General features: G+C 38.9%; 2 protein-coding genes across 2 annotated transcripts; one reads left to right on the forward strand and one right to left on the reverse strand.

Moving 5' to 3' along the window:
* Window positions 1-35,408: 35,408 nt before the first annotated feature.
* On the reverse strand, window positions 35,409-36,791 carry LOC131937107 (loricrin-like). The gene is made up of 2 exons (XM_059294301.1): window positions 36,752-36,791; window positions 35,409-36,706 (listed from the first exon to the last, which is right to left on the reverse strand). Exons 1-2 carry the CDS (start codon window positions 36,789-36,791, stop codon window positions 35,409-35,411), a joined length of 1,338 nt encoding a protein of 445 aa, XP_059150284.1.
* A 15,745-nt stretch (window positions 36,792-52,536) lies between these two features.
* On the forward strand, window positions 52,537-60,672 carry LOC131937108 (putative amine oxidase [copper-containing]). The gene is made up of 13 exons (XM_059294302.1): window positions 52,537-52,621; window positions 52,793-52,972; window positions 53,485-53,677; window positions 54,432-54,581; window positions 54,927-55,028; window positions 55,250-55,407; window positions 55,773-55,861; window positions 56,414-56,595; window positions 56,967-57,102; window positions 57,171-57,240; window positions 57,894-58,101; window positions 59,876-60,081; window positions 60,561-60,672. Exons 2-13 carry the CDS (start codon window positions 52,797-52,799, stop codon window positions 60,670-60,672), a joined length of 1,782 nt encoding a protein of 593 aa, XP_059150285.1. The 5' UTR covers window positions 52,537-52,621; window positions 52,793-52,796.
* The last annotated feature ends 4,552 nt before the right edge of the window (window positions 60,673-65,224 follow it).

The raw sequence follows: 65,224 nt of genomic DNA on the forward strand, positions 1-65,224 counted from the left end.
GTAATAGAAGTACAGTACATACGCTAACCTTACCACTACAACAAATTGTAATAGAAGTACAGTACATACGCTAACCTTACCTCTACAACAAATTGTAATAGAAGTACAGTACATACGCTAACCTCTCCTCTACAACAAACTGTAATAGAAGTACAGTACATACGCTAACCTCACCTCTACAACAAATTGTAATAGAAGTACAGTACATACGCTAACCTTACCACTACAACAAATTGTAATAGAAGTACAGTACATACGCTAACCTCACCTCTACAACAAATTGTAATAGAAGTACAGTACATACGCTAACCTTACCACTACAACAAATTGTAATAGAAGTACAGTACATACGCTAACCTTACCACTACAACAAATTGTAATAGAAGTACAGTACATACGCTAACCTTACCTCTACAACAAATTGTAATAGAAGTACAGTACATACGCTAACCTTACCACTACAACAAATTGTAATAGAAGTACAGTACATACGCTAACCTTACCTCTACAACAAATTGTAATAGAAGTACAGTACATACGCTAACCTTACCACTACAACAAATTGTAATAGAAGTACAGTACATACGCTAACCTTACCTCTACAACAAATTGTAATAGAAGTACAGTACATACGCTAACCTTACCTACGAGAAAAATGGCCCGTTGAGGAAGGATACACCGGGCGCTAGGCTGATAGTGCTGTCTCTTTTCTCTAAACTAAAACCACCCCCCCACCCCCCCCCCCCCACACCCCCCACCCACCCCACACCCCCACACACACCACCCCCCACCCACACACACACCACCCCCACCCCCGCCACACCCCCCCCACCCCCCACACCCCAAAAAACATGTATACCGTCCCATTCAACGAAATATAATTATATACTTTTTCCAGTGTCCGCCCCCTCCCCGAAAATTCTACCCCCGCCCCCGAAAATTTCAAGTACCCCCACCCCTCTCCGGGAGGAAAAAGTCTAAACTAAAACCACCCCACCCCCCACACACACCACCACCCCCCTCCACCCCCCACACACACCACCCCCACCCCCCCACACACCCCCCCCCCCCCCCAAAAAAAACATGTCTACCGTCCCATTCAACGAAATATAATTATATACTTTTTCCAGTGTCCGCCCCCTCCCCGAAAATTCTACCCCCGCCCCCGAAAATTTCAAGTACCCCCACCCCTCTCCGGGGAGGAAAAAGTCTGAAAGAAACACTGAAACCAACCCCCCCCCCCCCACACACCACCCCCACCCCCCCACCCCCACACACCACCACCCCCCCCACACACACACACACCACCACCCCCCCCACCCCTCCACACCCCCCCCCCCCCCAAAAAAAAACATGTCTACCGTCCCATTGCAAGAAAACCACTTTTTAGATTAGACACATTAATTAGGCTGTAATTTTATTATAGAGTATCGATGAGGAAATTTCTTTTGAGTTGGGGAGGGGGGGGGGGGGGCTCAGACGTTCTTACGCGGAGGGTGGGGCTTCGCCCCTACCCGAAGAATTGTATGCAAGAAACTCTTCACGCAAACCATTTAGATTAGACAACATTTCCTTTTTTTCAATGTTTACGCGATAATCAATGACGTCATATAAATGTGTGCACTCTCTGGTTTGAGATTATGTTCTACTCTACGCTAAATGTGTCGACGTCATATTTCGTTTTTCGAATTACTGTGCATGTTTTTATTTTCCTTGTGTTTTCTCTAGAGCGTTCTTGTTAGACAGATAGATAGATAGATAGATAGATAGATAGATAGATAGATAGATAGACAGACAGCGAAACTATTATTATAGATACAACAAATTGTAATAGAAGTACAGTACATGCGCTAACCTTACATCTACAACAAATTGTAATAGAAGTACAGTACATACGCTAACCTTACCACTACAACAAATTGTAATAGAAGTACAGTACATACGCTAACCTTACCACTACAACAAATTGTAATAGAAGTACAGTACATACGCTAACCTTACCTCTACAACAAATTGTAATAGAAGTACAGTACATACGCTAACCTTACCACTACAACAAATTGTAATAGAAGTACAGTACATACGCTAACCTTACCTCTACAACAAATTGTAATAGAAGTACAGTACATACGCTAACCTTACCACTACAACAAATTGTAATAGAAGTACAGTACATACGCTAACCTTACCTCTACAACAAATTGTAATAGAAGTACAGTACATACGCTAACCTTACCACTACAACAAATTGTAATAGAAGTACAGTACATACGCTAACCTTACCACTACAACAAATTGTAATAGAAGTACAGTACATACGCTAACCTCACCTCTACAACAAATTGTAATAGAAGTACAGTACATACGCTAACCTTACATCTACAACAAACTGTAATAGAAGTAGAGTACATACGCTAACCTTACCTCTACAACAAATTGTAATAGAAGTACAGTACATACGCTAACCTTACCACTACAACAAATTGTAATAGAAGTACAGTACATACGCTAACCTCACCTCTACAACAAATTGTAATAGAAGTACAGTACATACGCTAACCTTACCTCTACAACAAATTGTAATAGAAGTACAGTACATACGCTAACCTTACCACTACAACAAATTGTAATAGAAGTACAGTACATACGCTAACCTTACCACTACAACAAATTGTAATAGAAGTAGAGTACATACGCTAACCTTACCTCTACAACAAATTGTAATAGAAGTACAGTACATACGCTAACCTTACCACTACAACAAATTGTAATAGAAGTACAGTACATACGCTAACCTCACCTCTACAACAAATTGTAATAGAAGTAGAGTACATACGCTAACCTTACCTCTACAACAAATTGTAATAGAAGTACAGTACATACGCTAACCTTACATCTACAACAAACTGTAATAGAAGTAGAGTACATACGCTAACCTTACCTCTACAACAAATTGTAATAGAAGTAGAGTACATACGCTAACCTTACCTCTACAACAAATTGTAATAGAAGTACAGTACATACGCTAACCTTACCTCTACAACAAATTGTAATAGAAGTAGAGTACATACGCTAACCTTACCTCTACAACAAATTGTAATAGAAGTACAGTACATACGCTAACCTCACCTCTACAACAAATTGTAATAGAAGTACAGTACATACGCTAACCTTACATCTACAACAAACTGTAATAGAAGTAGAGTACATACGCTAACCTTACCACTACAACAAATTGTAATAGAAGTAGAGTACATACGCTAACCTTACCACTACAACAAATTGTAATAGAAGTACAGTACATACGCTAACCTCACCTCTACAACAAATTGTAATAGAAGTACAGTACATACGCTAACCTTACCACTACAACAAATTGTAATAGAAGTACAGTACATACGCTAACCTTACCTCTACAACAAATTGTAATAGAAGTACAGTACATACGCTAACCTCTCCTCTACAACAAACTGTAATAGAAGTACAGTACATACGCTAACCTCACCTCTACAACAAATTGTAATAGAAGTACAGTACATACGCTAACCTTACCACTACAACAAATTGTAATAGAAGTACAGTACATACGCTAACCTTACCTCTACAACAAATTGTAATAGAAGTACAGTACATACGCTAACCTTACCACTACAACAAATTGTAATAGAAGTACAGTACATACGCTAACCTTACCTCTACAACAAATTGTAATAGAAGTACAGTACATACGCTAACCTTACCACTACAACAAATTGTAATAGAAGTACAGTACATACGCTAACCTTACCTCTACAACAAATTGTAATAGAAGTACAGTACATACGCTAACCTTACCTACGAGAAAAATGGCCCGTTGAGGAAGGATACACCGGGCGCTAGGCTGATAGTGCTGTCTCTTTTCTCTAAACTAAAACCACCCCCCACCCCCCCCCCCCCACACCCCCCACCCACCCCACACCCCCACACACACCACCCCCCACCCACACACACACCACCCCCACCCCCGCCACACACCCCCCCCCCCCCACCCCCCACACCCCAAAAAACATGTATACCGTCCCATTCAACGAAATATAATTATATACTTTTTCCAGTGTCCGCCCCCTCCCCGAAAATTCTACCCCCGCCCCCGAAAATTTCAAGTACCCCCACCCCTCTCCGGGAGGAAAAAGTCTAAACTAAAACCACCCCACCCCCCACACACACCACCACCCCCCTCCACCCCCCACACACAACACCCCCACCCCCCCACACACCCCCCCCCCCCAAAAAAAAACATGTCTACCGTCCCATTCAACGAAATATAATTATATACTTTTTCCAGTGTCCGCCCCCTCCCCGAAAATTCTACCCCCGCCCCCGAAAATTTCAAGTACCCCCACCCCTCTCCGGGGAGGAAAAAGTCTGAAAGAAACACTGAAACCAACCCCCCCCCCCCACACACCACCCCCACCCCCCCACCCCCACACACCACCACCCCCCCCCACACACACACACACCACCACCCCCCCCACCCCTCCACACCCCCCCCCCCCCCCCCAAAAAAAAACATGTCTACCGTCCCATTGCAAGAAAACCACTTTTTAGATTAGACACATTAATTAGGCTGTAATTTTATTATAGAGTATCGATGAGGAAATTTCTTTTGAGTTGGGGAGGGGGGGGGGGGCTCAGACGTTCTTACGCGGAGGGTGGGGCTTCGCCCCTACCCGAAGAATTGTATGCAAGAAACTCTTCACGCAAACCATTTAGATTAGACAACATTTCCTTTTTTTCAATGTTTACGCGATAATCAATGACGTCATATAAATGTGTGCACTCTCTGGTTTGAGATTATGTTCTACTCTACGCTAAATGTGTCGACGTCATATTTCGTTTTTCGAATTACTGTGCATGTTTTTATTTTCCTTGTGTTTTCTCTAGAGCGTTCTTGTTAGACAGATAGATAGATAGATAGATAGATAGATAGATAGATAGACAGACAGCGAAACTATTATTATAGATACAACAAATTGTAATAGAAGTACAGTACATACGCTAACCTTACATCTACAACAAATTGTAATAGAAGTACAGTACATACGCTAACCTTACCACTACAACAAATTGTAATAGAAGTACAGTACATACGCTAACCTTACCACTACAACAAATTGTAATAGAAGTACAGTACATACGCTAACCTTACCTCTACAACAAATTGTAATAGAAGTACAGTACATACGCTAACCTTACCACTACAACAAATTGTAATAGAAGTACAGTACATACGCTAACCTTACCTCTACAACAAATTGTAATAGAAGTACAGTACATACGCTACCCTTACCACTACAACAAATTGTAATAGAAGTACAGTACATACGCTAACCTTACCTCTACAACAAATTGTAATAGAAGTACAGTACATACGCTAACCTTACCACTACAACAAATTGTAATAGAAGTACAGTACATACGCTAACCTTACCACTACAACAAATTGTAATAGAAGTACAGTACATACGCTAACCTCACCTCTACAACAAATTGTAATAGAAGTACAGTACATACGCTAACCTTACATCTACAACAAACTGTAATAGAAGTAGAGTACATACGCTAACCTTACCTCTACAACAAATTGTAATAGAAGTACAGTACATACGCTAACCTTACCACTACAACAAATTGTAATAGAAGTACAGTACATACGCTAACCTCACCTCTACAACAAATTGTAATAGAAGTAGAGTATATACGCTAACCTTACCTCTACAACAAATTGTAATAGAAGTAGAGTACATACGCTAACCTTACCTCTACAACAAATTGTAATAGAAGTACAGTACATACGCTAACCTTACATCTACAACAAACTGTAATAGAAGTAGAGTACATACGCTAACCTTACCTCTACAACAAATTGTAATAGAAGTAGAGTACATACGCTAACCTTACCTCTACAACAAATTGTAATAGAAGTACAGTACATACGCTAACCTTACCTCTACAACAAATTGTAATAGAAGTACAGTACATACGCTAACCTTACCACTACAACAAATTGTAATAGAAGTACAGTACATACGCTAACCTCACCTCTACAACAAATTGTAATAGAAGTACAGTACATACGCTAACCTTACCACTACAACAAATTGTAATAGAAGTACAGTACATACGCTAACCTTACCTCTACAACAAATTGTAATAGAAGTACAGTACATACGCTAACCTTACCACTACAACAAATTGTAATAGAAGTACAGTACATACGCTAACCTTACCTCTACAACAAATTGTAATAGAAGTACAGTACATACGCTAACCTTACCTCTACAACAAATTGTAATAGAAGTACAGTACATACGCTAACCTTACCTCTACAACAAATTGTAATAGAAGTACAGTACATACGCTAACCTTACCTCTACAACAAATTGTAATAGAAGTACAGTACATACGCTAACCTCTCCTCTACAACAAACTGTAATAGAAGTACAGTACATACGCTAACCTCACCTCTACAACAAATTGTAATAGAAGTACAGTACATACGCTAACCTTACCACTACAACAAATTGTAATAGAAGTACAGTACATACGCTAACCTTACCTCTACAACAAATTGTAATAGAAGTACAGTACATACGCTAACCTTACCACTACAACAAATTGTAATAGAAGTACAGTACATACGCTAACCTTACCTCTACAACAAATTGTAATAGAAGTACAGTACATACGCTAACCTTACCACTACAACAAATTGTAATAGAAGTACAGTACATACGCTAACCTTACCTCTACAACAAATTGTAATAGAAGTACAGTACATACGCTAACCTTACCTACGAGAAAAATGGCCCGTTGAGGAAGGATACACCGGGCGCTAGGCTGATAGTGCTGTCTCTTTTCTCTAAACTAAAACCACCCCCCACCCCCCCCCCCCACACCCCCCACCCACCCCACACCCCCACACACACCACCCCCCACCCACACACACACCACCCCCACCCCCGCCACACACCCCCCCCCCCACCCCCCACACCCCAAAAAACATGTATACCGTCCCATTCAACGAAATATAATTATATACTTTTTCCAGTGTCCGCCCCCTCCCCGAAAATTCTACCCCCGCCCCCGAAAATTTCAAGTACCCCCACCCCTCTCCGGGAGGAAAAAGTCTAAACTAAAACCACCCCACCCCCCACACACACCACCACCCCCCTCCACCCCCCACACACAACACCCCCACCCCCCCACACACCCCCCCCCCCCCAAAAAAAAACATGTCTACCGTCCCATTCAACGAAATATAATTATATACTTTTTCCAGTGTCCGCCCCCTCCCCGAAAATTCTACCCCCGCCCCCGAAAATTTCAAGTACCCCCACCCCTCTCCGGGGAGGAAAAAGTCTGAAAGAAACACTGAAACCAACCCCCCCCCCCCCCCACACACCACCCCCACCCCCCCACCCCCACACACCACCACCCCCCCCCCACACACACACACACCACCACCCCCCCCACCCCTCCACACACCCCCCCCCCCCCCCCAAAAAAAACATGTCTACCGTCCCATTGCAAGAAAACCACTTTTTAGATTAGACACATTAATTAGGCTGTAATTTTATTATAGAGTATCGATGAGGAAATTTCTTTTGAGTTGGGGAGGGGGGGGGGGCTCAGACGTTCTTACGCGGAGGGTGGGGCTTCGCCCCTACCCGAAGAATTGTATGCAAGAAACTCTTCACGCAAACCATTTAGATTAGACAACATTTCCTTTTTTTCAATGTTTACGCGATAATCAATGACGTCATATAAATGTGTGCACTCTCTGGTTTGAGATTATGTTCTACTCTACGCTAAATGTGTCGACGTCATATTTCGTTTTTCGAATTACTGTGCATGTTTTTATTTTCCTTGTGTTTTCTCTAGAGCGTTCTTGTTAGACAGATAGATAGATAGATAGATAGATAGATAGATAGATAGATAGACAGACAGCGAAACTATTATTATAGATACAACAAATTGTAATAGAAGTACAGTACATACGCTAACCTTACATCTACAACAAATTGTAATAGAAGTACAGTACATACGCTAACCTTACCACTACAACAAATTGTAATAGAAGTACAGTACATACGCTAACCTTACCACTACAACAAATTGTAATAGAAGTACAGTACATACGCTAACCTTACCTCTACAACAAATTGTAATAGAAGTACAGTACATACGCTAACCTTACCACTACAACAAATTGTAATAGAAGTACAGTACATACGCTAACCTTACCTCTACAACAAATTGTAATAGAAGTACAGTACATACGCTACCCTTACCACTACAACAAATTGTAATAGAAGTACAGTACATACGCTAACCTTACCTCTACAACAAATTGTAATAGAAGTACAGTACATACGCTAACCTTACCACTACAACAAATTGTAATAGAAGTACAGTACATACGCTAACCTTACCACTACAACAAATTGTAATAGAAGTACAGTACATACGCTAACCTCACCTCTACAACAAATTGTAATAGAAGTACAGTACATACGCTAACCTTACATCTACAACAAACTGTAATAGAAGTAGAGTACATACGCTAACCTTACCTCTACAACAAATTGTAATAGAAGTACAGTACATACGCTAACCTTACCACTACAACAAATTGTAATAGAAGTACAGTACATACGCTAACCTCACCTCTACAACAAATTGTAATAGAAGTAGAGTACATACGCTAACCTTACCTCTACAACAAATTGTAATAGAAGTAGAGTACATACGCTAACCTTACCTCTACAACAAATTGTAATAGAAGTACAGTACATACGCTAACCTTACATCTACAACAAACTGTAATAGAAGTAGAGTACATACGCTAACCTTACCTCTACAACAAATTGTAATAGAAGTAGAGTACATACGCTAACCTTACCTCTACAACAAATTGTAATAGAAGTACAGTACATACGCTAACCTTACCTCTACAACAAATTGTAATAGAAGTACAGTACATACGCTAACCTTACCACTACAACAAATTGTAATAGAAGTACAGTACATACGCTAACCTCACCTCTACAACAAATTGTAATAGAAGTACAGTACATACGCTAACCTTACCACTACAACAAATTGTAATAGAAGTACAGTACATACGCTAACCTTACCTCTACAACAAATTGTAATAGAAGTACAGTACATACGCTAACCTTACCACTACAACAAATTGTAATAGAAGTACAGTACATACGCTAACCTTACCTCTACAACAAATTGTAATAGAAGTACAGTACATACGCTAACCTTACCACTACAACAAATTGTAATAGAAGTACAGTACATACGCTAACCTTACCTCTACAACAAATTGTAATAGAAGTACAGTACATACGCTAACCTTACCTATACAACAAATTGTAATAGAAGTACAGTACATACGCTAACCTTACATCTACAACAAATTGTAATAGAAGTACAGTACATACGCTAACCTTACCACTACAACAAATTGTAATAGAAGTACAGTACATACGCTAACCTTACCACTACAACAAATTGTAATAGAAGTACAGTACATACGCTAACCTTACCTCTACAACAAATTGTAATAGAAGTACAGTACATACGCTAACCTTACCACTACAACAAATTGTAATAGAAGTACAGTACATACGCTAACCTTACCTCTACAACAAATTGTAATAGAAGTACAGTACATACGCTAACCTTACCACTACAACAAATTGTAATAGAAGTACAGTACATACGCTAACCTTACCTCTACAACAAATTGTAATAGAAGTACAGTACATACGCTAACCTTACCACTACAACAAATTGTAATAGAAGTACAGTACATACGCTAACCTTACCACTACAACAAATTGTAATAGAAGTATAGTACATACGCTAACCTCACCTCTACAACAAATTGTAATAGAAGTACAGTACATACGCTAACCTTACATCTACAACAAATTGTAATAGAAGTACAGTACATACGCTAACCTTACCTCTACAACAAATTGTAATAGAAGTACAGTACATACGCTAACCTTACCACTACAACAAATTGTAATAGAAGTACAGTACATACGCTAACCTTACCACTACAACAAATTGTAATAGAAGTACAGTACATACGCTAACCTCACCTCTACAACAAATTGTAATAGAAGTACAGTACATACGCTAACCTTACATCTACAACAAACTGTAATAGAAGTAGAGTACATACGCTAACCTTACCTCTACAACAAATTGTAATAGAAGTACAGTACATACGCTAACCTTACCACTACAACAAATTGTAATAGAAGTACAGTACATACGCTAACCTCACCTCTACAACAAATTGTAATAGAAGTAGAGTATATACGCTAACCTTACCTCTACAACAAATTGTAATAGAAGTAGAGTACATACGCTAACCTTACCTCTACAACAAATTGTAATAGAAGTACAGTACATACGCTAACCTTACATCTACAACAAACTGTAATAGAAGTAGAGTACATACGCTAACCTTACCTCTACAACAAATTGTAATAGAAGTAGAGTACATACGCTAACCTTACCTCTACAACAAATTGTAATAGAAGTACAGTACATACGCTAACCTTACCTCTACAACAAATTGTAATAGAAGTACAGTACATACGCTAACCTTACCACTACAACAAATTGTAATAGAAGTACAGTACATACGCTAACCTCACCTCTACAACAAATTGTAATAGAAGTACAGTACATACGCTAACCTTACCACTACAACAAATTGTAATAGAAGTACAGTACATACGCTAACCTTACCTCTACAACAAATTGTAATAGAAGTACAGTACATACGCTAACCTTACCACTACAACAAATTGTAATAGAAGTACAGTACATACGCTAACCTTACCTCTACAACAAATTGTAATAGAAGTACAGTACATACGCTAACCTTACCTCTACAACAAATTGTAATAGAAGTACAGTACATACGCTAACCTTACCTCTACAACAAATTGTAATAGAAGTACAGTACATACGCTAACCTTACCTCTACAACAAATTGTAATAGAAGTACAGTACATACGCTAACCTCTCCTCTACAACAAACTGTAATAGAAGTACAGTACATACGCTAACCTCACCTCTACAACAAATTGTAATAGAAGTACAGTACATACGCTAACCTTACCACTACAACAAATTGTAATAGAAGTACAGTACATACGCTAACCTTACCTCTACAACAAATTGTAATAGAAGTACAGTACATACGCTAACCTTACCACTACAACAAATTGTAATAGAAGTACAGTACATACGCTAACCTTACCTCTACAACAAATTGTAATAGAAGTACAGTACATACGCTAACCTTACCACTACAACAAATTGTAATAGAAGTACAGTACATACGCTAACCTTACCTCTACAACAAATTGTAATAGAAGTACAGTACATACGCTAACCTTACCTACGAGAAAAATGGCCCGTTGAGGAAGGATACACCGGGCGCTAGGCTGATAGTGCTGTCTCTTTTCTCTAAACTAAAACCACCCCCCACCCCCCCCCCCCCCCCCACACCCCCCACCCACCCCACACCCCCACACACACCACCCCCCACCCACACACACACCACCCCCACCCCCGCCACACACCCCCCCCCCCCACCCCCCACACCCCAAAAAACATGTATACCGTCCCATTCAACGAAATATAATTATATACTTTTTCCAGTGTCCGCCCCCTCCCCGAAAATTCTACCCCCGCCCCCGAAAATTTCAAGTACCCCCCACCCCTCTCCGGGAGGAAAAAGTCTAAACTAAAACCACCCCACCCCCCACACACACCACCACCCCCCCTCCACCCCCCACACACAACACCCCCACCCCCCCACACACCCCCCCCCCCCAAAAAAAAACATGTCTACCGTCCCATTCAACGAAATATAATTATATACTTTTTCCAGTGTCCGCCCCCTCCCCGAAAATTCTACCCCCGCCCCCGAAAATTTCAAGTACCCCCACCCCTCTCCGGGGAGGAAAAAGTCTGAAAGAAACACTGAAACCAACCCCCCCCCCCCCCACACACCACCCCCACCCCCCCACCCCCACACACCACCACCCCCCCCCCCACACACACACACACCACCACCCCCCCCCACCCCTCCACACCCCCCCCCCCCCCCCCCAAAAAAAACATGTCTACCGTCCCATTGCAAGAAAACCACTTTTTAGATTAGACACATTAATTAGGCTGTAATTTTATTATAGAGTATCGATGAGGAAATTTCTTTTGAGTTGGGGAGGGGGGGGGGGCTCAGACGTTCTTACGCGGAGGGTGGGGCTTCGCCCCTACCCGAAGAATTGTATGCAAGAAACTCTTCACGCAAACCATTTAGATTAGACAACATTTCCTTTTTTTCAATGTTTACGCGATAATCAATGACGTCATATAAATGTGTGCACTCTCTGGTTTGAGATTATGTTCTACTCTACGCTAAATGTGTCGACGTCATATTTCGTTTTTCGAATTACTGTGCATGTTTTTATTTTCCTTGTGTTTTCTCTAGAGCGTTCTTGTTAGACAGATAGATAGATAGATAGATAGATAGATAGATAGATAGATAGATAGACAGACAGCGAAACTATTATTATAGATACAACAAATTGTAATAGAAGTACAGTACATACGCTAACCTTACATCTACAACAAATTGTAATAGAAGTACAGTACATACGCTAACCTTACCACTACAACAAATTGTAATAGAAGTACAGTACATACGCTAACCTTACCACTACAACAAATTGTAATAGAAGTACAGTACATACGCTAACCTTACCTCTACAACAAATTGTAATAGAAGTACAGTACATACGCTAACCTTACCACTACAACAAATTGTAATAGAAGTACAGTACATACGCTAACCTTACCTCTACAACAAATTGTAATAGAAGTACAGTACATACGCTACCCTTACCACTACAACAAATTGTAATAGAAGTACAGTACATACGCTAACCTTACCTCTACAACAAATTGTAATAGAAGTACAGTACATACGCTAACCTTACCACTACAACAAATTGTAATAGAAGTACAGTACATACGCTAACCTTACCACTACAACAAATTGTAATAGAAGTACAGTACATACGCTAACCTCACCTCTACAACAAATTGTAATAGAAGTACAGTACATACGCTAACCTTACATCTACAACAAACTGTAATAGAAGTAGAGTACATACGCTAACCTTACCTCTACAACAAATTGTAATAGAAGTACAGTACATACGCTAACCTTACCACTACAACAAATTGTAATAGAAGTACAGTACATACGCTAACCTCACCTCTACAACAAATTGTAATAGAAGTAGAGTACATACGCTAACCTTACCTCTACAACAAATTGTAATAGAAGTAGAGTACATACGCTAACCTTACCTCTACAACAAATTGTAATAGAAGTACAGTACATACGCTAACCTTACATCTACAACAAACTGTAATAGAAGTAGAGTACATACGCTAACCTTACCTCTACAACAAATTGTAATAGAAGTAGAGTACATACGCTAACCTTACCTCTACAACAAATTGTAATAGAAGTACAGTACATACGCTAACCTTACCTCTACAACAAATTGTAATAGAAGTACAGTACATACGCTAACCTTACCACTACAACAAATTGTAATAGAAGTACAGTACATACGCTAACCTCACCTCTACAACAAATTGTAATAGAAGTACAGTACATACGCTAACCTTACCACTACAACAAATTGTAATAGAAGTACAGTACATACGCTAACCTTACCTCTACAACAAATTGTAATAGAAGTACAGTACATACGCTAACCTTACCACTACAACAAATTGTAATAGAAGTACAGTACATACGCTAACCTTACCTCTACAACAAATTGTAATAGAAGTACAGTACATACGCTAACCTTACCACTACAACAAATTGTAATAGAAGTACAGTACATACGCTAACCTTACCTCTACAACAAATTGTAATAGAAGTACAGTACATACGCTAACCTTACCTATACAACAAATTGTAATAGAAGTACAGTACATACGCTAACCTTACATCTACAACAAATTGTAATAGAAGTACAGTACATACGCTAACCTTACCACTACAACAAATTGTAATAGAAGTACAGTACATACGCTAACCTTACCACTACAACAAATTGTAATAGAAGTACAGTACATACGCTAACCTTACCTCTACAACAAATTGTAATAGAAGTACAGTACATACGCTAACCTTACCACTACAACAAATTGTAATAGAAGTACAGTACATACGCTAACCTTACCTCTACAACAAATTGTAATAGAAGTACAGTACATACGCTAACCTTACCACTACAACAAATTGTAATAGAAGTACAGTACATACGCTAACCTTACCTCTACAACAAATTGTAATAGAAGTACAGTACATACGCTAACCTTACCACTACAACAAATTGTAATAGAAGTACAGTACATACGCTAACCTTACCACTACAACAAATTGTAATAGAAGTATAGTACATACGCTAACCTCACCTCTACAACAAATTGTAATAGAAGTACAGTACATACGCTAACCTTACATCTACAACAAACTGTAATAGAAGTAGAGTACATACGCTAACCTTACCTCTACAACAAATTGTAATAGAAGTACAGTACATACGCTAACCTTACCACTACAACAAATTGTAATAGAAGTACAGTACATACGCTAACCTCACCTCTACAACAAATTGTAATAGAAGTAGAGTACATACGCTAACCTTACCTCTACAACAAATTGTAATAGAAGTAGAGTACATACGCTAACCTTACCTCTACAACAAATTGTAGTAGAAGTACAGTACATACGCTAACCTTACATCTACAACAAACTGTAATAGAAGTAGAGTACATACGCTAACCTTACCTCTACAACAAATTGTAATAGAAGTACAGTACATACGCTAACCTTACCTCTACAACAAATTGTAATAGAAGTACAGTACATACGCTAACCTTACCTCTACAACAAATTGTAATAGAAGTAGAGTACATACGCTAACCTTACCTCTACAAGAAATTGTAATAGAAGTACAGTACATACGCTAACCTCACCTCTACAACAAATTGTAATAGAAGTACAGTACATACGCTAACCTTACCTCTACAACAAATTGTAATAGAAGTACAGTACATACGCTAACCTTACCTCTACAACAAATTGTAATAGAAGTAGAGTACATACGCTAACCTTACCTCTACAAGAAATTTTAATAGAAGTACAGTACATACGCTAACCTCACCTCTACAACAAATTGTAATAGAAGTACAGTACATACGCTAACCTTACCTCTACAACAAATTGTAATAGAAGTACAGTACATACGCTAACCTTACCTCTACAACAAATTTTAATAGAAGTACAGTACACACGCTAACCTCACCTCTACAACAAATTGTAATAGAAGTACAGTACATACGCTAACCTTACCTCTACAACAAATTGTAATAGAAGTACAGTACATACGCTAACCTCTCCTCTACAACAAACTGTAATAGAAGTACAGTACATACGCTAACCTCACCTCTACAACAAATTGTAATAGAAGTACAGTACATACGCTAACCTCTCCTCTACAACAAACTGTAATAGAAGTACAGTACATACGCTAACCTCACCTCTACAACAAACTGTAATAGAAGTAGAGTACATACGCTAACCTTACCTCTACAAGAAATTGTAATAGAAGTAGAGTACATACGCTAACCTTACCTCTACAAGAAATTGTAATAGAAGTACAGTACATACGCTAACCTCACCTCTACAACAAATTGTAATAGAAGTACAGTACATACGCTAACCTTACCTCTACAACAAATTGTAATAGAAGTACAGTACATACGCTAACCTTACCACTACAACTAATTGTAATAGAAGTACAGTACATACGCTAACCTTACCTCTACAATAGTTGACTGACGTGGTGAAGTTAAATGCGTAAGGTGACAGTCTGACACAAACCCTGACGTCGCCACTCTGTTGGAGGGTGAAGTTTTCCGCTGTGTTACACGGCTGGTTGATGATGTAGGTGTTCACGTGACTGATGGCTACGGGTGAGGATGCAGGCCACGCCCCTGCAGTTGAAAACAACATCTAATCATATAATTACCATGATAATTAAATTGAAAATTAATTAACACCGCATAAAATAGACAGAAGATTGAAATATATTTGGCTGTCAAATTTCACCTACACTTTTTTTACAAGCTTTTAGTTAACTTGCTTCCTCCGTCGTCAGTCTGTTATCATTGATCGAAACGTGCAAGCGAAATTTCGGGTACTTATAACTAACATATTCGTTTCACATTTGGCACAATGCAATATAACTCAATATTTTACTTAATTCGACGCCTAATTATATTTTATAAATTAATTAAAATTGTATGAAATTAGTAGGCAGTCTTCTACTATTCTTCCCGCACTATTATTCGTGAATTAGCATGATCATTTGGTGCGCAATTGTTTTTAGTCATGCAACTCTACGTAATAAAAAAGTTTATCGTACTTAAAATGAATCACGAGTAATCTTGCCTTAACTTTCTCGAATATTCTCATATAACACTACTGGGATGGCAACTCATTTTCCATTTTTAATTAATTTTTAAATAGAATATAATATCGTAGTACTTTATAAATTCATTTTCCCTTTTTTTTTTTGTTTGTTTTTTTGGAAAATCGGAAATATCCTAAATTTCCACATTCGGTCAACGGAAATTACTCAAAATTTGACAGAAGGCATTTAGATCTTTTAAGTATGTGTGCAATTTCGTTTACCTGAAACAGTACTTTATAAAAACAAATCCACAATTAGTAAAAGTTCTACTTCTGGTTATTGGAAATCGCTGAAAAATTGATACAGAACTACACATTTAATTTAATAGATATATAAAATTTCATCAACCTTGCTGTAACGGTACTCAAGTTATCGTGTCACACATACACACATAAACACATACACACACGGATAGAGGTGCAAAGCCCAGCTTATGATTATGAGTAAATTTTGATAAATCTGGATTTAGAATTTTTGCCTGATTTAAATTACTCACCTATACTCCGTATATAATGAACTACTGAGAAGTAAAACTGTAAAAACTCTCGAAATTTCATTTGATTTTTTGTGCACGGTTACAATACTTTCTCTATATTCTGTATATGGTAAAAATTGCATAGAAAACGTTTTAATAACAAGCTTCTTTGTAATAATACACTAAAAAAAGAAAATAATTGATTTTCTTTAAATCAATATTAATACCATACTATTTAAATTGCTATAAAGGAAAGCATAGGCCTCTTCCTTAAAATTAGTAAAGGTATTCAATAGATAATATTGTGACCCACACTTTCTGTTATTTAATTAGTAGTGCAAGAAAGTAAATGGTTATAATGGAAAACAATTGTCGTGATGTTCATTGTTTTACTATCACTGACCACTCCGCTTGAAAAAAAAGGTTGAAGGCGGGTTTGTTAAATATCTGAATTGATAAAGTAATATATGCCATATTTAAAAAAATGTTTTTTTATAAAATTAGTATGATTAATAGACATTTCAAGCCTTTTTAAGTTGTAAAAAAAAAACCAGATTCCTATATAATAATTAAGGCATGAAATAGTAAATTAAAGAAAAAATAAATTATTAATTGTGTTATTTAGTGGCCTAGTGTCTAAATTTAGATCTAGATCTAGAATCAATTAAGAATTTACCCGCAGTCCAAAAATTGCTTAAGACTAGTTTATCGATTAGGCTAGATACATTTATCGTATTCTCGAATTAGATGATCTGTGAAGCTAAAAATCAAAGAGGTATATCAAATATTTAAGGACTTGATTAGTATAATAAAGAAACTCAATTATTTATTGTGTTTTTATACTTGTTTTTCTTTTTAAATATTTAATTTTGGTTTAGCCTAAAACCTTGTTCATCTAGTTCATCGGTATAAAATGCGTTTTATTTGGATAAATTCCTGTTAGTTTCAAGTGACGTCACTATAAGTCGCTGTGACAATTTTTAATTTTCTTGAAAATAAAGCTTTTGTTGTGAAGTTGTGTTTATACAAATGACTATATTTATAAATTAATTATTGTCTTCAAATAAATGTGTGTATAAAATTTAGGGACAAAAGAAGACTTTTCTCTACAAAAGTCCGTATTTTACAGTCCCACACTCAATGCAGATGCTCTTATCTAACGGAACGGAAAAACAGTAAAAGAAAAAAAATGAATAAAAAATAAATAAAAAACAAAAACAGGCCTACAAACTTATAAGTTTCAGTATATAAACTTTATTACCTAGACTGCACGTGTTGAGAAGATCGATAAAAACAAAACTAAAACAAGAATTGTTTTTAAGGACACAAAGTCTGGCACAGGTGAAGAGATCAACTCCAGCAAGTTCAACACCAAGTGGGACAAACTTCAGGTACGGGTTATTCAACAAAACGAACTGGGTCAATGTTCCCGATGTAGCAGACAGGCAACCTGTCATTAAGAATCAGTAGTTCAATCCATTGATCGTTTATTTTTATGGTACGTTTGTCAACAAATGCAAACATTTAAATCAAGTTGACAGTAAGAGCGGAAAACCTACCTGTTATAAAACTGAATATTTGAATCCATGTTAATGTGTAGTGCAGGTTTAAAGACATCCTGTAATGTATGAAGATGAACCAAATGTTAACTTTATCTTATCAACAATCCGACTATCCTGAAAAATAAATTTAAAGAACGATTTATAATTGTGAAAGTTTGCATTTATAAGATAAACACTAGAAGCAGATGATGTAGTTATACACTCTATTTTTTCGTGTTGGTAGACAGCTGTTCTGGAGAATAGAGAGTTGAGTTGCTAAATGCGCTGCACACTTTTTAATATGAGATGGTAGTCACATTTGGGTTTGTCACACTTAGATGTGACATAATTTTATAATGTTAGCCAGTTATTAAAATAAAATATTTGAGTGTTTAATAAATCGTAACGTGAAGTCCACCACAACTTCTTGTACTCACCTGCAAACCTCAACCACAAACGCCTCAACCATCTCACAACCATCTCACACCTCAACCATCTCACACCTCAACCATCTCACACCTCAACCATCTCACACCTCAACCACTTCACACCTCAACCATCTCACACCTCAACCATCTCACACCGCAACCATCTCACACCTCAACCATCACACACCTCAACCATCTAACACCTCAACCATCTCACAACCATCTCACACCTCAACCATCTCACACCTCAACCATCTAACACCTCAACCATCTCACAACCATCTCACACCTCAACCACCTCACACCTCAACCATCTCACACTTCAACCATCTCACACCTCAACCATCTAACATCTCAACCATCTCACACCACAACCATCTCACACCTCAACCATCTCACAACCATCTCACACCTCAACCATCTCACACCTCAACCACCTCACACCTCAACCATCACACACCTCAACCATCTCACATCTCAACCATCTCACATCTCAACCATCTCACACCACAACCATCTCACACCTCAACCATCTCACAACCATCTCACACCTCAACCATCTCACACTTCAACCATCTCACACCTCAACCATCTCACACTTCAACCACCTCACACATCAACCTTCTCACACTTCAACCATCTCACACTTCAACCATCTCACACCTCAACCATCTCACACCTCAACCATCACACACCTCAACCATCTCACACCTCAACCATCTCACACCTCAACCATCTCACACCGCAACCATCTCACACCTCAACCATCTCACACCTCAACCATCTCACACCTCAACTATCTCACACCTCAACCATCACACACCTCAACCATCTCACACCGCAACCATCTCACACCTCAACCATCTCACACCTCAACCATCTCACACCTCAACCATCTTACAACCATCTCACACCTCAACCATCACACACCTCAACCATCTCACACCTCAACCATCTCACACCTCAACCATCTCATACCTCAACCATCTCACACCTCAACCATCTTACATCTCAACCATCTCACACTTCAACCATCTCACACCTCAACCATCTCACACCTCAACCACCTCACACATCAACCATCTCACACCTCAACCATCTCACACCTCAACCATCTCACACCTCAACCATCTGACACCTCAACCATCTCACACCTCAACCATCTCACACCTCAACCATCTCACACCTCAACCATCTCACACCTCAACCATCTCACACCTCAACCATCTCACACCTCAAACCTCAACCATCTCACACCTCAACCATCTCACATATCAACCATCTCACACAACCTCTTGTACATACCTGCACACCTCAGCCAATTCACATAAGCAATGACTTCAGCATTTGACGCTCATCAGAACAGCACACTAATGTTCTCAGTTGTCTCAACTAGATGTTGGTGTAGATAAAATAAAATAAAAAACCCCACATAAACCAAGTCTTCTCACTGATATTTATTGATTCCGAGGATAAAAAGTACATTTATTCTGTACAGATACCAATCTATATTGCTTTTTTGACAATACAATTAAGGGTAGAGGAATTTTTAATATCTATTTTGTTTAAAAACGTGTGTACTATAAAAATCAATACTGATGAAATATTAAGGAAAATATAGTATTGATTTAACACTAAGCTTTCCACGTGATACCCAAAACTGTTTATAATAGAATGACATAACGTGGAGTTTTAAAGGAGAAACTACGCAAACTAAAATATTTCTGTTAACTTTATTTATTACTGTTAACTTTGTTAATGTTATCTTCAATACTGTTAACTTTGTTGCTGTTAACTTTGTTACTGTAAATAGACGCGTGTGAATTCATATCTAAAACATTCACAAATATAACAGGTTATTTCTAAGTATGCTATACACTATAAGTCATGTTTAATAACGTACTAAAGAAAAAACAGAATGGTGTACCGGTTAAGAGATGATTGCTAGGTTGAAGTTCAAAAGCTGGATCAAAAGATCACATTTTTAAAACTACAAAAATGAGAGATTCACGGCTAGATGATTGGTTCATAACCAAACTGACACAGAAACTGTAGATATAAGACACTATTTATTCCTTCAAAAGTCTGATAATAATTTCTAAAACTGTGCTCGTACAAACCAATTATTCGATTTAAATATAAATGTTTAGGCCAATGTTTATGTGAAGCAAAAATTTGCTTCGATGTAATACGTGCAACATACACATGCATGAAGAAGGTCACACGACTAGAAAAAAATTCTGTTGAAGGCTGGCACAGAAAGTTCCAGTCCAATATGGCACGTCGCTATCACCATATATGGAGATGGATTGACTTTACAAAAAACAAATAAATAATTGTGAAACAGATACATTCAGGACATTACTATAAAAACAATAATGAAAGTAACGGCTAAATTTTACCTATCTTTCAATGTTTAAATCAACAGAAGAGGGTATTGGTGAGAAAGTGCTCACGTTCTTGTTAAAATGCCTAGCAATTAAATCTTTCCTTTAATATTCTATACAGATATTTTTCTTAGTTCTGTTTTAATTTTTTTTACCTCTTCACTTGTGTCTTGACTTTAAATAAACCAAAATGGGGGGGGGGGGGGGGGGGTTGGTGTCCTGGGGTTTAGTGTCATGTGGTTGAACTGAGTTTAGATTCATGTTAGTGGTTTCCGTCCAGGTTTTAGTTGAACTGACACCATTAGAAGCCTAGCATCAGATGAACTAACAACCTTAAAGTACACTACTGATAGGAATAGAGGCGCAAACAAATTCGATTAATAAAAAGTTGAGACTAAATAATAAAATAGACGCCATTCAGAATCCCCACAATAAAACAACAGCAAGGAACACAACACAATCTATTTAACAATTCCACTATTCTCCAGTACAAGGCTGAAAGTCTCTCTCGCACTGATCAATGGCCACGTTCAAAAAAGATTTGGATCTCTTGGTTTGGCTATTCTCATTGGTTGACTGATGAAATACTACAGCACTAATCATATCATAATCTCATATTTCTTTCATTGTTTGTTTTGATGGTGATCAAAAATGCTTGCTACAATCAGAATACAAACATTGATCGTAAGGAGTCGGCTGTTGTTTTAGTAGCGACTTGAGTAATTCTATCTTGGCTGAGCAACTTTTGTCACTTGACAGTGCCGATTGATTTAGATGTTGGCGTTTGTCCACACTACCAACGAGACATACCAAGGCTTGCTGTAAGTCCCACACTACCAACTAGACACGCCAAGGCAATCTTTAAGTCCCTCGGCGACGGCCCAGGTGTCAGGGGAGCCACGGGGCTCTTGGAGCTACCTGTTACACTACTGCACAGGTGATGGGTGCAACCCTTGGTTAGATGCAGTCATCGAATGTAGTAGCTAGACTTAACTGGGGTGTAGTGTGAACTTTTAAACGACTGTAGGGGGCCAAACTGCTCATATGTGATACGTTCCACATTACACGGCCGCCGATGGATTCAACAAGTAACCACCCCCTCCCCCTCACCCCTGTGCAGTGTACCACTGTATGTGTCCAGCTCACGCGTCGGATAACCTTTTGGTTTAGGGACCGAACATTGAAAAATGACGTCATGCTTTTAAAACGACTTACAAAAAGCTAGACCCTCACCCTTAAATGACGTCATTAATTAAAATTAATTTACTATAAATTATAATCTTCAATTGATTCGTTTACTAATGAGTAGTGTTTCTGAATAATATTAAAATAATCTGCCCTTCCTTGTTTTGTGGATTCATCAAATACTATGTAAATTAATGTCTGCTGACTAGTGTTGGACAGTGCCTGAGAAAATGTGCTGAAGTGGTGAATGTAAGTTTAGTATATAAGTTTATTATCACATTTCTTGTAAAAACAAAAAATAAGGAATCGTACGTTAACCGAAATTACTAGTACTTTATTCATTTTAATTATATGTAGGATACAGGATAGTATAGGATAAAAGTTCTACCAACATCACAAACACATTTTACATTGAAAAATGTACAATGGATTTTGGCCCCCTAACCAATGCCGAAAAGAATTACTGTACAATTTCGTACATTATGAAGGCCGTCTACATATCTAACGGCTTCAGGAGCTATAGACTTTATTTTTCTTCAATGAATTTTGCCGGCAATAGCGTGTGTTTGATGGTAGGAGAAAGTGAACTTGCCCTTGACAACGGTATAAAAACTGAAATACAATTATAAATAACGTTTTTGTTATATATAAATACATTTGAAGACATTTTTCGAACCCCCTATATGTCTCAACCCCCTGCCCCACCCGTCCTAGTAAACTTTGGAGGATCGGTCGAACAGTTACGTGTCCCCTATTTGGCTATCAAAGGGGAACAACGAGTCACAGAAATTATTAAAATTTGAAGTTTTGCCTATATTTTACTCTACAGTTTGTGAAGTGGATTTTAATGTTTGCGGAAGAGCGTGGTATAGTTAATGTAAAATAGAAATAATAGTACCGCAGCTATAGTATACATTTTTTTACAAATCAAACATCGAGGCAAAAATGCACGAACTTAAAATGTTAAAAACTATAAATTATGTCGGCTGTGGGCCCCGTAAACGGCCTGCCTCCATTCCCCCCCCCCCCCCCGCACTGCGGGGTCTGGTGGCATGGATATTTTTTGTACAACATAACGAGCTGAACATTCTCTTCTCAATACAATTTATAACACACATGTCACTTAGACATTTTAAATTTTGACAACATAACAACATAACTCATAGAATGAACTCATGGGTTTGTTAAACGAAGCAACTCATACTCCGAGTAATGTTAGGAAACTGATGTTTTAGCCGCGAAAGAGAATAATTTGATTTAAAATGATAAAACACGTATACTGCAATAAATATTAAGAGCAATCAAGCAAATGGTATGCAACATCCTACACAAACAGCTTTTATTGAAGAACGATTACATCAGGGAATATATACTAAACACAGTATACCATATGCACATAGCACTTTCATCACCATTAAATAGTCTCATTTCAACACATTACTAAATATGCACATCTCCTTATGATTACAACATCTCCACATAAGCACACATTTACAACATCCTACATATGGGCCATCTCACACAGGTATCTGGTCCATCTCACACAGGTATCTGGGTCATCTCACACAGGTATCTGGGTCATCTCACACAGGTATCTGGTCCATCTCACACAGGTATCTGGGCCATCTCACACAGGTATCTGGGTCATCTCACACAGGTATCTGGGTCATCTCACACAGGTATCTGGGCCATCTCACACAGGTATCTGGGCCATCTCACACAGGTATCTGGTCCATCTCACACAGGTATCTGGGCCATCTCACACAGGTATCTGGTCCATCTCACACAGGTATCTGGGCCATCTCACACAGGTATCTGGGCCATCTCACACAGGTATCTGGGCCATCTCACACAGGTATCTGGTCCATCTCACACAGGTATCTGGTCCATCTCACACAGGTATCTGGGTCATCTCACACAGGTATCTGGCCCATCTCACACAGGTATCTGTGCCATCTCACACAGGTATCTGTGCCATCACACACAAGTATCTGGCCCATCTCACACAGGTATCTGGGCCATCTCACACAGGTATCAGGTCCATCACACAGGTATCTGGGCCATCTCACACAGGTATCTGGGCCATCTCACACAGGTATCTGTGCCATCTCACACAGGTATCTGTGCCATCACACACAAGTATCTGGCCCATCTCACACAGGTATCTGGGCCATCTCACACAGGTATCAGGTCCATCACACAGGTATCTGGGCCATCTCACACAGGTATCTGGCCCATCTCACACAGGTATCAGGTCCATCACACAGGTATCTGGACCATCTCACACAGGTAATTGGGCCATCTCACACAGGTATCAGGTCCATCACACAGGTATCTGGACCATCTCACACAATTATCTGGGCCATCTCACACAGGTATCTGGTCCATCTCACACAGGTATCTGGGCCATCTCACACAATTATCTGTGACATGTCACACATTTATCTGGGTCATCTCACACAGGTATCTGGGTCATCTCACACAGGTATCTGGGCCATCTCACACATCTCACACAGGTATCTGGCCCATCTCACACAGGTATCTGTGCCATCTCACACAGGTATCTGTGCCATCACACACAAGTATCTGGCCCATCTCACACAGGTATCAGGTCCATCACACAGGTATCTGGACCATCTCACACAATTATCTGGGCCATCTCACACAGGTATCTGGTCCATCTCACACAGGTATCTGGGCCATCACACACAAGTATCTGGCCCATCTCACACAGGTATCTGGTCCATCTCACACAGGTATCTGGGCCATCTCACAAAGGTATCTGGGCCATCTCACACAGGTATCTGGGCCATCTCACACAGGTATCTGGGCCATCTCACACAGGTATCTGTGCCATCTCACACAGGTATCTGGGCCATCTCACACATCTCACACAGGTATCTGGGCCATCTCACAAAGGTATCTGGGCCATCTCACAAAGGTATCTGGGCCATCTCACACAGGTATCTGGGCCATCTCACACAGGTATCTGGGCCATCTCACACATCTCACACAGGTATCTGGCCCATCTCACACAGGTATCTGTGCCATCTCACACAGGTATCTGTGCCATCACACACAAGTATCTGGCCCATCTCACACAGGTATCAGGTCCATCACACAGGTATCTGGACCATCTCACACAATTATCTGGGCCATCTCACACAGGTATCTGGTCCATCTCACACAGGTATCTGGGCCATCACACACAAGTATCTGGCCCATCTCACACAGGTATCTGGTCCATCTCACACAGGTATCTGGGCCATCTCACAAAGGTATCTGGGCCATCTCACACAGGTATCTGGGCCATCTCACACAGGTATCTGGGCCATCTCACACAGGTATCTGTGCCATCTCACACAGGTATCTGGGCCATCTCACACATCTCACACAGGTATCTGGGCCATCTCACAAAGGTATCTGGGCCATCTCACAAAATTATCTGGGCCATCTCACACAGGTATCTGGGCCATCTCACACAGGTATCTGGGCCATCTCACACATCTCACACAGGTATCTGGGCATCTCACACAGGTATCTGGGCCATCTCACACAGGTATCTGTACGGAGTCAAACAGCGAGCGTCAATGAGAGGTCTAGTTTTTTGAGCAAACACAGCACAGTTCTCACTGGTTCCACCCCCGGGCTCACCTGAAAGTCACGTGTACATTGTTAGTGCTGCGTTTCAACAAGGGACAGCTAGCAGAGGTAGACAGAAATAGAACAAAATAAATTTAACATTTTATCAGAATTTTTCCTTAACCTTGCATTTTATAAAATCATTTTTAAAAATATTTAAATATATTGCTGCAAAATTTTGTTATATTTGTTTAAGTAGCATTGTCATTCAAATAACATTTAGTCTTAAATAGATTGCTTTGAATGTAACGTTTTATGCCTCAGAATACTTATCCTGAATTATTTTGTTATTAAAATATACCATTTGTGTATTTTGTCTGGTATTTATGTCAATATGAAAGAGACAGATATTTCTGTACTATTTTTGAACATGCTCACCTTAAATATAGTAAATCGAGTAAACCAAGGAGAAACATGTGGACTCACCAGCGTTGAAAATCTCCAGCCTCCAGCTGTAGGGTAGAACAGAGCTATCATCCACCCATCTGAACTCGTCTTCCTTCTGCATGTCGTCCAGTCCAACCCAGAAATTGTATGTTTTAGCCACGGTCTTCATGATGGTAACTTTATCTGGCGTCTTTAGCGTGTAGAGGCTAGCTCCAAATGCTGCAGTTGTTAAAGTGTGAGACAAACTAGAAACATGGCGGTTTGATATGATTTACCTTTACAACTTTATAAACTGACAATACTTTTACAACTTTATAAACAGACATTACCTTTACAACTTTATAAACTGGCATTACCTTTACAACTTTATAAACTGCCATTACCTTTAAAACTTTACAAACTGCCATTACCTTTACAAACTTCCCTGGCGTCCGTGTAGTTTAATGTGTCAGGTGACATCCTGACACAAACCCTGACGTCGCCACTCTGTTGGAGGGTGAAGTTTGCCGCAGTGTTACACGGTTGGGAGCTCCTGTAGGTGTTCACGTGACTTATGGCTACAGGTGATGGCACTGGCCAGGACCCTGTAAATGAGCAGGTAATTAACTGATTATATTGAATTAAGATAATGGTCAACACAGCAAATGGCTTGCTTAGAACACAAAACATGTTTTTCAAGCTCAAAATTTCTGTGTGTCTGTCATTAGGTGTTCCATGACATTTATACGTTTATTTGTATTATAAAGTTATTGCAATGTGCATAAGAAATAACTGCTAATTATCAATAATCTATATTTTCAGATGGTGATTTACAATTTAGAAATTAATTATCTCTTTTTATCTTTAGAAATATAAATGAAGAAACATTCTCTACCTAGACTGCAGGTGTTGAGGTGTTCGTTGAAAACAAAACTAAAACACGATTTTTTTCTCATGACACATTGTCTGGCACAGGTGAAGAGATCAACTCCAGCAAGTTCCACACCAAGTGGGACAAACTTCAGGTACGGGTTGGTCAACAATTGAAACTGGGTCACATTTCCATCAACTCCTAACCGGCTAGCTGTCGTAAACAATCGATAGATCAATTAGTTTAATTGATTTATTTTCTTTCGTCTTTGGCTTGTCACCAAGATAAATGACACTAAGTGACCCTGATGCTAATAATAGAAAGCTTACCTGTTATGAAAGTGAATATTTGAATACAAGTAAGTGTGTTGTATAGTTTTAATGACATCTTTGTAAATGCACGTGCAATATTCTTTATTTTCAATGTATCAATATTCATAATTCCCCTGGAACATGTATTGAAGACTTTTTTAGTTTTACATTTTGTTGTAGATAACAGTTAAAGTTTAATTATTTCAAATGTATGCTTGATATAAAATCAATGTCAATTTACTAGATATTTCTGATATTATACATACCATGACATTCCATCAAGAAAAGAGATCGATTAAACCTACAAAATACATATCGACTCGATACTAAATCAAACTATTGTTATTGAAGTCGTAAAATGTTTAGCTTCAAACAAAATATTAAAATTGTTAGCAAGGTATGTGAAGTGATATCATCCTAATTTAAAAATATATCGCCATCTAATATAACTAGCTCCTATCCTAAGGTAGAATCTACCGTCATCTAGTATATTTACCTCCAATCCTAAGGTAGAATCTACCGTCATCTAGTATATTTACCTCCAATCCTAAGGTAGAATCTACCGTCGTCTAGTATATTTACCTCCAATCCTAAGGTAGAATCTACCGTCATCTAGTATATTTATCTCCAATCCTAATGTTGCTCTCATCACTAGTGTCTAAGGCAGCTGGTTTAGGAAAACACCATCAATGAGTTGTAGCACCAAAATGATTGTGTCCTCAATACCTTGCCCACCTTCTTATTGCCCACCAACTTATTGCCCACCAACAAGAGGCCCACACGTATTAGAATCTAATCCTATACATTTATAATGCATAGTTTTCTCAAACTACAAAGTAAATTTAACGACTTTATACCAAATGTTGATTCTTTCCTGATGATTTTTATCAATTTTGTTTTTGATACTGTTATCGTTTGAGTAATTTAATCCTTTTTAGAAAACTAACACCATAGATATTCAACACTGATTAAAATCTTGTTAATGTATGGCTTCCAGGCACCAACCTCACCCTGCCCCCAAGCGAAACCGGAATCGTTATTTGGGGAATGCTTACAAAAATAGGACCTACACTTTAGTGGCGGATTAAAACAGATATATATTGAGTGAGGTTGTGTGTAATTAATGGCTGAGATCTTCAAGAATGTCACACATTTGTCTGTTTGTTTGTTTCACTTGCGTTACCACCTCTTCAATGTGTCCACCTCACAAATTTGTGCAAGTGTTTATTAAAGCAAGACACTAGTTAGTAGATGATCCAGGCTTGTTATCCAATTCAACCTGCAAGCAGGTCTTTGCCGCCTCTACCGGGAGTAAAGTCAGCTTAAGAATGACAAGGTATCATTACCCTGTAATAAAGATATGTCCATAATTATGATGGATATACACGTTTTTCTTCATCTTAATATTTAAGCCTCTCGTCCCTACAGTTTATGGCCGCCCTGAAGTCATGTGACCAAATGTTTACCCATAAAGTGGCCAATGGATTTCTTCTGACAAAACATGTCATTTATAGCAAGACTCATGATAAAGTGGGTAATGGATTTCTTCTGACAAAACGTGTCATTTATAACAAGACTCATGAAGGTGTAAAATATCGACTGTCAAAACTTTGATTTGGTTAGTGTGAACCGTTACACTACTTCCTCTACGGTCCGTTATCGAACAAGTCATACGTTTGGCAGTATTTGAAAAATGAAACATCACATTCCCAACACAAACAACTTTTGAGAAGGTGTAGATTTTTTTTAATACAGTGTTAATTGCTAGATATTTATACACAGAATTATTCTTTAGTTTGATGCACATGGTAAAATACAATTATTGTGTACCACCCCACTTAAGGCTAACGAAGTAAAACAACATCACTCAGCTAAAACTTCTGTTGTTCACTGATTACAGTGATAATATGTAAGGTATAGGATGACTCCAACGTTTCTATCAGTAAATCTATCTAAGTTTAATCTCTTACATAAATGTTTTATATGTAACAAGACTCACTACTGGAACAATAGCATATAAACAATGGGTATAAACATCAGGACATTTGATATGGGTTGACAGAATAATTAGATCATTCAGCCTTGATCTAAGGGCTATTTGTCGTATTGCCCTTTGTTTGCGTCATCTTTTGTCTTTAGATTTGATTGCGTGTGCTTTTTGTCTTTGATATATACTTATGCCATCTTTTGTCTTTAACGTTTTGTGTGTGTGCTTTTTTTCTTTGATAGATTTGTAATGCATCTTTTGTCTTCAACGTTGTTTGTGTGTATGTTAGCTTTTGTCTCTGATAGTTTTCTGTGTACGTTAGCTTTCGTCTTTGATACGTATTTATGAAAGTTAATTTAATTAATATACGATATATTTTTACCCTAACTGTTTTCAATGTTTGGTATTTTGTGATGTGTCCGATTTTGTCGAGTTGATGTTGTTTAAGCGGTATTAAGGATTTTACATATGTGCACACTGTAGCTATAGATAGTCTATCGAAATTAGCTAGATAGTTATTATAACTAGCAACGATATGCATGAAACAAAGGATGTTGTTAATGGTGTTAATGTATTGGGTGTTGTGGAAATTGTTATTGGTGTTAATGTATTGTGGTGTTGCGGATTATGTTAATGTTGATGTATGGGGTGTTGTATATTTTACTCTAAGCGTCTCTACCCAAGAACTAGCCTACACTGAACTTAGCCACAAAAAGTTTTGAGAAACGTGCTAGACAAAGATCGGTTAAATACAAGACAAAAATAAAAATGTATTTCACTTGACTGCGATTTAATTGGACATTGTCGCCATCTCACACAGGAAATGGCAGTGATCGGAGCAGAGACCATCGTTCAGAGCGTTGTTGGCGGGGGAGACACCACCACAGTTCTCGTTTCCATTGGAGTTGTTAGGCTCACCTGTAGTGGGAGTACAGGTAAATACAGTATCACAGGAGGTAACATAATACAGGTAAATACAATATCACTAGAGGTAACGTAATACAGGTAAATACAATATCACAAGAGGTGACATAATACAGGTAAATACAATATCACTAGAGGTAACGTAATACAGGTAAATACAATATCACAAGAGGTAACAATATAGGTAAATACAATATCAAAGTGGTAACACGATACAGGTAAATACAATATCCCAAGGGGTAAGAAAATACAGGTAAATAAATTATCACAGGAGGTAACATGATACAGGTAAATACAGTATCACAGGAGGTAACATGATACAGGTAAATACAGTATCACAGGCGGTAACATAATACAGGTAAATACAGTATCACAGGAGGTAACATGATACAGGTAAATAAATTATCACAGGAGGTGACATAATACAGGTAAATACAGTATCACAGGAGGTAACATAATACAGGTAAATACATTCAGCTGATCTGATGTTCTAACTAGAGAAGGGTAGAGCTGGTCATAAGAAATATCGATTTACGAATTCTCGTTTTAAATCTATGTAAACAATACCAAGTTTTTAGTAATTATTTTTTTCAAAGGTATATACGGTGTAGGTAATTGTTAACTACAAAGTTATGCAAATATGTTGTAGGTAATCGTTAGCTAAAATATATGTAAATATGTTGTAAGAACGTTACAAATCTAGCTGGTGTACACCACCATCAATCAAATGTTTGGGGTGTGATTAAAATATTCCACCTCCCCCCCACATCCCAATATATACACAAGTCTGTCAATAGCAACGTTAGTTTGTCCACCAACCTAAAGCAAAGATCACCCGCCTCCAGCTGTCTGAGACAATGCTTGCGTCATCCACCCACTGAAAAACGTCTTCAGTCACCAGGTCATTTAAGCCCATCCAGAAATATGTTTTATATTGTAAACTGACAGCCTTCATGATGGCCAACTTTTCGCTTGTCTTAGCCGTATACATGTTCCCTCCTAATGCTGCAAGAGTGAGTAGAGCACCAACTCTTTTTACACATTACATTATATATATATATATATATATATATATAATTTATTTTTTATAATGTTTTTTTTAAAATTTAATCGCTATAATATTTTATTTACAAACTGAGATTACCTTTACAACTTTATAAACTGAGATTACCTTTACAAACTTCCCTGGCGTCCGTGTAGTTTAAAGTATCAGCTGACATTCTGACACAAACCCTGACGTCGCCACTCTGTTGGAGGGTGAAGTTTGCCGCAGTGTTACACGGTTGGGTGCTCCTGTAGGTGTTCACGTGACTGATGGCTACAGGTGAGGACGTGGGCCAGGCGCCTACAGGAGAGATGACTTAGTAAATTATTCAACATGATTAGTGACATGAACGCACCTACTTTGTCTTCATTTAATTATTGTGTAAATTTTACATCTACTTCCTTATAATAAATATCATACCTAGACTGCAGGTGTTGAGGTGTTCGTTGAAAACAAAACTAAAACAAGAATTGTTTCTCATGAGACATTGTCTGGCACAGGTGAAGCGACCAATTCCAGCAAGTTCCACACCAAGTGGGACAAACTTCAGGTACGGGTTGGTCAACAAGACGAACCGTGACGTCACCACCGATGTTGTTAGTGTGGCTGTGCCTAGTGCAAATGATTTGACCAAAGATACTTTTGTTTGCATAAATTCAATGAATGTTTCACTTTAGTTTAAAAAGGAACACCTAACTAATTTTAAGTATAGACTAACCTGCCTGTACCAGAAGTGTTGCTAGGATACAGTGGCACATGTAGATCAAATCCTTCAGCATCTTTGTAGGTTGTGATGTAGGTTGTGCTGTAGGTTGTGATGTAGGTTGTGATGTAGGTTGTGATGTAGGTTGTGATGTAGGTTGTGACGTAGGTTGTGATGTAGGTTGTTGTTGTGTGGCCTATATTTTATCTCATCGATCAAGTTGAAATGCGATGTTTTTTTTTTCAAAATTCTTCACGTGCTCTTTATTGAAGTCTAGCTGAAAATATTTGAGCTCGAGATGGCCTTTTATAAAGTTATTTCTTTAATAGGCAGAACGTCCTGAGTAATGAAAACATGAGAACAAAAAATCATTCTAAAGCACGGGTTCCCAACCTGGGGGTCGCGACCCCCCTGGGGGTCGCGAAGGTCTTTCTGGGGGGTCGCCAACTGGTATACTAAACTTTAGTAATTTGAAACAAAACATAAATATTTAGAAGAATTTTTGAAATTCGACTTCATTAACATCACTGGAAATGTAATAGAGAAGAAACAAATCGCACTGTACAAAGTTGTTCTCAGTCACGAATCTATGAAATCTTTACCGGAATACACCAAAAAAGATATGGAGTTCTTTCGTTGATAAGAAGCTAGTTGCAAACGCCAGAAACTTGATCGAACAGGAAGTTTTCACCAGCATTAGTGCAAGCATCAAATAAAGTCGCGATAGAAAATGCCAAGCAAAAAAAATATATAAAAAAATAGGAGAAAATCTCATCAAACGCTGCATGTACGTAAATGTTAAATAACACATTTTTATTGAAATTAAGCTTTTACCGTTGTTTGCTTTTCAAGTTGATAAATCAACAAACGTGAGTTCGTGTTGCAGTTGCTGGTCTGTGTCTATATTCATGCGGATGATAGCAAAGAAGTGTTGCTATTTTGTGAAGATAGCATGGAGAAAATAAATACCTTTTTTAAAAACTGGATGATTAAAATGAGTTAGAACGGCTGCGGGGGTTTGTACAGATGGTGCGCCATCTATGTTTAGCTCAAAATCGGGCTTTCAGAAAACAGAAAAGATTTAGCTCCCTAACCACTGCCCTATCCAATCGACATCAATAGTCCATTACTAGTATAAGTCGTAAATTATATAAAATCTGGAGCCTTCAAAGAACTGAGCAAAAACGTTAATATAGATCACGAGGTTCTGCTCTTCTACACTACAGTACGCTGACTGTCAAACGAAATGTTGTAAATTGTGTTTTTGAATTGAAATCTGAAATCAAATTGTTCTTGGGAGTGCAAAGGAAAGAAGACTTTTTGGTATACTTAAAACGACATAGAGTGGTTGGAGAGAGTATCATACCTAGCAGATGTGTTCGAACATCAAGATAAGCTTAACCTGAAGCTTCAGGGAAAATGAACGTATATTATAACTTTCCTTGATAATCTCGGGGCATTTTTATCAAAGCTGCAAAATCGGTAAAGAAACCAAATCGTGGAAATATTGTAAATTTGAGAAACTCTGCTGTGTGGTAGATGAATCTGATTGTGAGATAATTAAAATTTTGAAAGAAGCGATTTCTGGGCATCTTGAATCTCTTGAAAACGAACTGCATGGCTATTTCTCTGAGCTAAAAAAAGAAGAATCTGCATTTACGCATAACCCATTCTCTTCTTCCCTTGATGTTGCCAGCATTCCCGATGAATTACAAGATGAATTCTTTGATTTGCAGAATGATTTCGAGCAAGATGAAAAACTGCAGGCACAATTTTGGTGTAGTCTTCGCCATTCATACCCAAACGTAAAATTGATTGACTTTTCGAGAATATATTTTCAACACTATTCTTCGATTAAAAACAAAATTAAGATAATTATAACGACATAGGTTGGCTTTAACAAAATATTTTAAATTAAAAACTTAACCACGAAGGTTTAGTGAATAGTATGCAATTTTACTCATGCTATTAAAACAGTTATCAAGAGTAGTTCATATTGAAAGTCTACTAGAAAACCTTATTTTAGTGCTTATTAATTTCCATACTAATTTCGGCTTTTTAATTCTATGGGGGTCGCGGGTCACTTACTTTTTATAAAAGGGGGTCGCCACTCGAAAAAGGTTGGGAACCACTGTTCTAAAGTTTAAACTGGTACTTTAATTAAGTAAACCAGAGTTATACCAACCTTTACATCATTTATCGACTGTGTTGTAGTAAGCCCTGAGTGGAACTATGTTTACACAACTGGATTTATGTCTGTGTAAGATGTTGCTGCAAGATTCAACTTTAGCGACCAGCAACTGAGTTCTCGTAAGCATCAGTAAAACATCTGACTAAACAAGCCGCACTGATTAAATATAGATTATGTAAGAAACCTACAGGATCGCCATCAATTGTTGTTATTGTTGTACAATTGTATGCTATTGAATCTTAGCAAGTAATCAATCTAACCAGTGATTATTGTTTGGATGCGGACCATTATTTGTTGTACAAACCATCCTATGTTGCTGAGTTCAATCAACTCCATTGTTGAGACACAACATACTGGGGGAGTACAAGACAATCACGACACACCGTCTCATGTAAGGTTAAGTTACATGTCTGGCTTAAGGATCGATACACCAGCTCATATACGTTCATTAAAAATCTCTAATTATTGCATTGGGTTACTCTATTATTTTACTAAGTAGATTTTCTCAAATATTTATTTACTGAATAAATTATAATCAGAGAATTACATAAAAGAATCAATTACATGTTTACACTGCACAAAGCGCACGTAATCAACAAATGTGACACAAACCCCCATATAGCTAGTGGACTGACGAAAACATCACTTAGATAAAAATAAATCTTTTCTAAGACATCACTGAGATAAAACATAAAACTTAAACTAAAACATCACTGGCACCTCTACAACCTTTACCTGCCAGTTTGGCACCTCTACAACCTTTACCTGCCAGTTTGGCACCTCTACAACCTTTACCTGCAAGTTTGGCACCTCTACAACCTTTACCTGCCAGTCTGGCACCTCTACAACCTTTACCTGCAAGTTTGGCACCTCCACAACCTTTACCTGCAAGTTTGGCACCTCTACAACCTTTACCTGCAAGTTTGGCACCTCTACAACCTTTACCTGCCAGTTTGGCACCTCTACAACCTTTACCTGCCAGTTTGGCACCTCTACAACCTTTACCTGCCAGTTTGGCACCTCTACAACCTTTACCTGCCAGTTTGGCACCTCTACAACCTTTACCTGCCAGTTTGGCACCTCTACAACCTTTACCTGCCAGTTTGGCACCTCTACAACCTTTACCTGCCAGTTTGGCACCTCTACAACCTTTACCTGCAAGTTTGGCACCTCTACAACCTTTACCTGCCAGTTTGGCACCTCTACAACCTTTACCTGCCAGTTTGGCACCTCTACAACCTTTACCTGCAAGTTTGGCACCTCTACAACCTTTACCTGCAAGTTTGGCACCTCTACAACCTTTACCTGCAAGTTTGGCACCACCACAACCTTTACCTGCAAGTTTGGCACCTCTACAACCTTTACCTGCAAGTTTGGCACCTCTACAACCTTTACCTGCCAGTTTGGCACCTCTACAACCTTTACCTGCAAGTTTGGCACCTCTACAACCTTTACCTGCCAGTTTGGCACCTCTACAACCTTTACCTGCCAGTTTGGCACCTCTACAACCTTTACCTGCAAGTTTGGCACCTCCACAACCTTTACCTGCAAGTTTGGCACCACCACAACCTTTACCTGCCAGTTTGGCACCTCTACAACCTTTACCTGCCAGTTTGGCACCTCTACAACCTTTACCTGCCAGTTTGGCACCTCTACAACCTTTACCTGCCAGTTTGGCACCTCTACAACCTTTACCTGCCAGTTTGGCACCTCTACAACCTTTACCTGCCAGTTTGGCACCTCTACAACCTTTACCTGCCAGTTTGGCACCTCTACAACCTTTACCTGCCAGTTTGGCACCTCTACAACCTTTACCTGCCAGTTTGGCACCTCTACAACCTTTACCTGCCAGTTTGGCACCTCTACAACCTTTACCTGCCAGTTTGGCACCTCTACAACCTTTACCTGCAAGTTTGGCACCTCTACAACCTTTACCTGCCAGTTTGGCACCTCTACAACCTTTACCTGCAAGTTTGGCACCTCTACAACCTTTACCTGCAAGTTTGGCACCTCTACGATGTTTAGTTTCTCAGAACTTACCTGGGTGTGAACCGTTCAAGTCTGTTGTGCCAGTAGACATTTAGACGTCAGGTCTTTGATCTATTGTGACGAGTGAAGTAGAGACAGATACAAAAACCTCTGGGATACATGCTTACAACACGCAGGTCTTTGATCTATTGTGACGAGTGAAGTAGAGATAGATACAAAACCTCTGGGATACATGATTACAACACGCAGGTCTTTGATCTATTGTGACGAGTGAAGTAGAGATAGATACAAAAACCTCTGGGATACATGCTTACAACACGCAAGATGTATTGTTCAGTCGATGTATGGGCGCATCTTGGAAGGATTCTCTTTAAACAATTCTTTTTGTCCTCATTATTCATTCATGTTTTATTTGTACAATAGTTGATGAGTTACTTGATGTATTTTATAAGAAACAAGTAGAAATGTTTTTTTTCCTCTAGATATTTGTCGACATATATCCTATACTTTTTTCTTTGGTGGGGAGGGTGACACCATGAGGTGCCGCACTGGGTGACACACTACCTAGCGACTCCACTGCCCACATATATCATGAGTAGTTTAATAATCAGAGTCAGTTTAACAGCCTCCACACACACACACACACGTACGCACACACACGTACGCACATACTGGTACAGAGATTGTCGCTGGTACAGAGATGGTCGCTGGTACAGAGATGTTCGCTGGTACAGAGATGTTCGCTGGTACAGAGATGGTCGCTGGTACAGAGATGGTCGCTGGTACAGAGATGGTCGCTGGTACAGAGATAGTCGCTGGTACAGAGATGGTACAGAGATGGTCGTTTAACAGAGATGGTCGATGGTACAGAGATGGTCGTTTAACAGAGATGGTTGCTGGTACAGAGATGGTCGCTGGTACAGAGATGGTCGCTGGTACAGAGATGGTCGCTGTAGTACATAGACTGTCGCTGGAGTTTAGAGGCTAATGATATTTCAAGTTGTTATACAATATTCACGATTTACTTTTATATAAAATTGAACTGATTAAAAATATTTTTAATAATTTATTAATAATAAATTTCAAAAATGAAATTTGATTTAATTTTTTATCACTGTTGTAATAAAATTAAGAAACAATCAACAGTATCATAAAGCTTACAATTCTAAAAATGAAATTTAATTACCTTTGTTGAAATCGCAGTGCTAATACAATTTTGTCTAAATATTTAAATAACATTTCGTCAAGCTAGCTAAGAATTGTTTATGCAAATTTCTGTCAAGAAAACATTTTAATTGTATCAAACTGTACGTTTAGTTTGCCTATGCTAACACTCATCAACCGATCAACTTGTTTAGATCAATATCTTATAATACATTAATTAAACAATTTATAAACAACGATGTTGCGTCCTTATTTAAATTGAGAGCGTGATTATTACATGTCACATAATTGTAAGGATTAGAGACACACGGAAGATATTGACGGGACTTAAACCCAGGGTACCATCTATTGATGGACTCCCAATTTTGCACCGTAACTATGAAGGCTCTAAAATGGTATTTCGTGAAAGGCAGTAAATTTTCTATAGTTTTTCACATGAGTTCTGTGAATGTAAACCAAGGTATAACATTACCGTGAGTAATGCAAGATTCTAACGTTTATGGACGGTATAAATGACGGCACACTACACTTAAACAGTTGTTTATGAACATTTTTAACGCTCACAAAATTGTTGAGAATACTGCGTGAAGATTTCTGCGATTAAAAATTAAAATTTCTGAGGTTCGGCGCCCGAGCAGAAGGGTGCAGTTTGCGCCCAAAGTTCCCGAGCGGCTGTCTTAACAGCAGGGACACGTTAATTGGGCGTCCTTCTTGAGGGTACTTCTGCACTAGACGCAAACGCCGGCGTCCAGGAGGTCGTTGGCACGGAGCATCCGCCGTACACCCCTACACCCCGTACACCCCGTACACCCCGTACACCCCTACACCCCGTACACCCCGTACACCCCGTACACCCCTACACCCCGTATACCCCGTACACCCCGTACACCCCGTACACCCCGTACACCCCGTACACCCCGTACACCCCGTACACTCCTACACCCCGTACACTCCTACACCCCTTAGATTCCTTACAAGAGTTAGTTTTAAATGTGTCGGGGAGACCTATCACAGAGTTGATGTCAAAGTCAAGAATTTTTTTTTTCTAATGACGTAATGTTGACAAAAACAAATATCGATCAAGTGCGTGCTACAATTGTCGTTAAAGGCTTTAAACCAGAAGAATTATTGTTAGCTAGCTTTTTCAAGTCATTTTTTACTATTCTAAGCCTAGGTAATACAGCTTGAAAGCAATTATTGCTTGCTGTTTCAAATAATAAAATCGGTCGGCCTATCGCTTGTTTAATTTAACGTTTCCTCTGGTTCTAGCATAGCCACAATGATTGTATAATTGACACAATGATTGTAACATAAGCACAATAATTGTGTAACATAGCCACAATGATTGAATGTGCTCATGGGAGGAATTCAGTCTAGTTGACTAGCAAATTCAACCAACAATTTGTTCTTCTGGTCACTCTAGGATCCTAGTTCAAGTTTTTTTTTTGCATGTTTTTTTCTTTAGTAAAATGTTTCAGATCTTCTTAGATAACATTTTTTGTATTTCCTTTCACTTTGATCCAACGACACTATTTTTCTCGATACTAATGAAAACGAAAATATCACTTTTAAATGTAATACATGTAAAGTGGTTTTAATGAATTAGGAAATGGTACAAAACTATTCAAACTGACAACATTAACAGGATAGAAAGTTTGAACAATCGAAAGTGCTTTTACAAATAATACTGAGAAATGAAGAAATGGTATGGGTTAAACAGTAGAATAATGTAATACAAATAGTAATTAATGAAATGTACTTTGAATTTTACAGGCATACAAACATCAGTAATTACTACATAATGTATACCACAATATAACAACAAAACAGAAATAAGAAAGAATGACCAAGATAAGAATATTGAAGAAATGTTCAGAAGGTTCGGGCTGTCATCTCACACAGGTATCTCTGTAGATTTGAGCAGGGCAGGTCCACGAGGGCTTTGTTTGTCTGGAGGTACACAACACAGTTCTCACTGACTCCTCCACTGGGCTCGCCTGCAAGTACAGGATTGTGATCAGCCCAGATAGACATAGGTAGACTGGTATGTTGGGGAGTAGGACATCACATTGGGATACTGGGAGTAGGACATCACACTGGGATACTGGGAGTAGGACATCACACTGCGATACTGGGAGTAGGACATCACACAGGGATACTGGGAGTAGGACATCACACTGCGATACTCAGAGTAGGACATCACACTGGGATACTGGGATAGGACATCACACTGGTAGGACATCACACTGCGACACTCGGTGTAGGACATCACACTGCGATACTGGGAGTAGGACATCACACTGCGACACTCGGAGTAGGACATCACACTGGTAGGACATCACACTGGGATACTGGGAGTAGGACATCACACTGGGATACTCGGAGTAGGACATCACACTGCGATACTGGGAGTAGGACATCACACTGCGACACTCGGAGTAGGACATCACTCCCTCCCCGTCAGTCCCACCTTAGATAAATATTCTAAAAATCAAAGTCCTTTTTCATTTCCACCTCCGCCCAGACTAACTCGGCGAAGGACACCAACCCCTTGTAATTTATATATAATCTGAAGGTAATTCTAAAATGAATTAGAAGTAAGGTAGTGAAATAGGGGCCAAGTGAAAGGGTTAATGGAATATGGTTTAGGTCTCTCTTACAATATACTGTTAATCAGGTCATCGGTATCGTCAAAACTATTTATTTACGAGAAAAATGGCCCGTTGAGGAAGGATACAACGGGCGCTAGGTCGATAGCGCTGTCTATTTTCTCTAAACCAAAACCAAAGCCACCACCTTAACATTAAATTGAATCGGAAATGACAAATTACTTTGCAAACGGATTTTTATCAAGAATCGTCATTTTAATCGGATTTAAGCTTGATCTACACTTAGTTACTCCGCATTGATACTAAATACAGTCGTAGCCACACCCCTAAGCCATGCACCTAATCTCAATCATGACAAAAGTCGCATTTAGAGTTTCTTTCAGGCGACTCTACTTGGGGATAGGGGGCTCCGCCCCCCCCCCCCCCCCCATTCCCCCCACACCATAAAGCACTTCTATCGTCACATTCAACGAAATTATATAAATTTTCCAGTTTCCGCCCACTCCAAGAAAATTCCGCCCCTGCCCCCGAAAAATTTCAAGTATCCCCCTCCGTCTCCGGTGATGAAAACGTCTGAAAGAAACACTGGTCGCATTTGTAGATCACACAAACTAACGGTAGAAACTGTGCACGCTTAAAACTTTTTAGATTAGAAAATTTAAAGTTCCCCTCTCCTCGGAGGAAAAAGTCTGAAAGAAAAACTGGTGTCGCGCTTAGGCACTACCCGAAGAATTCTGTGAAAGAAACTCTAAATGCAAAAACACTTTTAAGTTTATACACATTAGTTATGCCGTAATATCAGTCTATTTTATTATAGAGTATCGATGACGTCATATCTTTTGATTTGGGGGGGGGGGGGGAGGCTTAGATGTTCTACCGGGGGGAGGGATTCGCCCCTACCCGAAGAATTGTATGAAAGAAACTCTTCACGCAAACAATTTAGATTAGACAAAATTGGCTTTTTTTTTCAATGTTTACTCGAGAATCAATGACGTCAAATTATTGTGGGCACTCTCCGGCTTAATAATATTTTCAACTATATTCTCAATGTGACGTCATGTTTTGTTTTCGTTTTACTATGCAAGTTTTAATTTGCTTGTGTTTTCTCTATATCGTTCTTGTCAGATACATACATACACAGATAGACAGACAGCGAATCTATTAGTATTAATATCAAAGCTCTCAGACGGCTACTTATACATTTGTTCTGGTAAGATAACACAGGTAACACAGGTAACTCGGGTAACACGGGTAACACGGGTAACTCGGGTAACACATGTAACTTGGGTGAATCGGGTAACACGGGTAAATCGGGTAACACGGATAATTAGACATACATACATTTTGCATGTTTTTTTACCTGATTTTCGGCAAAGCCTGACTTAAAGATCTGTGACCTCCAGCTGTCAGAGAGAAGAGACTGACTCACCTGACTTAAAGATATGTGACCTCCAGCTGTCTGTAAGAACAGACCGACTCACCCGACTTAAAGATCTGTGACCTCCAGCTGTCAGAGAGAAGAGACTGACTCACCTGACTTAAAGATCTGTGACCTCCAGCTGTCAGAGAGAAGAGACTGACTCACCTGACTTAAAGATATGTGACCTCCAGCTGTCTGTAAGAACAGACCGACTCACCCGACTTAAAGATCTGTGACCTCCAGCTGTCAGAGAGAAGAGACTGACTCACCTGACTTAAAGATCTGTGACCTCCAGCTGTCAGAGAGAAGAGACTGACTCACCTGACTTAAAGATATGTGACCTCCAGCTGTCTGTAAGAACAGACCGACTCACCCGACTTAAAGATCTGTGACCTCCAGCTGTCAGAGAGAAGAGACTGACTCACCTGACTTAAAGATATGTGACCTCCAGCTGTCTGTAAGAACAGACCGACTCACCTGCCTTAAAGATCTGTGACCTCCAGCTGTCTGTAAGAACAGACCGACTCACCTGCCTTAAAGATCTGTGACCTCCAGCTATCAGAGAGAACAGACTTATCATCCGCCCATAGGAAAACATCCTCCGTCTCCATGTCATTTAAACCAACCCAAAAGTTGAAGGTCGTTTGAAAATCTTTCATAATGGTCACTTTTTCTGGCGTCTTTGGCGTGTACAGGTTTCCTCCATAAGCTGTGGAATGATAAACACAGCAGACAAGGATTTCGCAGATAAATATAAACGAATGTTTTTCTTTGGACCATGTTTCTATGTGGCCAGATCACATGACTAGTGTAGTATTATACATTCGTGCTATACTGTGTTGTCAGTCAGCTAGAGTTTTGATACAAACAGTTTTGACAGGTTGTGATACAAAGCACTAGATAATTTAACGCAGGCTTACCTTTACAATAGCCGTGGGATGTCGTGAGATTAAATGCCCTAGATAATTTAACGCAGGCTTACCTTTACAATAGCCATAGGATGTCGTGAGATTAAATGCCCTAGATAATTTAACGCAGGCTTACCTTTACAGTAGCCATAGGATGTCGTGAGATTAAATGGCCTAGATAATTTAACCCCAGGCTTACCTTTACAGTAGCCATAGGATGTGGTAAAATTAAATGCATTTGAAGACAGCCTGAGACAAACCCTGAAGTCGCCACTCTGGTGAAGGACAAAACCCTCCGCAGTGTTGCATGGCTTGCTGCTCAAGTATATGTTCACGTGACTGGTGTTTGCAGACGACGTCGGCCATTTCCCTGCAGATGAGGTCATTCAGCGAATACACAAGACACTAACATTAAACCTTTATTTCAGCTTTACCTGCAGTTTGAAAATTATCAATTCTTAATCGTTCAAAAGTTAATTATCTAGACTATTTCTATTGTGAAGGCAACTAGTTATGTATGTAAAACTAGCATGCGTAAAAAAAAAAATCATTAAAAAGGTTTTAATAACAAGCTTTTATGTACTAATGCACTAAAAAGTAGAAAATAAATTATAGACTACTATTTAAATTACTATAAAGAAAAGTAGAACACACATTGGCAACCGCCCATGTGTAAGGACCTAGAGTAGCACTCTCGGGAGCCCCAGGTTGAACTACCACATGAGCGCCATGTATAGCACCTGGCTCGGTTTAATAATCAAGTGTCGTGTGCCACCGTGTTAATGTCGGGGGCCAAAGCGTGAAGTGTAGAAAAGCGCACCCTCCCGGAGCCGCCCATAATAAATTTTAATTAGTTTTTTTGGAGACATTTTTTCAGGAGTATTCTGATCTAATTTCTAAAGTTTCATAGCATTCGGATGAACCGTGTAATCCTGCATCCGACATTTTTCTCTTATACAGAGAAAAATCACATCTCACCACGACTAGGCGTCACCCCTTCGAAATTAAAATCTTTTTTTTTGCCACAGAAACCATTCCAGAAGTATTTAGCAGCAGCTTTCTAATGTTTTATGGCGATCATATGACAAGTGTAGTAATACAGAAAAGATACTCCCACAAAATATACATCCATTTATATATATATATATATATATATATATATATATATATATATATATATATATATATATATATATATATATATATATATATATATATATATATATATATATATATATATATATATATATATATATATATATATATATATATATATATATATATATATACCAAACAAATACCTAAACTACATGTGTTGAGTTGCTCGTCAAAGACAAAATTAAAACACGAATTGTCTCTAAGGACACATTGTCTGGCACATGTGAAGAGATCAACTCCAGCAAGTTCCACACCAAGTGGGACAAACTTCAGGTACGGGTTGGTCAACAAATTAAACTGGGTCAAGGTTCCCGAAGTGGCAGACAATCTACCTGTCATGAAATTAGCATTAGATAAATTAATTTAAATGGTTTTTTTCGTGTTAGGTTTGACACGAATTGTAATAATGAAATCAACTTGAAGTTAATAGTGGAACACCTACCTTTGAACATTTGGAAGAAGATGAACGTGAACAGCAGTTGCAATGACATCTTTCTGACGTAATGGTATGAGCGATTAGTTCAGTTGAACTATTCCAATAATAATTTGATAGCTGAATGTAAGTCGTGCTCTATAGTCTATATATTTTACGATATCAAAGTTTGCGCTCCATAGCAAGATAATAATCTACAATACAATTCTTTTGGCTACAGACATTTATGGCTCGGAGACCTGGAGCCTTTCAAGTTAAATAGAGGCAGAATACAAATACAGACAGACTACAAATACAGACAGGCTACAAATACAGACAGAATTCAAATACAGAGAGAATACTAATACAGACAGACTACAAATACAGACAGGCTACAAATACAGACAGAATTCAAATACAGAGAGAATACTAATACAGACAGACTACAAATACAGACAGATTACAAATACAGACAGACTACAAATACAGACAGACTACAAATACAGACAGACTACAAATACAGACAGACTACAAATACAGACAGAATACAAATACAGACATAATACAAATACAGACAGACTACAAATACAGCCACAAGGCCGTAAAGGAAATAAAAAGCAGAGAAGAAAGTTTTGTTTTTAAAACATTTGATTCAATATTTCCGGCTTTTCAAATCACCGATTCCTGTTCTTTGTGAATTTTTCTCCAGAGTTTTATTAAAAGATATCCTAGAAAAAAGCACGTTTTAAATCAAATATCAGCCAAGGCTGGTATGGTTAGGGGTAGACATTATTGACATTATTTACAAAAATATTAAATATATATTTATATATAGATAGCTATTGACTTTTATTGAATTATTTCTCTGTCAGGTAGGATACATTTAAAATTGAGTAAACTTTGGTTAGATAAAAGATAATCACCGGTGTCTATACTAAGTTGCATTGTGTTCGAAATTTAATGAGATATATTTAAACTGTTAGACTCTTAATGATGTATTCTAAAATATTGGAGATTAAATTAGATAATCTAAGTGTTAAATATCATATTAAAGTATAAGAAAATTAATTGAGATAATCTTAGTGCTTTTGGAAAGGTAAAGAGATAATTTTAAAGTATTAGTAGGTTTAAAATGCAAGAAAGTCTAAACGTTAAATCTATCGCGGTCTCTTGTACTTACTTGCTCGCCTCAACCAACGAACACTAAATGACTTCAACAGTAGATGGTAACACATCAGACTAGCAACCAAGTGCCCTTCACTTATAGCAACTAGATTTCGGCAAAGATAAAATTTTGCAATAAAAAAATAACACCACATCGACAAAGAATACCTATTGATAATGCTTTGTTTCGTCTGCTGCAAATAAATTATTTCGTACTAATTTTTACAATATTGGATTCCCGAAAGAATGGTTCTAGGTTGAAGAGATTTAAAATTTTAATAGATTTAGAAAACTGATGAAATCAATACCTAAAACATTGTATAGATTATAATGAAAAGGCTGGACACAACCGTCTTTCATCTGTTGACGTTAATTGCCCACGCCGTCCCCTGTATGTTGGTACACCAGCACTCCCCACATACACTGGTGTAGACGCTCGTGGGGGTGTGGGGGTGTAGTGGTCTGGGGGTGTGGTGGTCTGAGGGTGGGGTGGTCTGGGGGTGGGGTGGTCTGGTGGTGTGGTGGTCTGGTGGTGTGGTGGTCTGGTGGTGTGGTGGTCTGGTGGTTGGGTGGTCTGGTGGTGTGGTGGTCTGGTGGTGGGGTGGTCTGGTGGTTGGGTGGTCTGGGGGTGGGGTGGTCTGGTTGTTGGGTGGTCTGGGGGTGTAGTGGTCTGGGGGTGTAGTGGTCTGGGGGTGTGGTGGTCTGGTTGTTGGGTGGTCTGGGGGTGGGGTGGTCTGGTGGTTGGGTGGTCTGGTTGTTGGGTGGTCTGGGGGTGTAGTGGTCTGGTTGTTGGGTGGTCTGGTTGTTGGGTGGTCTGGGGGTGTAGTGGTCTGGTTGTTGGGTGTGGGGGTGTGGTAGTCGGGGGGTGAGGTGGTCTGAGGGTGTGGGTGTGTGGGTGTGTGGGGGGTGTGGTAGTCTGGGGGTGTGGGGGTGTGGGGGTGTAGTGGTCTGGGGGTGTGGTGGTCTGGTTGTTGGGTGGTCTGGTTGTTGGGTGGTCTGGGGGTGGGGTGGTCTGAGGGTGTGGGGGTGTGGGGGTGTGGTAGTCTGGGGGTGTGGGGTGTAGTGTTCTGGGGGTGTGGTGGTGAGTTGCTTGATGTATTTTATAAGAAACAAGTAGAAATGTTTTTTTCTCTCTAGATATTTGTCGACATATATGCTATACTTTTTTCTTTGGTGGGGAGGGTGACACCATGAATGCCGCACCGGGTGACACACTACCTAGCGACGCCACTGCCCACATATATCATTAGTAGTTTAATGTACGCAGTACTTTAGTACACATGCTTACAATAGAGTTTTGTTTTACACGATTAAAAATAAAACAAGAATACATAGTGTACCATAGATCTCGGCCCAAAACCCATACATCCACATACTAAATTGTGGGACGGCTGGAGGGGGGGGGGGGGGAATTATCGGCCTAACGTTGTGACTAAAAAAATTTATTTAAAGAATTTTGTCAACTTTTGGTGTACACATGTGCACGCACATACAAACACATAGACATTCTAAATAATACAAATATATATATATATATATATATATATATATATATATATATATATATATATATATATATATATATATATATATATAAATATATATATATATATATATATATATATAAAACTAATTTAATTGACTTTCAACAACATATTAAAACGGTTTAATGAGCCGTAGCGATGATACGAATAATTTAAGTGCAATATTTGCACTATAATGGCTCAATTCACACTGGCGACATTCGGTAAGCAGATGTTACTCTAGGACCACCCTCCACATAATTGTTGATGAGATCTCGAAACACCCCTACATAATCCATAATCCGTTGCTAGCCTTATCTAGGATAGCCTCTCGCCCATTCCTGACACGAATTTTTCAGTTGTCTTTGTCCTGGGCTAGTCTCTCCGTCCTGTGCTAGTCTCTCCGTCCTGGGCTAGTCTCTCCGTCCTGTGCTAGTCTCTCCGTCCTGTGCTAGTCTCTCCGTCCTGGGCTAGTCTCTCCGTCCTGTGCTAGTCTCTCCGTCCTGTGCTAGTCTCTCCGTCCTGTGCTAGTCTCTCCAACTGTCCTGGGCTAGTCTCTCCGTCCTGGGCTAGTCTCTCCGTCCTGGGCTAGTCTTTCCGACTGACCCAGGTGTATCCTGGTGTAATTTTCCATGTCACGTTTCCAGATTTTTCTCGGTCTGCCTCTCTTCCTGCTATTTGGATTCCGTGTGAGGGCCTGCCTTGTTATCCTGGATACAGGCTTCCTGAGTGTGTGGCCAATCCATTTCCATTTTCTCTGGAGGATCTCTACTTCAACTGGCAGTTGATTTGTCCGTAGCCATAGAACATCGTTTCAGATGGTTTTAGGCCAGCGAATTAGCAGGAACTTTCTGAGGCATGCGTTTATAAATGATTGTATTTTCTTCTTATTTATAGCAGTTTTTCTCCATGTCTAAGCTCCATGGAGTAAAACAAATTATACTAGTGTGTTGAAGAACCGGATTTTTATTCTAAGAATATCTCGACTTCTTGTACGGTGTGTTTCATGTGCCAATGTTATCAAATGGAAAATGAGTGTTTGGTTATAATTATTTTTTTAAAGTAAAAGTAATGGAAATATATTGAAAATTAGCCTTAAATTCACAATTTATTTTCAAGTTCTCTGCATTTGCGAATTTTATAACATTATTAAGACTTAAATAAATTGAATTTTTAGAATCGATGTTATAAAATTTGCAAATTGACTTTACGGCCGCCATGATGGTAAAATCTATAGGGGAAAAAAAACGTTTTTACACATGTCAACAACAATGAACGACCCCAATTCGTTAAACTCGACTACCTCTAAGTTATGATGTAGTTACATTACACTTCTATGCGTATGTGTGTTCATGACGGTTTAATATACGTTTGAATAAAGATGATGTAAATGTATGTCTCTGTCACATGTAATGGTTTCAGGACACGACACATCCATCATTACATTGATCAGCTGGTTGAGCTCTCACAACTATCACGTGACTGACCTTAAACTTGGCCATTCAGCCCAGCATTGAGAGCTCTTGTGGCTCGTGGGGGGAGGGGGGTCACTGAAGCGTGTCGAGTGAGAGCGGGGGTCTCGGGGTGTCTAGCAGATTACAAACACTCTGTCCTCCCCCCCCCCATACTAAACCCTACACCTGTATCTGCCCCCCCCCCCAACTAAACGCTACACCTGAGCTCTCCCACATGTTTCACCACTCACCGATATCCCACTAAGCCTAATTAAGCCTAATTAAGCTTAATTAGCACAACGTCTACTCTAAACATCGCTCTCTAAAATTAATTAATATTTTAATTTGATTAGCATGAGCCAGTGTACATCCAGCCATAAGCCGAACCATGTCGATAGAACATGAGGATCAAGTGTTGGCTGAGAACACAAATATAGGAATAAAATGTTAACATAAGAGACAATGATGGTCTATGAATAATACGTCATTCATGTCCCAATCAATGTGGTATAAAAACTACGTGTGACAATGGACAGATTAAATGTTAGACTGTGAAATCTAGTCGGAGATAACGGTTAAACTGGCCGGCATAGTCTGAAGGAAAAGTGGCAGAGTTGAAATTTTACACAGGTAAAGTTTAGAGAACTACGTAATAGGTCTATCCATTTTTAAATCTCTTTTTTAAATTTTGGCTTTCAAAATCATGAAATCAATCAATGGATGATAGTGTTTTGAACATGAAAAATATAAGTGATTATCGTTAAAACATACTGCAATTTAGATAACACATTATTTACTTTTAACAAGTCGTATAAAAATATAAAATATATTTATGTTTTTTGTCAGTTGAAATTTTAAAAGTTAAAGCATGGTGTAATTACTGAGTGCGTCTGTCATATTTTAGACTCGATTATAACCTCAGTATATCTGTATATAACCTCAGTATATCTGTATATAACCTCAGTATATCTGTATATAACCTCAGTATATCTGTATATAACCTCAGTATATCTGTATATAACCTCAGTATATCTGTATATAACCTCAGTATATCTGTATATAAACTCAGTATATCTGTATATAACCTCAGTATACCTGTATATAACCTCAGTATACCTGTATATAACCTCAGTATATCTGTATATAACCTCAGTATATATGTATATAACCTCAGTATATCTGTCCCCTGTTAGACGTACTCAGACCATGACGTCAGCAACATGTCTCATCATCTGTTGGATCGTGTGTTTGATGGATGCCAGGGCCAGCATGGATTACACCCAGTCCTTGCTAGATGCAGTAGAGTGCGGCTCAGCCAAGCCTAACCCTAACGGTCACACCATCTCACTCCAGGAGCCCCAGTCCCCCGGGCCGTTCCACGATCTGACAGCCGCTGAACTTTTCCAGGTAAATATTTGTGGTTCGAATCTCAGTCAGTTGTGGGGAGGGGGAGTGGTTGAACCGTAGCGTGAACCAGCACAGCTTAAGTTACAAGTCAGACGGTACCTAAACTCATGAGTCTACTCAGTACTAATAGGTACCTGGCGCTGACAAGATTTCATCGACCACTTAGAACATGTATATGTCATGCCCACTGGTAAATAATCAAACAATATTAAAATTTGTATCACTATTAAATTAAAACGTGATTATATGTACGGTAAAGAGCTATATCAACAACTTAACGCCGCCCTCATATTATGACACTGTTATAAAGGTTGAACATCGCATCTAGTACATTGTTCTACAGATTAGGAACTTTCTAGAAGCAGATCCCGACATACGAGCGGCCAAGTCTAGCACTGCTCAGGTCAACTCAAGCTACATTTACATGGTGGATCTGTATCTGCCGCCTAAAGCTCAGATGCTGGATTACCTGGACAACTCAGGTGTGTAGTGTGTATGTCAGGTGTGAGTGTATCTGTCGGGTGTGTAGTGTGTCAGATTTATCTGGTGTGTAACAAAGCGAGTCACGTGACCGTGCAAGCACCATGTACCCCCAGGTGCCCGCCCTCCCCGCATGGCTCGTGTCCTGATGAGCCGCGGTGACCTGAGCCCACCAGTCCTGGAGGAGCACGTGTGTGGCCCCCTGCCTCACGTGGTCAGCTGTCGTCTGCTGCGTCACGCCAACAGACGGAACCCGGTGGAGTTTTCGTTGAGGTCAGTTAACATGTTCGTCTTCACTCGTATCGCAAGGTCAAGGTCAGTTAACATGCTCGTCTTCACTCGTACCACAAGGTCATCATCCGTCGTTAGAGATTCCTTAGAGATTCTTTAGAGATTCTTTAGAGATTCTTTAGAGATTCTTTAGAGATTCTTTAGAGATTCTTTAGAGATTCTTTAGAGATTCTTTAGAGATTCTTTAGAGATTCTTTAGAGATTCTTTAGAGATTCTTTAGAGATTCTTTAGAGATTCTTTAGAGATTCTTTAGAGATTCTTTAGAGATTCTTTAGAGATTCTTTAGAGATTCTTTAGAGATTCTTTAGAGATTCTTTAGAGATTCTTTAGAGATTCTTTAGAGATTCTTTAGAGATTCTTTAGAGATTCTTTAGAGATTCTTTAGAGATTCTTTAGAGATTCTTTAGAGATTCTTTAGAGATTCTTTAGAGATTCTTTAGAGATTCTTTAGAGATTCTTTAGAGATTCTTTAGAGATTCTTTAGAGATTCTTTAGAGATTCTTTAGAGATTCTTTAGAGATTCTTTAGAGATTCTTTAGAGATTCTTTAGAGATTCTTTAGAGATTCTTTAGAGATTCTTTAGAGATTCTTTAGAGATTCTTTAGAGATTCTTTAGAGATTCTTTAGAGATTCTTTAGAGATTCCATAGAGATTCCTTAGAGATTCCTTAGAGATTCGTTAGAGATTCCTTAGAGATTCGTTAGAGATTCCTTAGAGATTCCTTAGAGATTCGTTAGAGATTCCTTAGAGATTCCTTAGAGATTCGTTAGAGATTCCTTAGAGATTCCTTAGAGATTCGTTAGAGATTCCTTAGAGATTCCTTAGAGATTCCTTAGAGATTCCTTAGAGATTCCTTAGAGATTCCTTAGAGATTCCTTAGAGATTCCTTAGAGATTCCTTAGAGATTCCTTACTTACACTGGACAGTTGTCAGCTGTTATTTTATGTTGGTCGTTTGGGCCCTAATCTAACTTATAACAACGTTCTTCAGAGAGTTTTGTTTGGAGAGGGTTAGATAACACAAAAATCATCGCTTCTACTGTTTTCAATATATTCATGTTCCTGTATAATGGATATAAGTTCGATAACACACAAAAATATCAAATCCAACAACAAAAAATAATTAAATCCGACAAAAAAATCATTAAATCCAACAACAAAAAATAATTAAATCCGACAAAAAAATCATCAAATCCAACAACAACAAAAATTAAATCCGACAAAAAAATCATCAAATCCAATAAAAAAAAACATCAAATCCAACTAATCCAACAAAAAAATCATCAAATCCAACAAAAAAAATCATCAAATTAACACAAAAAATCAAATCCGATTTCTTCGAGACGAGCCGGTTCTGTATTATGATCCAAGTAGAGTAAGATAGATCATTTATGGGGTAGTAGAATATTATAAACATAACAACGTTTGAAATTTTATATAAGTGGACATAACATAAATAACGCAAAGGTTGTAAGTAACTTTTATATAATTTATAAATTTATATTTTAATGTGTTCGCAGAGCTTTCAATCAAGTCGAGTTTAACGCTATTTACAAATTGATATGGGAACCATTAGATAAACAGGTAAAGAGATTTGATAAAGTACCAAAGAGAGACAGAGACTTGAGGGGGGGGGGGGGGGTAGGGGGGTAGAGGGGGTAGGAAAGAAATAGAGCGAAAGAGACGTTTTTGTAAAGCTGTTTGTCAAAAGCACCATTGACCTCATGCAATGACTGTCAAACTTGACTTAAACTCGCCATGACTGTCACACTTGACTTAACCCCGGCATGACTGTCTCCCACCCAGCTCTCCCCGCTGTTCAGAGAAAGTTTTAACGCCACAACCACCAACTGTCTGGCCAACACCGTCGACTGTCTGGGATACAACCCCATCCCCGTGGGGACGGGCCTCCACGGTGACGTCAACAAGCGGTGAGTACCTGGCTCTATCGCACTCCACGTGCACGACACCTGCACTGATGCACGTCACCAACACAAACATGAATGTAATTAATGTAATATTACCAAAATGAATCTGGTACACCAAAAAATGTTTCCACAACACGTCCTTATATCTCTTCTAACCGATGCTGACTCACACAGGAAGATGTGGCTGTTTGGTATTTATTCCGTCATGTTTTACTCGCTCCACCCAATCGACTTTGCCGTCTACTGTGACGTCAGCGGTTCGGATCCAAGCCAGTGGAGGATTGAGAAAGTTTGGTACGCGGGGCGGGTGTATGACACGGTGGACCAGTTGGTGGATGGATACAAAACTAACACGTAGGTTGATATCATTCAACATTAACACGTAGGTTGATATCATTCAACATTAACACGTAGGTTGATATCATTCAACATTAACACGTAGGTTGATATCATTCACATCTAACACGTAGGTTGATATCATACACATCTAACACGTAGGTTGATATCATACAACATCAATACGTAGGTTGATATTATTCAACATTAACACGTAGGTTGATATCATTCAACATTAACACGTAGGTTGATATCATTCAACATTAACACGTAGGTTGATATCATTCAACATTAACACGTAGGTTAATATCATTTACAGCTATGTTTCCGTTAAACATTAGTATAGAATATTTCATGCATTGTATAATTGATTAACATTTTGCAAGCTTTATAGCATGATGTTTATTTGCCTTATAAAATATGTCGTTACAACTGAATAGAATTTTAATGAAAGCTATTTTATTAGCTCCCATAATTACTTGAGATCTTTGCTACCAATTAGTCTCTTAAGTCATACCAATCTATCCCAGGATCCCAAAGGTGAAGGTCACCAAGCCACGAGAGAGTCCCGACCTGTTCTCTACCCTCTACAGACGTGGCCAGCCGGTGCCAGAGAGGCCACAGCGTGCACCTGTACAGGTGGAACCAGACGGCAAGAGGTACTCACTCAGGGACAGAAAGGTTCGTACAGACGGCAAGAGGTACTCACTCAAGGACAGAAAGGTATACTGAACGTCTTATGTTTACATCCCGCTTAACCCTAATGCATCTAGGGACAGTAACTCTAGTCTGAGCAACATCTAGGGACAGTAACTCTAGTCTGAGCAACATCTAGGGATAGTAACTCTAGTCTGAGCAACATCTAGGGACAATAACTCTAGTCTGAGCAATATCTAGGGACAGTAACTCTAGTCTGAGCAACATCTAGGGACAGTAACTCTAGTCTGAGCAACATCTAGGGACAGTAACTCTAGTCTGAGCAACATCTAGGGACAATAACAAAACTAAGCACAACAAAAACACAACACAAACATAACACAAACAAAACACAACACAAACACAACACAAACACAACACAAACACAATACAAACACAACACAAACACAAACACAACACAAACACGATACAACACAACACAAACACAACACAGATACAACACAAACGCAACACAAACACAGCACAAACACAACACAAACACAACACAACACAATAAATTTAAGTCGTTACATAAACAAACCCTATTCTATTACTTATAATAAGACAATACGATCCAATGTAAAAGCACTGCGTGGTTTGATGTTTACTTTTATGGTTCCAAAATCTATAGCGATGACGGAAGAAAGAACTGACACACTACCAGCAGAGTTATGTTATATTTAACATCGCTGACATATTATGTTTTCGCTGTGTGATGCTTGACTAATGTTTAACGAGTGAATGCTTGACACACTGGACTAAAGCCACATTTGACCACCAGGTGGAGTACATGGGCTGGACCTTCAACTTCCGGATGTCAGCACTGACTGGACCTTCGCTCTATGACGTCAGGTTTAAAGGGGAGAGAATCGCTTACGAGCTTGGTCTGGCTGAGATATCGGTGTTTTATTCCGGTGGCGCCCCTTTGTCCGTGAGTGAAGCAAAGACACATTTTTAGATTATTTTTTTCATCAACATATCGACGATATTCAATACTACACTACGCCCTCCTAGCTAGCGATGACCGTTACACAAATAATCCAATAGTCAACCCAGTTCGGAATTTACAAATTCAAAGCAGAAAAATTAGAAAGTATCAAATGTAAATGTTTGAACAATCGTTCTAATTGTTTAAAATATATTGCTTCAGAAACAATGGGCTTTTTAAAAAAAAATTATGAAAATAATCTTTTTAAACAAATCGGCTCATGCATATCAACTGCCATGTGAAGTATTTTCTCGAGTAAAATAAAATCTTTGATTCCCCGCCAACCAGCAAATAACCAACTACGTAGACAGTGGCGTGCTACTGGGGTCTCACTCCAAGTCCATGGTGCCTGGTGCTGATTGTCCAGAGTTCTCTACCTTGGTCAACCAGGTACTGTCACAGCACACATCACACATTACACATCATCACAACATAACAGTTACTGTCTCACAATACATCACACATCATTAAAATATAACAGCACACATCACATAATCAAATAAATATAATTGTTACCCTCCTTTTTCAATAAGTGAAAAAAAACGTGTTGATGTTATTGGTGTAGTTCAACAAAATTTTCACTTCTCACAACAAACCGCTTGAATTCCCAGACATTTTGGAGCCAACACACGGATGTCCCGGGGACATTTGACGCCAGTTTTTGTCTGTTTGAGTTTAACAACGGCTACCCACTCCGACGGCACTCGTCTTATGAGAGCGACAGCGGCCTGTTTTACGGCGGGATGTTGGATTCTGTGCTCATTCTCAGGTAAACACTAGATATGTGGACATACTCAGGTAAGCATCATATATGTGCCCATACTCATGTAAACATTAGATATATGCCCATAATGTGACCATACTCATGTAAACATTAGATATGTGCCCATAATGTGCCCAAACTCAGGTAAAAACTAGATATGTGGACATAGTCTTAGTAAACCTGGTCTAAGTATTGATGCACATTTAAACCGCACACATCAGACCAAGAGGTTAGACATACATAACAACATTACGGCACAATACTACAAAAACTAAGTTTTTCAAGAATAGACGTCTTTAACTTAAATGTTTATGGTTGATAATTTTATATTGCGTTAAACATTAATTTAGATTTTACGTCTAAACTTTTAGATCTGCACTAACTATCGGCAACTATGATTACGTCATTGACTTTGAGTTTCATCAAAATGGCGTTATCGAGGTTCGATTGATGAGCACAGGTAAGACAGAACGTACTTAAATAACAACACATTTAACTGGTCAGTTCTTTTTGTGTAGGTCTCTCTCACTCACCTCACACTACACACAACACGATTGGTAGCTATAAACTTTAGGACATGTGACATGTACTGAAAGAGAAAACGTGAAAGTGATAAACCAACGTGAAGACTAATCGAGTCTCGAGTCTTCAACCACGGCATATAAATATTGTATGGTCAACACTATGCCTGGTTCTCTAATTAAATGAGGAGCACACGAGAGGTCAGTAGGTGGAGGCACGTCCTACAGACAAGACCACAGGATCAAACTTTAGATATAATTTGGGGAACAAACACTCCAGTTCCATCCCCAACCAATCACAAGTCCAGTATACTACAGATCAATTAAACCAATCAAATAAAAGTAGTTTAACCAATCAGACATATCTATAATACCTTCTAGCTGTATATCTAATTCAGATTTTATTTTTTGTTATGTTACATCCAAACCATGTTTTATTGTTGAATTTCTAAGGTTACATCCAAACCATGTTTTATTGTTGAATCTCTAAGGTTACATCCAAACCAGCTTTTACTCAGAGCCGGATAAGCCGTACGGCTTCCGGCTGCAGAACACAATAACCGGCAACATCCACCACCACATGGCCCACTTTAAAGTTGACCTTGACATTGGTGGCCCATCAAACCGTTACGAGACCCTAGACATCTTGCCAGACGCTGTCCCATTAAAACAGGTTCAGACATTTTTTTTATATTAATTAATTTGTTTTATAGTGATTTTTATATTGAACAAGTTGAGGTACTTAAATATGAACAAAGTGTAATACACCAATAGTTATCCTGAAATAAATTTGAAACAATATATGTAATTAAACAAGCACAACACATACGAGCCATGTAATTAAAATACTTTCCATTTCATCCCAGACAAGTCAGAAATCGCCACCCTCGTGTTTCTCTAGGCTCTACCTAAAGTACACTTTGGTCCGCTAAAATCAAACACACAATCTCAGATGTTCAGATTAGGTACACAACATTAATCAATAATTATAAATGTAATTATAAATGTAATTATAAATGTAATTATGAAAACTTGCCGCCCCAGGACCCGAGTGTGACGTACAACCAAATGAAGTTTAGACGTACCCTGGTGAAGACTGAGAGAGAGGCTGTCTATGACTACAACTTTACCAGACCAATGTATCATGTGGTTCATAGCAGGGCTGGGAAAACAAAGTTTGGTGAAATTAAAGCCTACAGGTGGGTGGATGGTTTTATCTTAGTGAAAACAAAGTTTGGTGAAATTAAGGCCTAGAGGTAGGTTGGGAGGGGGGGGTTATCTTAGGGAAAACAAAGTTTGGGGAAATTAAGGCCTACAGGTGGGTGGAGGGGTTCTATTATATATATATATATATATATATATATATATATATATATATATATATATATATATATATATATATATATATATATATATATACATATATATATACTAGCCGTCCTAGCCAGGACCTGCACTGGCCTCTGTGAAAAAACCGATCTGTAAATTACCATGACTTGTGTGTTTATTAAGCAGAATATACCCGCCATTGCCCGGGTTTAGGAAATATATTACTTTTCGAATTAACCCTAACCACAAATAACCAAAACCAAAACACACAAAAAACGCAAAAATAACGCAAACATAACGCATACATAATGCACACATAACGCAAACACAAACACAAGCCTAACCACAAACGCAAACCCAAATACAACCACAAAAACAAAGAGAACACAAACACAAACGCACACACAAACGGAAATACAAAAAGAAACACAAACGCAAACCTAAACGCAAATAATTACTCAAAATAATGCAAAAGTAAACGCTTACATAAACACAAGCTTTATGCAAACATAAACGCAAAGTGCTCACAGTCTAGCTTGGGTCATATATATGTAAGTGTACTTATTTCCTAATGTAAACTTGGTTCTGTACCGAAGCTTCACTTATCCAATTATTCCATTATGAGCTTGCTTGTGTTGCTAGGATACAGATGAACGGGATGTCCTACAACCTGCTACCACGTGACCAGGGCAATGAGGGCACCATCCCCTGGGCACGGCACCAGATGGTGGTCACCAGACACAAGGACGACGAGATCTGGTCCAGCTCCAACTACGCCATGTTTGACGGCCTTGACCCCGTGGTCAACTTCACCAAGTTTTACCAGGATGACGAGAGTATCGTTGACCAGGTTAACTGATTGGGATTTCCTGTTTAAGCTTTTGTTACTAATTATAACTGAAGTTGATTCGACTTATATCAGTCTGTGCTGTTATTCCTCATATAATGAGACCATATAAAGGACCACACCTAACCTTCAACTATCTTCAAACCTAAAGCTGTGTTTATTTAAATTCTAACTCTACTGTACAATCAGAGGCGTAGCAACCCATTCCGGCGCCCGGGACGAACAACGCATTTTCCGCCCCCTCCCCTATTTTATCAAGTTATTTAAGGTAGCGAAAAAGTGCCCCCCCCCCCCATCTTCCACTCACGCTGCTGTAACAAATTTTCTTTTGGCGCCAAACAGGCGATGTAGAAAACAATGCAATCAGTCACCTGACGCAAGTATCAGTCTATTTTCTTACCTTTCAGGTAATGCAGGTCAAAATCATATTTTGTTTACCCAATTTTACGCCCCACCTACTGGACCCTCCCCTAGCTACAACCACCCAATCCTTTAATGTAGTTTCCCAGCTATTTTTAGTCAACCTCGATTGAATAGATCGTGATGTCATAGTGTTTGATAAGTTCAGGCTGTTTACATTGTTTTCCCACGTTTTCTTTAACTTGCTTTCGCGTCTGTTTGTTTGTTTGTCTTTCCATCAAATCTTGCGAACGAAATTTCGGGCACTTCCAAGTTAGCTAGCGCGCTGAAATTTTCAAGGAAGCTTTGTTTCCGGTGACAATAGAATATTCAATTATTATTATTACGAAATTGATCCATGGAAACATTTTATTGATCATTTAAGACTCCTATTGATTTGTACAAAAAAGGGACATAACCTAGTAATTGTAATTTGATAAAAACAAGGTTCGGTACTTTCCCTCTTCTGGCTTACTACTTTTTAGTTCAAGCAGAAAACGTGGTTTTTTTTTTAAACTTTAATGATAATTATTTACATTTTTCGACAATTTTTTTAAATATAATAATTATAAAACGGTTGGATTTGGAGATAAGAGATAGGGTAGCAAGTCCTTAAAAAAAAGTTTATTGTGGTGTGTTAATGTTTGTATAGTCAGCCAGTGTGTTACTGTTGCTGTTCTCTAGAGAGTTGTTTTTTTACGGTGGTTAGAACTTTAGCGGATAATTATCCATACATCATTTTCTCTTCTATAGAACTACAGGTAATTAATTATTGTAACTAAATCTATTATCTATTGTTTAATTCAGGGGTCTCCAAACTTTTCAGTCCGAGGGCCGCATTAACTATTAAATTTTAGTTCGGGGGCCAGTTTCTTTTAGGCATGTCTTTGATTTTTCTGGGCAAAGTTCCTCAGCCATCACCAACAAACGAATTTTCCTTGGATAAAATGATATCCTCGGGCCGGATGAGAGGACTTCGCGGGCCGTATCCGGCCCGCGGGCCGTAGTTTGGAGACCCCTGGTTTAATTGAATGTAGTACAAGCAGTCATTTGTAATAGGTACTTAGATAATAGTATCTAAGTATGTACACAATATCGCAAGCCATGAACATGTACACGAGTTTAAGTTCTGTGTAAGCATCTTACATGAGATGACTTCCTCTCTCTACTGGGGAACACTCGCAGGTAACGATCTGGGTGAAACACTGTAGTACTCGAGTGTAGCTTTAATGTAGCTCTACAAGGAACACACCCACATAACTATGGTTTTTAATTTTGACCTTTGACCTTCCACATGATAGGGCATATAGCTGTCTTGCATTTGACTTTTACCTCTGATAGAATATAAGGCTTTATTGTTTGACCTTTGACCTGACAGGACCTGGTGTTCTGGATGACCTGTGGTATGCACCACATCCCCCACACCGAGGACCTGCCCAACACCCCCACAGTTGGCAATCACCTGACCTTCTACCTGCTGCCCTACAACTACTTTGACGAGTGTCCGTCTGTCTCGTCACGTGACTCCCTCCACATCATACACCGGGACAGGTCAGACACCACTAAAGGTGTTTTTGTAGACAGGTGAGTCAGACACGACTAAAGGTGTTTTTGTAGACAGGTGAGTCAGAAATGACTAAAGGATCAGGTGTTTGAACAAGTCGTAGAATTCAGGTGCTTCATTATCTGCTAGCTGAAGTGAAAGCTCCGAATTTGTGGCTGTCATGTATAAGCTGTGCTGTTGACATCTGTGTAGTGGGTCGTGTGTGGTGTGTCGTGTATAGTGTGTTGTGAATCGAGCTGATTGTCTCAACAGTTCAGCTTTAAAGAACAATGCATATTGTAAGCTTGGTCAACACTTTCATTTGATTTATTAAAACCAAACAGTATTTGAGTTGATGGAAGTAACTTTTAATAGCGTGCGCATTATTTTTTAGAGTGATACAAGCATACATCTGCAATATATATATATATATACGATGTCATTTACTTTACAGAACTGAAAGCTCCCCTTACTCCAAGGATATTATTAACACGGTTTCAATTTTCCTATTCTCTATCAGGAACGGTAACTCCAGAGACCAATGTCTTACACCCAGACCAAACCTGGAAGAGCTTCTGGAGGAAAACCCTGACCTTGTCCTTGAGAGCAGACGGCAAAATTTTATTTATTAAACCACAGCAGTTGATGGTAACTTTCACAACTGGAATAAACTTCTGCTTCATGCTGGAACTATCAATTCAATATTTTTCTAATTGTTTCGTTAAAAATAAATGTAATTCGGCACTATGTTTTATTGCTCGTAAGGCCATTCAACGCATGTTTTCGAATAAAATATTTTACCGATCTATATTTAAACTGTAAAGAAGTTACCAGCTGTGTATGTAGATCAGCATTAAAAAAATGATAATGTTACGATAATTACTAGCATCATTGAATACGGTGTCTTTACTGTAACTTTGAAAGCGTCTCCAGTCTAATAATATAGGTACGACTACACCAGATTCTGCTGCATGGACATTAAAAGTTATGTACACAACTTTCACTGGGTAACATCTCTAGCGAATTCTTTCAGCGATTTCTACAAACAATTTGCGAGAAAAGTTTGGCGCGAAATTTTTTTGTGGCCAAAAAATAGAAGCAGAAGTTGGCTATGTGGCACGAGTCAGCGAGTATGTAGTGAGTGTAAAATATCAGGAGCCCGTTGGTGCCAAAATCCACCCCTGCACCTATCATGGTGCTGGAGATGACTATAGGGGCAGTCAGAGCCAGAAATACGACGGCGGACACCACAAGTAGAACACTGAGGCTCCACTCAAATCTTCTCCTGTGTTTTAGACTGGAGGCCTGGGCGCCACGGTTGACCTTGACGTGAGCCAAGTGACCGTTGACCTTGAGGTGAGCCAATCTCTTGTGAATGGAGTGAGACGCCAACAGCACTCGCAGAACGGGGATAGTAAAACACAGGATTAGGATGAACGGGATAATGACCAAACAAAAGGATGACATAAGATTATGTCCTAGTTTAGAAATATTTTTCATTTGACACCCATCGTCTGTAGTTATTATATCATAAGTAAAAATCAGAACAAAATTCACACACGATATACCGATCACAGCCATGTTGGTTTTCTGTTTTGTAATCAGCGCCGACTTTTTTAATGGATAAACCAGAGCTACACATCTCTCTAGGCCTATCAGGGTCAGGACCCAGTTGGTCATGGTCGGCAGGTAGAGGGTGGGCAGCATGATCAGTCTACAGCTCCAGGCTGAGAGGGTTCCGTACATGGGCCAGGTGAGGCGAGTGATCAACTTGTCTACCAGAGACAGGCCATCGAAGCAGGCCAGGTAGTTGACGAGCAGATCTGAGGGTCCCAGAGGTCTCATCCTGTGAATGGTCAGCACCATCAGGCCGTTGGCGGGCAGACACAGCACACACAGAGCACATGTGTAGTACCTGAACAGTGTGTCGACAAGTTCCAGGTTAGGAACATCTCTGGGGAACATACGATGTTTTGTTGATGTCAGTTATTCAGAATATTTTTATGTTGGTGTCAGTTATTCAGAATATTTTTATATTGGTGTCAGTTGTTGGAATATTTTTATATTTGTGTCAGTTGTTGAGAATATTTTTATATTGGTGTCAGTTGTTGAGAATATTTTTATATTGGTTACAGTTGTTGAGAATATTTTTATATTGGTTACAGTTGTTGAGAATATTTTTATATTGGTTACAGTTGTTGAGAATATTTTTATATTGGTGTCAGTTGTTGAGAATATTTTTATATTGGTGTCAGTTGTTGAGAATATTTTTATATTGGTGTCAGTTGTTGAGAATATTTTTATATTGGTGTCAGTTGTTGAGAATATTTTTATATTGGTGTCAGTTGTTGAGAATATTTTTATATTGGTGTCAGTTGTTGAGAATATTTTTATATTGGTGTCAGTTGTTGAGAATATTTTTATATTGATGTCAATGGTTGATAAACATGAAACATGAGGCGTTATTTTAAGTTATTTAAAATTTAGAAAAAGATCATGTTATCGAAGTATCTTATCGGTTGTTGTGATCAATTCGTCATCGGTTTATACACTTAACTGTCTTCAGCTTGGATGTAGAATCGTGTACACGTCAATCGTAAGAGTTCTTGTGTGTGGAAACTGTAACAGTTCTTGTGTGGAAAGATTTAAAACAGTACTCACGCGGAGGTTGACGTCACGTTCATGAAAAGTTCTGTGTGGTTCATCTGCCAGGGGTCGGTCACTCTATCCTGCCAGGGGTCGGTCACTCTATCCTGCCAGGGGTCGGTCACTCTATCCTGCCAGGGGTCGGTCACTCTATCCTGCCAGGGGTCGGTCACTGTGTCCTGCCAGGGGTCGGTCACTCTATCCTGCCAGGGGTCGGTCACTCTATCCTGCCAGGGGTCGGTCACTCTATCCTGCCAGGGGTCGGTCACTGTGTCCAGCCAACCATTGTCGTCTGCAAGGCTCATGTCTCCTGTATAGTTTTCTGTTGCAGCCATTTTGGCTAAAAATAAATAGCTTTGTAATCAAAACATTCCAGTATTCATTTTCATTTTCTATTCATAATCAGAAATAAACTAAATAACTAAATCATAAACAGTATACTAAACTTCGAACTCTATAAAATAATTTTGTCTTTCATGTTTCCGCCAAAGGTAACATTAAATTGTATAATTACACTAGTTGTTAGTTGTACAGTGGTCAGAGCTAGGGTTATATATTCGAGTAACAAGAATTATCAAATACAATCTCTGCATTTTTTCTATTTATGTGCACGTATAGTTTCCTTTATGTATGAGATTAAAGCATGTTGCCATAGCAACGCCATGCACACACACACACAGACATACACACAGTAACATTGATGCTTGTTTTTGTGTGTCTACATCACGCACACACAGAGAAAACTTGATGCTGTCTTTGTATCTACATTACTGTCACGCAGAGAAATCTTCATGCTTTGTTTACATCATTGAACCTCTCTTCACGGTACGTGTGACGTGCTAGAATCTGTTTGTGGGGATCTGTTTGATCAGCGGGCTATGCAAGTAGCATCAAGGCTTCCTACTACACAAATAACATTTTGTTTTAATATTGTATGTCAAAACACACACTTTGTTTTAATATCGTATTCTGTGTGTGCTGAATCTATTTATCGGCTTTAATTTATTATGGGCGTCTAATAACTATACTGTTCAAGTTTGTTTCGTTTTACTAGTTTTGTTTTTTAATTTATGGTTCCGTTTTTACCGTTCTGAAGTCACACGTTCAAATCCAGTCAGACACTTTATGGGGTAATTTGGCCAATAATATTATTTCTAAATGTTTGTTTGTTGAATACACATGTTGTTATCTACTAGACAAATGTGATCTTTATGTTAATGTTGCTTGTTGTTTGTTTGTCAGACTTACATCACAGTTTCACCTTCAGATTGCAAGAAAAAATATTTAGGATTTTTATACGATTTCAAAACCAGAACATTTTGCTGGCGACCTCACGTCTTCAGTTTTTCACGACCTTTGTGTACTGTTTCTATCTTTGTAATCTTTTTTAATTCAGTGAAGGTCTTTCAGCTCAACTAAATATTCTCTCGGGAGAGAGATCAAACCTACATGAATAAATAATGATGTTTACTTTTTAACTCGGCGCTGGTGGAGTAACTCTCACACTGAATCAATACAGTACTCATTCACACTAAAATCTGGCAACTTCCGAACATAACTTGTGCCAGATTTGTGTTTACTTAAATTCTAAGTTGACACATCTGTTTGGATTATGTGGCACTTGTTTAAACATCTTGTCTTATGTAAGTTTACATTGTTTGAGCAGATGAATCACACACGTTATTCAACACTGATAGGTTAGGGGGGGGGGGTCTACAGGATCTTTTTCTTAAATATCATAATTTGTTTAACTGAAGCGGCACTCGCGTTATCGTAATCACTCGGAAAGTAAAGGGCAATTTCCAGTTACCGGAAATAGCTAAAAAGTCAATAACATACGTATATGATCTTTGCACACACACATACACACACAACATTGCAAAACTGGGGTTTCAGGAATTCTAAGTTGACAAATCAGATCGGATTTTTGTAGCACTTGGTTAAACATCTTGTCATGTGTAGGTTTACATAGTTTGAGCAGAGGAATCACACGCGTTATTTGACAGTGATAGGTTAGGGGGGGGATCTACAGGATCTTTTTCTTAAATATTATAATTTGTTCAACTGAAGCGACACTCACGTTATCGTGTTCACGCGGAAAGTTAATTTCCGAAATAGCTAAAAAGTCAATAACATATTTTAAACATCTAAATTTGTGATTTTGTAATATCAGTAATGACGTTTTCTGTAGTTTCACCATTGTATTGTGGTGCCTTGTGGTCAATCTGTTGGCCTTCCGTTTCTTTCAGACACTTTCCCCCATTAGGCACTTGAAACTTCCGGGTACGGGAGTCGGACTTCCGGGGCGGCGAACTTACGGGGAGGGGGGTTCGGATAATGGTTAAAGTAAATATTTCGTATTAAAAATACTATTACCAGGGGCGGGCAGTAGACGTGCTCCAGTGTGGTGGGGGTCCAAAGTGCCCCCACCCCACCGAAGAGAAACAACTGAAACAACCTCTGTTACCCTGGTGATGTGTTTAAGCAAAATACCAAACAGATGTTTACAGTGATGTGGCGCTAACAAAAACAATACTG

Source organism: Physella acuta, unplaced genomic scaffold, assembly GCF_028476545.2.
Source record: "Physella acuta isolate Inbredline_101_S28 unplaced genomic scaffold, ASM2847654v3 ptg000200l, whole genome shotgun sequence".
NCBI classification, from domain to species: Eukaryota; Metazoa; Mollusca; class Gastropoda; family Physidae; genus Physella; species Physella acuta.

Bases quoted from the DNA above. Each gene is read 5' to 3' on its own strand.
- LOC131937108 (XM_059294302.1), top strand. From the start codon at position 52,797: ATGTGGCTGTTTGGTATTTATTCCGTCATGTTTTACTCGCTCCACCCA. The intron at 52,973-53,484 runs GTAGGTTGATAT...AATCTATCCCAG, and splicing joins GATGGATACAAAACTAACAC to GATCCCAAAGGTGAAGGTCA. The intron at 57,241-57,893 runs GTGGGTGGAGGG...TTGTGTTGCTAG, and splicing joins GGGGAAATTAAGGCCTACAG to GATACAGATGAACGGGATGT.
- LOC131937107 (XM_059294301.1), bottom strand. From the start codon at position 36,791: ATGTCTACTGGCACAACAGACTTGAACGGTTCACACCCAG. The intron at 36,707-36,751 runs GTAAGTTCTGAG...CCAAACTTGCAG, and splicing joins CTTGAACGGTTCACACCCAG to GTAAAGGTTGTAGAGGTGCC.